This window comes from Drosophila suzukii, assembly GCF_043229965.1.
Source record: "Drosophila suzukii chromosome 2 unlocalized genomic scaffold, CBGP_Dsuzu_IsoJpt1.0 scf_2c, whole genome shotgun sequence".
Taxonomy (NCBI): domain Eukaryota; kingdom Metazoa; phylum Arthropoda; class Insecta; order Diptera; family Drosophilidae; genus Drosophila; species Drosophila suzukii.
The window spans coordinates 39,250,340-39,322,428 of NW_027255896.1; the positions used below are offsets into that span (position 1 = coordinate 39,250,340).

General features: G+C 39.3%; 1 long non-coding RNA gene and 2 pseudogenes across 3 annotated transcripts; all 3 read left to right on the plus strand.

The window, feature by feature from the left end:
* Positions 1 to 18,527: 18,527 nt before the first annotated feature.
* Positions 18,528 to 20,464, plus strand: LOC139354240 (cytosolic non-specific dipeptidase-like; annotated as a pseudogene).
* Positions 20,465 to 32,755: 12,291 nt separating this feature from the next.
* On the plus strand, positions 32,756 to 34,493 carry LOC139354241 (cytosolic non-specific dipeptidase-like; annotated as a pseudogene).
* Positions 34,494 to 63,259: 28,766 nt separating this feature from the next.
* LOC139354244 (uncharacterized) lies at positions 63,260 to 64,490 on the plus strand. Of its 3 annotated transcripts, none has more exons than XR_011605392.1 (3): positions 63,260 to 63,688; positions 63,745 to 64,131; positions 64,191 to 64,490. It is a non-coding gene; the product is annotated as an uncharacterized lncRNA (long non-coding RNA). The 3 variants fall into 3 exon arrangements; XR_011605391.1 differs by having other exon boundaries at positions 63,263 to 63,688; positions 63,748 to 64,131; positions 64,188 to 64,490; XR_011605390.1 differs by having other exon boundaries at positions 63,267 to 63,688; positions 64,188 to 64,490.
* The last annotated feature ends 7,599 nt before the right edge of the window (positions 64,491 to 72,089 follow it).

Below are 72,089 nucleotides of genomic sequence, written 5' to 3' on the forward strand. Positions count from 1 at the left end.
TTGTCTATCGACAGTGAATTGTTGCCCGGATATATTGTAAATGATTTGACTTCAACCTTGCTGAATGGGTACAGAGCATTTTTTGTTAGTAAAACATGATGAAGAGCCAATAAAATGCTTGGGTTAACTGTTATGTGGTTCATGAAAAGTTGTGCTTCAAGTATATTTAAATTTGATTCAGTACCAGTTTCCACTAAATAAAACGCTGTTTTTTCAATATTGAAATTAATTCTTAAATCAAAATTGTTAACAAGCAGTTTGGTTTGATTAAAAATATCTCCATGAACTTTTCCGAATAACTCAACCTTGTTACTATTTTAAAATATATTTTTAAGGGTTTCATTCGAGTCCGGACAAACATATTTCCCTGCTGTTATTCTTCCAAAATTGGGAAAATAACCTTGGGAGGCCAAGTGACTTTCAGAGGCGTCACTCCCATAGGTTACAATTTTTTGCAAATACGCTCTATAGTGATAATTATTATCACTTTGCGATACCAGTATATTATTTAAATAAACTGACGAACTTCTAAATATTGAATGAAGAATATAGTTTACAACACCAACAGCATTTCCTTCAATGCTGTTGTTATCATTTTTTTAAGATGCACAACAAGTCGTCAATAAACACTTGATAAATCTCGATACGTTTCACCATTTCCTAAGCAAACAAATTCGATTGAAGAGGCGCCGTCCAAAGAAGCAATTGAATTTTATGAGACTTCTTCAGTTCTTAGAATAGAACTTTGCGAGGGGTGTGCCGCAAACAAATCTAATTCTCTTTTCATACATTCGATATGCGTACTCATTTTGCTTTAGAAAAATATCTTTAATATTTAATTTTCTTGTTGATTTTTTTTATGTTGCGCTTGGGTATGTTTACGTTGTCGTTTAGATGTATAATGAAGTCGTTTATTCCTATTACCTAGTCTTTTATTTCTTTTTCCACTTCCACATTGAAAACGGGTAATTTTATCAATTGCTTTATTTGAACGATTTTGTAAAGCAATTTTACTTTGTTCTTTCTCCCAAATTCGTTGATTACAGCCTTAACAGTCTCAGCAGCCTGATTTTTTATAGCAGTTATGCCCGAAAGAAAAAGTGGTTTTATGTAATTAAAAAGAACGGTAAAAAAAATTCCGATCCTCGTCCTTGATGCACTATATGCGGAGATATGTAAAAACTTCCGATGTTGCTTAGGGCCCCACCACACTGATTTACATAATAATCCTGATAAGATTTCACCATGATGACTATATAATTCTAAATAAATAATATTTGGGTATGCATTATTTATAGTCCTGACCTTCTCCTTCTTTTAAAGTGAAGAGTAACGAAAATCGGAACAGCTGAAGTTTCAAATGGTACCTTATATCCATTGGAATCGGTAATTAGTATTGAGATTTCATTTGGTGATCATATGTCCAAAGGATAATAATCAATATTTTGAAATTGAATATTTTTTTCCTTTCCATTATAATGCATTTCACGAAGGCATCGCGGTCTTTTACTACCTACTGACCTTGGTTTTATATATGTCAGTGTAAATAAAAATCAATCCACTTTCAGGTATATTCGTTTGAACGGATACATTTTAATACCTAAATGTTTCAGCATTTACAAGACTAACAAATTCGGGTTCTTTAACGACATTTTTATCTTGGTTAGGTGTATATTTAATGTAATTATTCAAATATATATCTGTAATACCGACTTCCCGATCATCGTTCATGTCTTTTGGAATGTTTACAATGTTTGTAAATGCACACTTTGTCAGGAAATACATTTATTGAGTCATCACTTAACGATGGGTAACAATAAGGTAAAGTTTCCGTTTTCAATTTTTGTAGTTTTGCTTTTAATTTACGTTGTCGTTCATTAAGCTTCACTTTGAGCACTGGTTTCTCTAATCCTATTTTCTTTTTATCTATTTGACTATCTAAAAAAGAGGTATCACTCACTTTTAGTTTATCTGATACAACATTTTCTTTTTTATTTGAACTAAAATCGTCAGCATCACTTTCAGGTGGTAAATCGGGGAACTCAAATTTTTCCGGACGTGAGTGATCGTACTTTGATGTTGATTTTGATGTGCTGGGTTTTATATCAATCCAATCAGTGGTTTGGGATTCAATTGTTCTGGTTGTAATGGGGATTCGCTTTTTGTTTATTTTGAAAATTCCATGATTTATTACTTTTTTATTTTGATAGTAACTTAATTCTTGGCGAATTTTGAGCCATTTATCGAAATCACTTATTTTGTTATTATTCAAAATTGGTAAAAATTTTGTATTTATTAATTCATTTCCTCTATCATTGTTTATCAATTTCTGATAGCTGTTAGTATGCATTAAAATTACTTTGCTTAAATTATGTTTATTTGTAATCATTTTTTAATAGTTTTCCAAAAATTCCAGAAAGCAATGAAGTTATTAGAATCGGTAGAAATCCCCCTTTTTGAATAAGGACTTTTCTCTTAGAGTTTAATGTACGCTTTGGGCACGAAAGGTAGCGCAATGCATTTTTATACTTTTTTAGAGCATTAAGATGGGATTTAGAAACTTTATGGTACAATCTCTACTATTGTTTTTACCAGGTCACTATTACTATTGCTCATAATTGCCTTACGTAGTCTATTGTCGGCCTTTTTGAGCACATACAATAAATGTTTGTTCGCTTTCAAGCGATTTAGGCTCTTTTTGTAAACCATTTTCATTTGAATAGCACACAGAATATTCTGAATTAAAAATGTCAGATATAAATCTTAAGAGATCGTTAATTCCCTGAGTGAGATCAATAAGTAGATATCCGTGAGGTTGGTCCGTTACTTCTTTATATATTCTAAATAGCTCCGTTGGGTTTTCTGGGTAAATTTGTCTTGCTAATCATTGAAATTGAAGCTTATCACGAGGATTTTTGAAAGCAACAATGTATTTGGTATTTAGTGAAATATCTCTGGTGTGCGAAGATTTATGAAATATGTTCTGAGTTACCACTGTTACTGATAAATTCCTATGGTGTGATCCTTTTGTAAACAGCTCACACACATTTTTATTAAAGGCTCCCATCATCAAGTCGTCCAATATATTCATATATTCCTTTAAAATATTCAATCGTTTCGAAATTGGGATTGGCACTCTCCTTTGCATAACACCAAATAATTCGATCTATTGAAATATTAAAAAGATCATTCTTTTTGGTGATTAGATTTTCTAAAAAGGTTGTTTTTCCCGATCCTGAGGGTCCACAAATAAGCATTGTAAGAGGATGTATAAATTGTGTAACATTTTTTTTTTTGTTAAAAAAATTATTTTATTCGGAATGAATTTTAATGTATGTTTTAAGGTACATTAGGTTTTATTAATATTCTCTTGATCGCGTTTCTTGTAGCAGTTCTTCTCGAAATCAGATCCGCAATAATTACAATAAATAAGTTGCGTGTATCCATTTTTACGGGGATCATTTCCAAAAAATCTCTTGAAAGAATCCATAATTAGAGACAACCTGATAGAACCAGGAATTTCTTTTTACTAAATCTTAAACACATGTGTCACCATTGCTATATATTTCATAATTGGTGTTTTCTATGAATTTGCATATTTACCTTTTAGAGCTGTGTTTCACCCTTTGCAGGATTTTTATTGGCGCAAAACATTTTATCATCCACTTTCGGCTTACGAAACCCATCGAATACCTTCAAAATTTACATACTTTAAACTAAGATCAATGCACAACATCTTAAACTTAATGTAACACTTACCTCACTTTATTATTTTCACTTTAAAAAACGAAAAAAGTAAATCTGCTGCGCACAACTAAAATGGCTGGCTTCCCTCTCAATAACTCAAACAGAACGAACCAAGTTTTCCTCTCACCCCTTTACATGATTTCTTTTAATTTCTCTTCGCTATTGGCGCTTGCCACTGCACCTATACCCTTTCTAAAGCGAAAAATATCCGAATGTATAATTTCTAAAAATGGTAATACTAATATGTTTTAAATATTTAAATTAATTTTAACGTACTGAATTCCTATAAATTAACTAAAAAACAAGGAAGAACGCTATAGTCGAGTACCTCGACTATCAGATACCCGTTACTCAAAGGGAAATTGAGACATGCAAGCAGCAAAGCGAGATTAAAATGAGCCACCTACCAGCGGTAGACAGATTTAAGCGTTATGAGCGTTAGAGAGGGCGTGGCAAATTTTTTTTTATCAATCGATAGGTATTGACGAAACTAATACATTTCAGTTTAAATTTTTTATCTAGCATGAAAATTGTGGGCGTCACAGGTTTGTTCGGTTTGTGGGCGTTAAAGTGGGCGTGGCGAATTTTTTTTTGGGTCAATCGATAGGTACAAAACATTTGAGTTAAAATTGTTATTCTATCATCAAAACTGTATTAGTCACAGCTTTGGGCGGTTTGTGGGCGTTAGAGTGGGCGTGGCACTCTGCTGAAACAAACTTGCGCTGCATAAGAAGCTGAGGAATCTGTACGCCAAATCTCAATAGCCTAGCTCCCATAGTTTCCGAGATCTCAGCGCTTATCCGGACAGACGGTCAGACGGACAGACCGACATGGCTAGATCGACTCGGCTAGTGATCCTGATCAAGAATATATATACTTTATGGGGTCGGAAACGCTTCCTTCTGCATGTTACATACTTTCCGACGAATCTAGTATACCCTTTTACTCTTAAAGGTACAAGTGAGCTCAGCCTTAGCAACAAGATGTTGCTGTACAGGTCGATAGTGATTCCTTCATTCACGTATTGCATACAAATATGGGGTACCGCTTCAGACTCAAATGTCATGAGGGTCCAAAGAGTGCAAAACCGGGCGCTACGTACGATTGCGCATGCGCCTTGGGACGTAAGGAACGATGTCCTAGCTTGCGATCTTCACATCCCCACGGTGCGAGGGCAGATTAACATGCACTCAAGCCGTTACAACGACCGTCTACTAGCCCACATCAACCACCTAGCAGCATCCCTGGCAAACCGAATAAAAACGAGAAGAAGACTAAAGCGAAGGCACCCCGGTGATCTCTGGACAAGAGGACGTCAGGTCTCTCGAGTCCTAAAGCAATAAAATTGTTTTTGTTCAATTATTGTAAATATTGTTAATCACCTTTTCTGTTATGTTTCCATGTTAATTATTCCTCTTCGTACACAACGTTTTATAGCCATTAGGTTGGCTGATCAACGTTAAATAAATAAATTTGTTATACTAAAAAAAAAAAAACCTTTTACTCTACGAGTAACGGGTATAAAAATATGTTTTTAAATTACAATACACATATGCACATAAGGGTGGTCCAAAAAATGAAAACTGGTTCTCACCATTTTACATGGTAGATTAAGGTCTGTAAAAAATGTGATAAAAAAAAAAAATTGTTGAGGTTTAGACCTTGCGAAACGTCCTCAAAGTTTGCTTTTAAAATTACTCATACGACATGTGTTCCAGCCAGAACTTTATTCGAATAATCGGTTCCCCACCCCCAACTTTGTCAACATTCTAAACTCAGTCAATATTAGTAAAAAGATGGACAATTCCGAAATGTTTTTGGTTGGACATCTAAAATCCGAACATGACACAACGGATTTACCATCTAAGAGATCCGTATTATCTAGTGTCCTCTATATTACTAGATTTTCCGGAAAAAGATTGTTACAAAGATGTAACACAAATGCTAGTTACCATTTGGAGTCAAAGAGGAATTTCAGTCCGGCCTCACCATCATATTATTAAATCCATAACGCGGCTTCACAAAGATTTGTTTAGCCTAAAAAAATGTTTAAAAAAAAGGAGAGCTTCACCGAAACACGGAAGGCCGTTTTAGAATCATGTTAAATGACCGCTTTAATAACAACCATGCCATGGCATCTTTATCTGCTGTCGCGCCATATAAATTTGGTGCCGCGTTAACGAAGCGAGCAAACGACAGAAAAAGTACCCTACAATTATTTACTTATGCTAATTTGTTTTTAAATAATAAATAAATATATATACTTGATTATTGCCTTCTTTGCCCTTCCTTATTTGGGTAAATAAGTGTTTACAGAAGGTCCATTTATGAAACGGTTTTTTCAAAAATAAATAAAATTATTTGCGAAATGTTTTATATGACTTTTTATGCAATATTTTCTTAAATCTGACTTGTAAATTCTGGCCGTTTTCAATTTTTAAAGCTTTCAAAGTCTTTCGGAAAGGTGGCAAACGAATTTGAGAAATGAAACCAAGTCAAGGCCACCCATATGAAAATAATATATTTGAGCAAGGGCAACAGTGCGTATGAGTTATAAACTTTGAAACCAATTCGCAGACCCTAAATCGCGTTTTTTTCAAAAAATTTCTTTTAATATACATTTAATTCCTCAAAGCGCACCTCATAGGCGGGGGAGAGTAGGCCCCAAAAAATATCCATACAAATGTGCACCGCGCTAATGTACATGGTGGTTAGTGTCCTAAAAATTAAATTAAGGAAAAGACGCCTCTATATGCATGTAAAATATTTCGAAGCTCATGAACTGCAATGGCTGCAGAACTACGACGCCGACGGCGACGGATCCAACGTCAGCAAGGGAGGATTGCCTGGGACTGGAGAGAACGATGAGGGCAGAAACTTGCTAGCCGCCGATTAGAGCAGATGGATTACGAGAAGATTTATACGTAGATTTTACCTTAACTCAAATAAAAATACGTTTTATAACGTTGACGAAAGGAGCGTGAGTTATCATTGAACTGAAATTTACACGACATGAGATTCAATCCAAATAGTCCCATTCTGGTACAGCGATCAGCGCTCTCTTCGATTTTTTAGACTCGTCATTCGACTCGGAACGCGTTCCCCGTTGAGTTTTGGGAATAGCCAAAAGTCACACGGTGCCAAATCAAACGAATACGGTGGTTGGGAAACGATAAACGTCGAATTTTTGGCGAAATTGTCACAAAGAACGAGTAAAATTTGATTTCGTGATCCAAAAACAAGATATGTTGTTGCCCAATTCTGTCCTTTTTAGACAAATTGATTTGAAGGGTGGAAGGAAATCATCGTGCACACCACGAGCATCGAATAAAAAACAAACTCACACTACTTTTTGACCACAGTATGTGTCGTTTTTTTATAGCTCCAACACATTTTTTTAGTGTCATTTTTGATTTATCTAAAAGATTTTTTACGTTTACTTTTCGGAAAATAAGTAAATGCCTGCGTCATTTGGGCTAAAAAAACATATCCCTTATACTAGATTCGACGAAAAGTATGCAAAAGGTAGAAGAAAGCGTTTCCGACACTATAAAGAATATATATACTTGATCAGTATCACGAGCCGAGTCGATCTAGCCATGTCCGTATGTCTTTCTGTCCGTATGAACGTTGTGATCTCGGAAACTACAAAAGCTAGAAAGTTTGGACTAGGCATGCAGATTCTAGAGATTCCTACGAAGTGAAAGTTTATTTCAGCAATGTGGACCGCCCACAAACCGCCCAAAACTGTTTTGATTCTACAAAAATAATTGTAACAGAAATGTATTACTCTCGTCAACACCTATCAATTGACCAACAAACTTAAATTAAACAAGGAAGAACGCTATAGTCGAGTACCTCGACTATCAGATACCCGTAACTCAGCTAAAATGAGATATGCAAGTAGCAAAGCGAGATTAAAATGCGCCACCCACCGGCGGTATACAGATTTAAGCGTTATGAGCGTTAGAGAGGGCGTAGCAAATTTTTTTTTATCAATCGATAGGTATTGACGAAACTAATACATTTCAGTTTAAATTTTTTATCTAGCATGAAAATTGTGGGCGTCACAGGTTTGTTCGGTTTGTGGGCGTTAAAGTGGGCGTGGCGAATTTTTTTTTGGGTCAATCGATAGGTACAAAACATTTGAGTTAAAATTGTTATTCTATCATCAAAACTGTATTAGTCACAGCTTTGGGCGGTTTGTGGGCGTTAGAGTGGGCGTGGCACTCTGCTGAAACAAACTTGCGCTGCATAAGAAGCTGAGGAATCTGTACGCCAAATCTCAATAGCCTAGCTCCCATAGTTTCCGAGATCTTAGCGCTTATCCGGACAGACGGTCAGACGGACAGACCGACATGGCTAGATCGACTCGGCTAGTGATCCTGATCAAGAATATATATACTTTATGGGGTCGGAAACGCTTCCTTCTGCATGTTACATACTTTCCGACGAATCTAGTATACCCTTTTACTCTTAAAGGTACAAGTGAGCTCAGCCTTAGCAACAAGATGTTGCTGTACAGGTCGATAGTGATTCCTTCATTCACGTATTGCATACAAATATGGGGTACCGCTTTAGACTCAAATGTCATGAGGGTCCAAAGAGTGCAAAACCGGGCGCTACGTACGATTGCGCATGCGCCTTGGGACGTAAGGAACGATGTCCTAGCTTGCGATCTTCACATCCCCACGGTGCGAGGGCAGATTAACATGCACTCAAGCCGTTACAACGACCGTCTACTAGCCCACATCAACCACCTAGCAGCATCCCTGGCAAACCGAATAAAAACGAGAAGAAGACTAAAGCGAAGGCACCCCGGTGATCTCTGGACAAGAGGACGTCAGGTCTCTCGAGTCCTAAAGCAATAAAATTGTTTTTGTTCAATTATTGTAAATATTGTTAATCACCTTTTCTGTTATGTTTCCATGTTAATTATTCCTCTTCGTACACAACGTTTTATAGCCATTAGGTTGGCTGATCAACGTTAAATAAATAAATTTGTTATACTAAAAAAAAAAAACCTTTTACTCTACGAGTAACGGGTATAAAAATATGTTTTTAAATTACAATACACATATGCACATAAGGGTGGTCCAAAAAATGAAAACTGGTTCTCACCATTTTACATGGTAGATTAAGGTCTGTAAAAAATGTGATAAAAAAAAATTGTTGAGGTTTAGACCTTGCGAAACGTCCTCAAAGTTTGCTTTTAAAATTACTCATACGACATGTGTTCCAGCCAGAACTTTATTCGAAAAATCGGTTCCCCACCCCCAACTTTGTCAACATTCTAAACTCAGTCAATATTAGTAAAAAGATGGACAATTCCGAAATGTTTTTGGTTGGACATCTAAAATCCGAACTTGACACAACGGATTTACCATCTAAGAGATCCGTATTATCTAGTGTCCTCTATATTACTAGATTTTCCGGAAAAAGATTGTTACAAAGATGTAACACAAATGCTAGTTACCATTTGGAGTCAAAGAGGAATTTCAGTCCGGCCTCACCATCATATTATTAAATCCATAACGCGGCTTCACAAAGATTTGTTTAGCCTAAAAAAATGTTTAAAAAAAAGGAGAGCTTCACCGAAACACGGAAGGCCGTTTTAGAATCATGTTAAATGACCGCTTTAATAACAACCATGCCATGGCATCTTCATCTGCTGTCGCGCCATATAAATTTGGTGCCGCGTTAACGAAGCGAGCAAACGACAGAAAAAGTACCCTACAATTATTTACTTATGCTAATTTGTTTTTAAATAATAAATAAATATATATACTTGATTATTGCCTTCTTTGCCCTTCCTTATTTGGGTAAATAAGTGTTTACAGAAGGTCCATTTATGAAACGGTTTTTTCAAAAATAAATAAAATTATTTGCGAAATGTTTTAAATGACTTTTTATGCAATATTTTCTTAAATCTGACTTGTAAATTCTGGCCGTTTTCAATTTTTAAAGCTTTCAAAGTCTTTCGGAAAGGTGGCAAACGAATTTGAGAAATGAAACCAAGTCAAGGCCACCCATATGAAAATAATATATTTGATCAAGGGCAACAGTGCGTATGAGTTATAAACTTTGAAACCAATTCGCAGACCCTAAATCGCGTTTTTTTCAAAAAATTTCTTTTAATATACATTTAATTCCTCAAAGCGCACCTCATAGGCGGGGGAGAGTAGGCCCCAAAAAATATCCATACAAATGTGCACCGCGCTAATGTACATGGTGGTTAGTGTCCTAAAAATTAAATTAAGGAAAAGACGCCTCTATATGCATGTAAAATATTTCGAAGCTCATGAACTGCAATGGCTGCAGAACTACGACGCCGACGGCGACGGATCCAACGTCAGCAAGGGAGGATTGCCTGGGACTGGAGAGAACGATGAGGGCAGAAACTTGCTAGCCGCCGATTAGAGCAGATGGATTACGAGAAGATTTATACGTAGATTTTACCTTAACTCAAATAAAAATATGTTTTATAACGTTGACGAAAGGAGCGTGAGTTATCATTGAACTGAAATTTACACGACATGAGATTCAATCCAAATAGTCCCATTCTGGTACAGCGATCAGCGCTCTCTTCGATTTTTTAGACTCGTCATTCGACTCGGAACGCGTTCCCCGTTGAGTTTTGGGAATAGCCAAAAGTCACACGGTGCCAAATCAAACGAATACGGTGGTTGGGAAACGATATACGTCGAATTTTTGGCGAAATTGTCACAAAGAACGAGTAAAATTTGATTTCGTGATCCAAAAACAAGATATGTTGTTGCCCAATTCTGTCCTTTTTAGACAAATTGATTTGAAGGGTGGAAGGAAATCATCGTGCACACCACGAGCATCGAATAAAAAACAAACTCACACTACTTTTTGACCACAGTATGTGTCGTTTTTTTATAGCTCCAACACATTTTTTTAGTGTCATTTTTGATTTATCTAAAAGATTTTTTACGTTTACTTTTCGGAAAATAGGTAAATGCCTGCGTCATTTGGGCTAAAAAAACATATCCCTTATACTAGATTCGACGAAAAGTATGCAAAAGGTAGAAGAAAGCGTTTCCGACACTATAAAGAATATATATACTTGATCAGTATCACGAGCCGAGTCGATCTAGCCATGTCCGTATGTCTTTCTGTCCGTATGAACGTTGTGATCTCGGAAACTACAAAAGCTAGAAAGTTTGGACTAGGCATGCAGATTCTAGAGATTCCTACGAAGTGAAAGTTTATTTCAGCAATGTGGACCGCCCACAAACCGCCCAAAACTGTTTTGATTCTACAAAAATAATTGTAACAGAAATGTATTACTCTCGTCAACACCTATCAATTGACCAACAAACTTAAATTAAACAAGGAAGAACGCTATAGTCGAGTACCTCGACTATCAGATACCCGTAACTCAGCTAAAATGAGATATGCAAGTAGCAAAGCGAGATTAAAATGCGCCACCCACCGGCGGTATACAGATTTAAGCGTTATGGGCGTTAGAGTGGGCGTGTCAAATTTTTTTTTGGACCAATCGATAGGTATTGACGAGACCAATACATTTACATTTTTGTATCTAACATCAAAATTGTGGGCGTCACAGATTTTCGCGGTTTGTGGGCGTTAGAGTGCGCGTGGCATATTCGCGTAACAAACTTGCGCTGCGTATAAGGCTACGGAATCTAAATCTGAAATCCCAATTCTCTATCTTTAATAGTTTCCGAGATATCCACGTTCATATTTACGATTTTTTGAAGTTTGTGGGCGGTTTATGGGCGTTAGGGTGGGCGTGGCACTCTACTGAAACAAACTTGCGCTGCGTAAGAAGCTCAGGAATCTGCACGCCAAATCTCAATAGCCTAACTCCCATAGTTTCCGAGATCTCAGCGTTCATCCGGACAGACAGACGGACAGACGGACATGGCTAGATCGACTCTGCTAGTGATCCTGATCAAGAATATATATACTTTATGGGGTCGGAAACGCTTCCTTCTGCCTGTTACATACTTTCCGACGAATCTAGTATACCCTTTTACTCTACGAGTAACGGGTATAAAAACGCTTTAAAATTGTTTATCTTTAGCAACATTTTATTTATATAATCTATACTTGGCGCTGTCATAAACATAGCCGTTTCTACGCGGTCGGAATATGTTGCTGCTTCTCCCGACGTCGCTGCAGAACGTTCGTGCTGGAAAACTCTTAAATTGAGCAAAATTTAGATTTAAGTAACTGTCAACTCAAATAATTCCCAACTGTTTATTCTAAAAGTGTTCGGTGTATATGGCGTATAAAACACACGGTGTTAATGCCCGTGACCGGCAAGTCGTAAGTAAACTTACACTAGTTTACAATAAAAAATTGATGAAATACGCATTTCAGGAAACCTTTGTTTTCCGGTAAGATACATCTCCCTGATTAAGAAAAGCGCACTTCAATTTTTTTCTATATTATCAATTTTTTTTAAAGCGTAAAAAACGTTTTCCGCGCAGCTGAAGACGGAGCCATAGGTTGCTTCCAAGATTCGTTGCAGGTTACCCAAACGGAGTTCGTGCAGGAACGGTAGACTGAGAAGTTGGTGGTCTTCAGTCACGTTGATCTTTACCATAGATGGTACGGCTGGTGCTTTCTTCAAAACCTTATGGTGGTTGATGTAAGGGGTACCATCTAGGCTCATTTTGTCGTCGAAGGTTATCAGGAATGTTCCAAAAACATCGTGATGAGTAGTGCTGCTTGTTATATTAGCGGCAAATCGAATATTTCGTTATTGCAGCACAACAATTTCGGTTTTGGAAACATAACTAGAAAATACAAAAGATTATTATTTTGAAATATTTTTACGTTAGATACCGCCAGCACATCAGCCACACTGACATTTGCAAGGTGTTCATTGGTTATCTCTCCGACATCAATGTTATCTAAAATAATCAGACCATATGATTTCTTGGTAAGGTTGTCGTTAATGATGATGTTTCGTTTACATAAGTCTCATAACAGGATAGGATATAGACACACGGCTAGGATATAGACACACGGACGTACTCGTCCCAGGTAGTTACGTGTCCGCCGTAAATGGTCTGCGTGTGAATAGTCGAAGGGTTGCGTCCACGGTTAGTGTTGTTAACAGATTAACGAGTTGAAGTAAGGCTGTCTATATAATCGCGCGCAAGCTAATATGCAAGCTAATATGTTGAACGGAGGCAAACTTAGAAAATTTATCCACAGCAGCTAAAAAATATTTTCCGTCTGTAGAAAAAATGTCAACGTATAAAATTTTCCCTACGTATGTTGAGATGGGTGTTTTTGCATTACTCCGTTTTTATGGATGCCGATTGTATTTTCCCTTTTGAGCACACCCTTCAATTTTTATTTATTTATTTATTTACTTTACGCCAATAGATAAATCCTTATCTGGCTACATATAATTACCTTAAATCTATTATTAAAAATTAATTTAAAAATATTCCCTAAGGGTTCGCCTTAGCATTTCTTTCTTGGCCCCCAGCTGAATCTAATGCTAAAAGGCAGGGAATTAAACAATCTAAGAGCCCTTAGTAGTGGCTCATTGCGTGCATAACACCAGTTTACAAAAGAAAATTGATGAAATACGCCTTTCAGGAAACCTTTGTTTTCCGGTAAGATACATCTCCCTGATTAAGAAAAGGGCACTTAAAATTTTTTCTATGGTACCAATTTTTTTTAAAGTGTAAAAACGTTTTTCGCACTTTTTTATTTTCTAACTCGAGTTGCGATAAACCGATAAACGTCAGTTTCTTTGCTATAGCGCTGGGCAAGCTAAAGAGTATGCGATTGCAGTTACGAGGAAATCATTTTCATATATTTTTAGCAAGGAAACTGACGTTATGCATAACAACTTGCACCAAATTCTTACGTTCCCCAACACTGAAAATTTAAAATAACGTTTAACGGCCGCTGCTCCCGAATAATGAACTTGGGTATATACGTTTAAAAATCTGTTAAAAATCGATTTACCAACGGATTGTCGTGATCTATGGCGCATATTCTCCGTTATGGTTCAGCAATCAAGAAAACAACATAAAACTAATTTCGGTTTTTACGCGTGTATTTTTAAAGAAGCCATTTATGCCAGCGTTTTTGATTTTTTTTCCAAATTTTTCAACTTTGACGAAGTGTAGCTTTTGAACTAATGAATGGAACTTAATGATGTGTATAAGAAAGTTAAAGGGCACACAACTCGAGTTATAAAATAAAAAAGTGCGAAAAACGTTTTTTACACTTTAAAAAAAATTGGTACCATAGAAAAAATTTTAAGTGCCCTTTTCTTAATCAGGGAGATGTATCTTACCGGAAAACAAAGGTTTCCTGAAAGGCGTATTTCATCAATTTTTTTTTGTAAACTGGTGTAATTTTGTCCTGACACCACGTTCCAGAAATGGAACCATCGTACGGAAATTCCTGGCAGGAACATTAAAATTAAGGCATCCCAACAGATAAGGACAATCCATATCACCTACTAGCAGATAATTCAGAAAGAGAAGGCCAGCAATTGCACGGCGTTCCTTCAGGGAACCAGTGTGAAGCAGGAAACACTGACTACCATAGGGCAGAGCCGGTTCAGTAAAATGCAAGGATTGCAATCCAAACTTCAAAAACTTTTTCGGCAACCTCTCAATCCTATTGATCTGGACACTTCCCGAGTGATTCCAAGTAAAGAAAGCATATTCAAACCTAGAACGGACAAGGGCAGAGTATACAGACAATCTGAAATACGGATCTTTGAATAATAAAGTGTTTCGCTTAACAAAGCCGAACATTGCATATGCCTTTTGTAATATAAAATTCAGGTGCTCGTGAAACAGAAATTTTTCATCAAATAATACCCCCAGATCCACTATTTCATTCAAAACAGAGAGAGGGTTGTTAATGATGTGATAAGTTGATGGACGTTTAGCATAACGAACGATGTGGCATTTGTTAGGGCTTAGAGGCAAATTATTCTTCGAACACCAACTACCGATACTATCTAGGTCAGATTGAAGCAATATCGAATCATTTACGGTACTGACAGTCCTATAAATCTGTAGATTCTCTACCCGCGATCTCAATATATGGTTATGTGGGCGGTAGACAGATTTAGGCGTTATGGGCGTTAGAGTGGGCGTGTCAAACTTTTTTTGGGTTCAATCTATAGGTATTGACGACACTAATACATTTCAGTTAACATTTTTGTTCTAGCATGAAAATTGTGGGCGCCACAGGCTTGGGCGGTTTGTGGGCGTTAGAGTGGCCGTGGCAGTCAATAGGTATTAACAAGACTAATACATTTCAGTTAAAACTTTTTATTTAGCACAAAAATTGTGGGCACCACAGACTTGGGCGGTTTGTGGGCGTTAAAGTGGGCGTGGCATCTTCGCGTAACGAACTTGCAGTGCGTACAAGGCCACGGAATCTAAATCTGAAATCCCAGTTCTCTATCTTCTATAGTTTCTGAGCTATCCGCGTTCATATTTACGATTTTTTGAAGTTTGCGGGCGTTAAGGTGGGCGTGGTTTCATCGATAGGTATTGATGAGGAAAATACATTTCATTTAACATTTTTATTCTAGCATCAAAACTGTAGGAGCCACAGTTTTGTGCGGTTTGTGGGCATTAGAGTGGGCGTGGCACATTGCTGAAATAAACTTGCGCTGCGTAAGAAGATATCTGCATGCCAAATCCCAATAGCCTAGCTCTTATAGTTTCCGAGATCTGAGCGTTTATCCGGACGGACAGACAGACGGAAATGGCTAGATCGACTCGGCTGGTGATCCTGATCAAGAATGTATCTACTTTATGGGGTCGGAAACGCTTCCTTCTGCCTGTTACATACTTTCCAACGAATCTAGTATACCCTCTTACTCTACGATTAACGGTTATAGTAAGAGAGAACGCTATAGTCGAATATCTCAACTATCAGATATTCGTTACTCAACTCTTAAATTGAAAACTGATAAAAGCGAAGTAAAAATGTTAAGATGACCGCTTTAAAATTGGAGTACGCTTTGAAGATTCTCAAAAAATTGCATTAGGCACACGGGTTTCGCCATACGAGAGTTAGCCGTAGACTAATGGGAAAACAGAAAGACTTACAGCGCTGTTACGTGTACAAATTTTCGGTCCTTTTACTACCTTTTTGTACTTTTCAGCACTGGATAAATGATCTTTCGCCTCTTTCTTATTCGCTTATGTGAATGCACTGCAGGTCAGAATGGAGAGAGGTGTAACGCAAAGAGCGAGAAGCCACCATCCCCGTCCCTTCCATTGTTTTTCAGCTTAAAAGCTTTAAAGCTTACATTAATATAATCGGAATTAGATAATTGGAGAGAAAGGGGTGGAGACAAAAAGGACAAGTTGCTAAAATTGTTAATTATTCAATAGAATAAGTTTGCCGCTCTGTTCTCTCTTAGCGCCGGCAGCGCTCTTCGCTTTGCACCACAAGTCGGCCTGCCACTATTTACACTCATGAATAAATACATTTTTTAATAACAAACAATGACTCTGACGTCATTGCTTTTCTTCTTGGGTGGTTTCTGGGCGTTAGAGTGGGCGTCGAAAACTTTTTTCAACTCAATCGATAGGTATTGGCGAGACCAATACGTTTCAGTTAAATTTGTTTTTAAACTGTATGAGCCACAGTTTTGGGTGGTTTGTGAGCGTGGTACATTGCCAAAATAAACTTGCGCTGCGTAATAATCTTCAGAATCTGCACGCCTAATCCCAACTGTCTAGCCCTTGTAGTTTCCGAGATCACAGCGTTCATACGGACAGACAGACAGAGGGATAGAGTAGATCGACTCAGCTAGTGTTCCTGATCAAGATATACATACTTTATGGGCTCGGAAACGCTTAATTCTACCTGTTACATGCTTTCCGACGATATAAAAAAAATAGCAAGAAAATAACAAGAAAGGTAGCTAACTTCGGTAAGCAAAACTTCTGACTGAAATTACAGAGTGTAAAAACGGTTCGACAAATAACATCAATTTCCCGTCAAATTGGAAATATTTTCAAAACGAAATGCGTTTATTTCTGTTCTCAGTTTTATCTGTTTTTTCTAAACAGAAAACAGTTTGTTTAATATAATAATATAGAACAACAAGTGTTTTTATTTTTATACCCTGCAGAGGGTATTGAAATTTTAGTCAGAAGTTTTGCTAACCGAAGTTAGCTACCTTTCTTGTTATTTTTATCCCCGTTACTCGTAAAGCAAAGGGGTATATCGTCGGAAAGCATGTAATAGGTAGAATTAAGAGTTTCAGAGCCCATAAAGTATGTATATCTTGATCAGGAACACTAGCTGAGTCAATCTACCCTATCCCTCTGTCTGTCTGTCCGTATGAACGCTGTGATCTCGGAAACTACAAGGGCTAGACAGTTGGGAGTAGGCGTGCAGATTCTGAAGATTATTACGCAGCGCAAATTTATTTTGGCAATGTACCACGCTCACAAACCACCCAAAACTGTGGCTCCTTCAGTTTAAAAACAAATTTAACTGAAACTGGTCTCGCCAATACCTATCGATTGAGTTGAAAAAAGTTTTCGACACCCACTCTAACGCCCACAAACCACCCAAGAAGAAAAGCAATGACGTCAGAGCCATTGTTTGTTAATAAAAAATATATTTATTTATGTGTGTGTAAATAGTTTCAGGCCGACTTGTGATGCAAAGTGAAGAGCGCTGCCGGCGCTAAGAGTGAACAGAGCGGCAAACTTATTCTATTGAATAGTTAACAATTTTAGCAACTTGTCCTTTTTGTCTCCACCCCTTTCTCTCCAATAAATGCAATACCAATTTTAGTAATCTAATTCCGATTATGTTAATGTAAGCTTTAAAGCTGAAAAACAATGGAAGGGACGCGGACGGTGGCCTCTCGCTTTTTGCGTTACCCCTCTCTCCATTCTGACATGCAGTGCATTCACCTAAGCGAATAAGACAGAGGCGAAAGATCATTTATCCAGTGCTGAAAAGTACAAAAAGGTAGTAAAAGGACCGAAAATTTGTACACGTAACAGCGCTGTAAGTCTTTCTGTTTTCCCATTAGTCTACGGCTAACTCTCGTATGGCGAAACCCGTGTGCCTAATGCAATTTTTTGAGAATCTTCAAAGCGTACTCCAATTTTAAAGCGGTCATCTTAACATTTTTACTTAAGCTTTTATCAGTTTTCAATTTAAGAGTTGAGTAACGAATATCTGATAGTCGAGATATTCGACTATAGCGTTCCGCCATCGGAATATTTAATTTTTTTTCCTCTCTTCCTACTAAGACAGCAGTTTTTGTATGTTACTATACATTTATCGTCCATTAACAAAACAATAAATGTTGCTACGAAAAATATTTGGTTGAAAAAGTTGTGCTACGGTCAAAAAATATTTAATTAATATTAAATAAGCCATTAATTGTTCTTGTAAAGGTGGCGAAATAATGGTAATAAACTAATGACTAAGAACTGTACCTCATAGCTAAAATGAAATAAAATATTATTGTTGATTTTGATCTTATAATAATAATATTTAAAACTTTATTTAGGTTGCTCTTCGGCCCATTCTCTCAATATTTGCCTCTTAAATCATCGTATTAAATGCTTACAGTTATACATTTTACATACAGTACCATCTTAAATGATTTTATATTAAACTTTTGGAATGTGTTTTTGACTGTTTTTTGTAATGGCATGTTGGCAATAACTCTTAAAAGCTAATTTAAAAAAATGTGTTCCCAAAAAAAACAATTTTTTGAATATAACTAATTTGTGGGTAATGTGGTTGTAGTCCCATTGACATGAAATTGGTGGGATGTGGGTCCCATGCTTTTCCTTATCAATATTTCAAGTTTTGCGATTAAAATATCCTTGGTTTAGTTTATGCCAAACAATCGTCCATTCTATCCACGAATATAATGGCCTCAAGCACCATTAACTAACACGTGAGCTGAGTCGAAAATTGTTTTAGTTTAGAACAGATATCATCATTTCTGTCAGCTTATTACATAATGGTAAAAAACCGAAGTCGCTTTTCAGCTTTGTGAACGGAAAAAAGTAGCTTACATCGACGCCCTTAAAACCGTTGTGGGAATTCAGTCCGTTTCAGCTTGGCCAAAAAACCGAGGAGAGATTGATCGCGTGGTAGAATGGACTGCATATCTGCTCATGACCCTGAGCTCTGAAATAGAACTGGTGGATGTGGGCCAACAAATCTTGCCGAGTGGCCAGATAATCCATCTGCCAAAGGTCCTGCTCGGAACTCTGGAGAAGGACGCCTCCAAGAAGAGAGTGTTGGTATACGGCAATTTTCATGTGAAGCTTGCTCTGAAGGAAGATGGATGGAACACCAATCCCTTTGAGCTTACAGAGGTAGATGGAAAGTTGTTAGGATGCGCGGCGTCCGATGACACGGGACCTGTGCTGTGCTGGGTCCATGCTACTAAGGCTTACATAAAGCATAATATTCCGCTGCCACTAAACGTGAAGTTTGTTTTTGAAGGGATGGAAAAAAGCGGCATCGAAGGCCTCGACGACTTGTTAATGGAACGCAAAAACGATTTCCTTGCCGATGGGAAGGCTAGGGAAGAAGCGCCCTTGCCTAACATATGGGCTCCGTGGACTGGCATACTTCCAAGTGGAGGGGGAATGCTCAAACAAAGATTTGCACAGTGGAGTATTTGGGGGAACCGTCCACGAAGCTATGCCGGATATATGTCACTTGCTCAGCGTTCTTGTCGACAAGGATTCAAAAATCCTGGTCCCTGGAGTGGATCGTGATGTTAGTATTTTGTATAAAAAAACCAAAAGCTTACTTTTAAAGTTTAATTGTTCTCGAATTGATACAGGTTGCACCCGAACTAAAGAACGAGCAGGCAATATACGAGAACATTGACTTTCAAGTTTCTGAGTACATGTTAGTTAATCTTATCTTCCTATCGACGCATTAAATATATGAATAGCTGTAATCTCTTTAGGAATGACATTGGTGTTGACCAGCTGCCGCATAATGGCGACAAAACCAGGCTGCTTCAAGCCAGGTGGAATTCAATGGAATCGAAGGTGCGTTTTATGAGCCAGGGGCAAAGACCGTCATTCCGAAGAAAGTGATTGGCAAGTTCTCACTTCGACTTGTGCCCGACCAGAGAGTGTGTCAGTAAATACCTTAGTGAAAAATGGACGGAGAGAGAGAGAGGTTCGCCTAACAAAATAAAGGTTTGTTTTTGAATTCCTCTTCGTTTTACTCTAGATTATAATGATTGTGATTGAAGGTTACTATGCTCTCAGCTGGAAAGCCCTGGACAGAGGACCCAAACCATCCCCATTATGAGGCTGCGAAACGGGGCATAAGGCATGTTTTCAATGTAGAACCCGACATGACCCGTGAGGGGGGATCCATACCAGTAACATTGACATTGCAGGAAGCCACCGGCAAAAATGTCATCCTTGTGCCAGTGGGAGCATGTGACGACGGCGCCCACTCTCAAAATGAAAAAATCTATGTCTACAACTACCTTGAAGGCGTAAGTTAGAATCGAAGAATATCACGATTCAACTAGATAATTTGTATTATTTTAGACTAAACTGCTTGGCGCTTAACTGCACGAAGTGGGAAAATTGTAAACAAGCAGAAAATCTATATACCGCCTTAAAACGATGAAGCATCACAACGGTGCACCTATTTTTATAAATATTATCTTTAAATACACTTTTTCTTGAAAAATGTTCATACAATTCATTAACATTTCAGTGATCCATAAGGAGTTGTGGCTCCGATAATTTCCTAGTAAGTCTGCCAACCAATTTTGACGCACTCTTTTATGCGTTAGCTTGTCGTAAATGATCAAAGCTTATTTGTTAACCAGAGAAGGAGGATTTAGGTGTTATATATTAGGGGTTATGTAATTTATACATGCATTTGTTGTAGGATATTTTTGGAAAGTTCAGATAATTTCAGATGAAAAGTTCCACAGCTCGCAAAGATCAGTCGATGCTTTCAATCCGTTCGACAAATAACATCAATTTCCCGTCAAATTGGAAATATTTTCAGAACGAAATACGTTTATTTCTTTTCTCAGTTTTATCCGTTTTTTCTTAACAGAAAACAGTTTGTTTAATATAATAATATAGAATAATAAGTGTTTTTATTTTTATACCCTGCAGAGGGTATTGTAATTTCAGTCAGAAGTTTTGCTAACCGAAGTTAGCTACCTTTCTTGTTATTTTTATACCCGTTACTCGTAAAGCAAAGGGGTATATCGTCGGAAAGCATGTAACAGGTAGAATTAAGCGTTTCCGAGCCCATAAAGTATGTATATCTTGATCAGGAACACTAGCTGAGTCGATCTACTCTATCCCTCTGTCTGTCTGTCCGTATGAACGCTGTGATCTCGGAAACTACAGGGCTAGACAGTTGGGATTAGGCGTGCAGATTCTGAAGATTATTACGCAGCGCAAGTTTATTTTGGCAATGTACCACGCTCACAAACCACCCAAAACTGTGGCTCCTACAGTTTAAAAACAAATTTAACTGAAACGTATTGGTCTCGCCAATACCTATCGATTGAGTTGAAAAAAGTTTTCGACCCCCACTCTAACGCCCACAAACCACCCAAGAAGAAAAGCAATGACGTCAGAGCCATTGTTTGTTAATAAAAAATATATTTATTCATGTGTGTGTAAATAGTTTCAGGCCGACTTGTGATGCAAAGTGAAGAGCGCTGCCGGCGCTAACAGAGAACAGAGCGGCAAACTTATTTTATTGACTAATTAACAATTTTAGCAACTTGTCCTTTTTGTCTCCACCCCTTTCTCTCCAATAAATGCAATACCAATTTTAGTAATCTAATTCCGATTATGTAATGTAGCTTTAATTTGCTGAAAAACAATGGTAGGGACGCGGATGGTGGTTTCTCGCTCTTTTCGTTACCCCTCTCTCCATTCTGACCTGCAGTGCATTCACATAAGCGAATAAGAAAGAGGCGAAAGATCATTTATCCAGTGCTGAAAAGTACAAAAAGGTAGTAAAAGGACCGACCCCATAAAGTATAGGGAAGTGTGGGGATAGGTGAACCACGGGGATAGATGAACCACTACAAATATTTCACCTTCTGTCATGATTTTGTGCGCCATCTATATGTGTGTTGCTTACTTAGTCGATATCCTAACCTCACACGCACGCACAGTCGCGTCAAACGATTGTTGTCGTTTTTATCGCTAATCGAAGTTTGTATTCGCCGTTTGCAGCTTCAATTGTGACCTAACGTTTTCTTGGAAAATTTTTATCGTGCTTCACCAGTGGCATTATGATATTTCCACGGATAGCTTACGCAGTTTAAATATTTCATGTTTTCTTCAAATCACTTCTTATTGGCTAATGACTTGTGGGGATACATGAACCACCCTTCCAAATTTGATTTTCTAAATTTTCCATCGGAGGCTGCCAAAATGGTGAGAAACTACAAACGCGAAACCCAAACAGGCTTGACTTCCAGTGCAACTATGAAATCCGCATTACGTGATCATCTGGAGAAGGGGTATGGCATTTGCCAAGCAGCAAAATTACACAACATTCCATATCCTACGTTTCGCCGCTACCTCATGAAGATAAAAGAAGGACAGTAAACAAAGCTGGAGGCTGATTTTAAACAACGTCAAGTTTTCACCGAACAGCAGGAGAAGGAATTGTGTGAGTACCTCGTACGCTCTTCACAAATGGGCTTCGGACTCAGCAGCGTAGAATGTCGAAAGCTCGCTTTCGAGCTGGGCTTAAAAAATGACATCAAAATGCCACGTCAGGGGCATTCATTCATTTCATTCATTTCTCAAAAGAAATCCAGACATTACTCTTCGGAAACCGGAGAACTGCAGCCTGACTAGAGCTACGTCATTTAATGCTCATAACGTCAAGATTTTTTACGACAATTTACAAAAGGTCTACGATCGGGAGCCCAGATTCTCCGACCCTTCCAACGTTTTCAATCTAGACGAAACAGCAACAACAACTGTTCCAACAAAAACTCCAAGCGTCATTGCTGCCAAAAATACAAAGCAAGTTTCGCAAGCGACAAGTGGAGAAAAAGGTGTACTCGTTACGACATTTTGTATCATCAACGCTGCTGGAGGTTTCTTGCCGCCTGCAATGGTTTTCCCACGTGTAAAATTTGTTCCCAAAATGCACAAGAACGGTATACCAAATACGCTTGGCCTAGCAAATAAGACAGGATGGATGAATGCAGAGCTACTCGAAAAAACGTTGGAGCATTTCATAAAATATTCGAACTCATCACTGACAAGTCCAAAGTTACTGGTTTTGGATAACCACGAAAGTCACTTATCTATCCGGGCTTTGGATTTAGCGAAACGGAATGGCATCACACTTTTGACTCTGCCACCTCACACGTCTCATAAATTGCAACCATTGGACATTACTTGCTATTATCCATTCAAAGCTGCCTACAGCCGATATCTGGATGCAATGATCAAATCTTTGAAGCAACCACTAACAATTTACGAAGTTGCAGAAGTTGTGCATTCCGCACACGATGCTGCGATTACTCCGAAAAATATCAAATCAGGTTTTGAAAAGAGTGGAATTTTTCCCTTCAACCCACAAAAGTTTTCTGCATCTGACTTTTTTGGGAGTGATTACACTAACAGAGACATGAACACAGAAAACACTCACAATCAAAATTCTCAACAAATGGCAATCGTATAAGATGAAAATGTGCTCCTGAACACTCCTGCGAGGAACCATAACTCAGTCGAGTCCGCAATGTCTCCCAATATTGACCTGGATGATGTTCCTTTGACGATCAGAATGCGTGGGTTCTTGCCAGGAAAATCGCCAGAGGACTTACGAGGGTACCCAAAGGCTAAACCACGAAAACAGACGACTCGGGGAAGAAAACGAGGAAGGAGTATCATTGCTACAGACTCACCGCAGAAAAATTGATCGCGGAAAAACACAATCAAAAAACTCAAGAAAACCTTCCAAAAAAGAAAGAATAAAAACAAAAATAAGAATGAATAGCAATATTGTAATGTTTGATTTCATGCTGTAAATTTGCAATGTTTATATTCGAACAGAAAGAAGGCATGCACAAAGAAATAAATTACACTTTTTTTATACAATTGTAGTTTTTGTGTTATCCTGATAGGTGGTTCAACTATCCCCATAGGGTGGTTCAGGTATCCCCACGGGTGGGGATTTGAGACAAAAATTTGGAAAGCAAATAAACTTTACAAAACAAAAGATAGTATTTTTGCATAATACTTAATATTCCAAGGAATGTGGGCTCTTTTAGATTTCTATATACAGCAGAACCTTACGTCGAATTGTTCAGACATAATAATGTTAATAAAAGAAAGTGATTCACCTATCCCCACTCTCCCCTATATATTCTTGATCAGGATCACTAGCCGAGTCGATCTATCCATGTCCGTCTGTCCGTCTGTCTGTCCGGATGAACGCTGAGATCTCGGAAACTATAAGAGGCTAGGCTATTGAGATTTGGCGTGCAGATTTTTGAGCTTCTTACGCAGCGCAAGTTTGTTTCAGCAGAGTACCAAGCCCACTCTAACGTCGATTGACCCAAAAAAAGTTTGCTACGCCCACTTTAACGCCTACAAACCGTCCAGACCTGTGACGCCCACAATTTTCATGCTAAATAAAAAATTTTAACTGAAATGTATTGGTCTCGTCAATACCTATCGATTGATCCAAAAAAAATTATCACGCCCACTCTAACGCCCATAACGCTTCAATCTGTCTACCGCCGGTAGGTGGCGCATTTTAACCTCGCTTTGCTGCTCGCAAATCTCCAATTCCATTTTTTATCTAGCATGAAAATTGTTGCTGCGTCATTTGGGCTAAAAAAACATATCCCTTATACTAGATTCGACGAAAAGTATGCAAAAGGTAGAAGAAAGCGTTTCCGACACTATAAAGAATATATATACTTGATCAGTATCACGAGCCGAGTCGATCTAGCCATGTCCGTATGTCTTTCTGTCCGTATGAACGTTGTGATCTCGGAAACTACAAAAGCTAGAAAGTTTGGACTAGGCATGCAGATTCTAGAGATTCCTACGAAGTGAAAGTTTATTTCAGCAATGTGGACCGCCCACAAACCGCCCAAAACTGTTTTGATTCTACAAAAATAATTGTAACAGAAATGTATTACTCTCGTCAACACCTATCAGTTGACCAACAAACTTAAATTAAACAAGGAAGAACGCTATAGTCGAGTACCTCGACTATCAGATACCCGTAACTCAGCTAAAATGAGATATGCAAGTAGCAAAGCGAGATTAAAATGCGCCACCCACCGGCGGTATACAGATTTAAGCGTTATGGGCGTTAGAGTGGGCGTGTCAAATTTTTTTTTGGACCAATCGATAGGTATTGACGAGACCAATACATTTACATTTTTGTATCTAACATCAAAATTGTGGGCGTCACAGATTTTCGCGGTTTGTGGGCGTTAGAGTGCGCGTGGCATATTCGCGTAACAAACTTGCGCTGCGTATAAGGCTACGGAATCTAAATCTGAAATCCCAATTCTCTATCTTTAATAGTTTCCGAGATATCCACGTTCATATTTACGATTTTTTGAAGTTTGTGGGCGGTTTATGGGCGTTAGGGTGGGCGTGGCACTCTACTGAAACAAACTTGCGCTGCGTAAGAAGCTCAGGAATCTGCACGCCAAATCTCAATAGCCTAACTCCCATAGTTTCCGAGATCTCAGCGTTCATCCGGACAGACAGACGGACAGACGGACATGGCTAGATCGACTCTGCTAGTGATCCTGATCAAGAATATACATACTTTATGGGGTCGGAAACGCTTCCTTCTGCCTGTTACATACTTTCCGACGAATCTAGTATACCCTTTTACTCTACGAGTAACGGGTATAAAAACGCTTTAAAATTGTTTATCTTTAGCAACATTTTATTTATATAATCTATACTTGGCGCTGTCATACACATAGCCGTTTCTACGCGGTCGGAATATGTTGCTGCTTCTCCCGACGTCGCTGCAGAACGTTCGTGCTGGAAAACTCTTAAATTGAGCAAAATTTAGATTTAAGTAACTGTCAACTCAAATAATTCCCAACTGTTTATTCTAAAAGTGTTCGGTGTATATGGCGTATAAAACACACGGTGTTAATGCCCGTGACCGGCAAGTCGTAAGTAAACTTACACTAGTTTACAATAAAAAATTGATGAAATACGCATTTCAGGAAACCTTTGTTTTCCGGTAAGATACATCTCCCTGATTAAGAAAAGCGCACTTAAATTTTTTTCTATATTATCAATTTTTTTTAAAGCGTAAAAAACGTTTTCCGCGCAGCTGAAGACGGAGCCATAGGTTGCTTCCAAGATTCGTTGCAGGTTACCCAAACGGAGTTCGTGCAGGAACGGTAGACTGAGAAGTTGGTGGTCTTCAGTCACGTTGATCTTTACCATAGATGGTACGGCTGGTGCTTTCTTCAAAACCTTATGGTGGTTGATGTAAGGGGTACCATCTAGGCTCATTTTGTCGTCGAAGGTTATCAGGAATGTTCCAAAAACATCGTGATGAGTAGTGCTGCTTGTTATATTAGCGGCAAATCGAATATTTCGTTATTGCAGCACAACAATTTCGGTTTTGGAAACATAACTAGAAAATACAAAAGATTATTATTTTGAAATATTTTTACGTTAGATACCGCCAGCACATCAGCCACACTGACATTTGCAAGGTGTTCATTGGTTATCTCTCCGACATCAATGTTATCTAAAATAATCAGACCATATGATTTCTTGGTAAGGTTGTCGTTAATGATGATGTTTCGTTTACATAAGTCTCATAACAGGATAGGATATAGACACACGGCTAGGATATAGACACACGGCTAGGATATAGACACACGGACGTACTCGTCCCAGGTAGTTACGTGTCCGCCGTAAATGGTCTGCGTGTGAATAGTCGAAGGGTTGCGTCCACGGTTAGTGTTGTTAACAGATTAACGAGTTGAAGTAAGGCTGTCTATATAATCGCGCGCAAGCTAATATGCAAGCTAATATGTTGAACGGAGGCAAACTTAGAAAATTTATCCACAGCAGCTAAAAAATATTTTCCGTCTGTAGAAAAAATGTCAACGTATAAAATTTTCCCTACGTATGTTGAGATGGGTGTTTTTGCATTACTCCGTTTTTATGGATGCCGATTGTATTTTCCCTTTTGAGCACACCCTTCAATTTTTATTTATTTATTTATTTACTTTACGCCAATAGATAAATCCTTATCTGGCTACATATAATTACCTTAAATCTATTATTAAAAATTAATTTAAAAATATTCCCTAAGGGTTCGCCTTAGCATTTCTTTCTTGGCCCCCAGCTGAATCTAATGCTAAAAGGCAGGGAATTAAACAATCTAAGAGCCCTTAGTAGTGGCTCATTGCGTGCATAACACCAGTTTACAAAAGAAAATTGATGAAATACGCCTTTCAGGAAACCTTTGTTTTCCGGTAAGATACATCTCCCTGATTAAGAAAAGGGCACTTAAAATTTTTTCTATGGTACCAATTTTTTTTAAAGTGTAAAAACGTTTTTCGCACTTTTTTATTTTCTAACTCGAGTTGCGATAAACCGATAAACGTCAGTTTCTTTGCTATAGCGCTGGGCAAGCTAAAGAGTATGCGATTGCAGTTACGAGGAAATCATTTTCATATATTTTTAGCAAGGAAACTGACGTTATGCATAACAACTTGCACCAAATTCTTACGTTCCCCAACACTGAAAATTTAAAATAACGTTTAACGGCCGCTGCTCCCGAATAATGAACTTGGGTATATACGTTTAAAAATCTGTTAAAAATCGATTTACCAACGGATTGTCGTGATCTATGGCGCATATTCTCCGTTATGGTTCAGCAATCAAGAAAACAACATAAAACTAATTTCGGTTTTTACGCGTGTATTTTTAAAGAAGCCATTTATGCCAGCGTTTTTGATTTTTTTTCCAAATTTTTCAACTTTGACGAAGTGTAGCTTTTGAACTAATGAATGGAACTTAATGATGTGTATAAGAAAGTTAAAGGGCACACAACTCGAGTTATAAAATAAAAAAGTGCGAAAAACGTTTTTTACACTTTAAAAAAAATTGGTACCATAGAAAAAATTTTAAGTGCCCTTTTCTTAATCAGGGAGATGTATCTTACCGGAAAACAAAGGTTTCCTGAAAGGCGTATTTCATCAATTTTTTTTTGTAAACTGGTGTAATTTTGTCCTGATACCACGGTCCAGAAATGGAACCATCGTACGGAAATTCCTGGCAGGAACATTAAAATTAAGGCATCCCAACAGATAAGGACAATCCATATCACCTACTAGCAGATAATTCAGAAAGAGAAGGCCAGCAATTGCACGGCGTTCCTTCAGGGAACCAGTGTGAAGCAGGAAACACTGACTACCATAGGGCAGAGCCGGTTCAGTAAAATGCAAGGATTGCAATCCAAACTTCAAAAACTTTTTCGGCAACCTCTCAATCCTATTGATCTGGACACTTCCCGAGTGATTCCAAGTAAAGGAAGCATATTCAAACCTAGAACGGACAAGGGCAGAGTATACAGACAATCTGAAATACGGATCTTTGAATAATAAAGTGTTTCGCTTAACAAAGCCGAACATTGCATATGCCTTTTGTAATATAAAATTCAGGTGCTCGTGAAACAGAAATTTTTCATCAAATAATACCCCCAGATCCACTATTTCATTCAAAACAGAGAGAGGGTTGTTAATGATGTGATAAGTTGATGGACGTTTAGCATAACGAACGATGTGGCATTTGTTAGGGCTTAGAGGCAAATTATTCTTCGAACACCAACTACCGATACTATCTAGGTCAGATTGAAGCAATATCGAATCATTTACGGTACTGACAGTCCTATAAATCTGTAGATTCTCTACCCGCGATCTCAATATATGGTTATGTGGGCGGTAGACAGATTTAGGCGTTATGGGCGTTAGAGTGGGCGTGTCAAACTTTTTTTGGGTTCAATCTATAGGTATTGACGAGACTAATACATTTCAGTTAACATTTTTGTTCTAGCATGAAAATTGTGGGCGCCACAGGCTTGGGCGGTTTGTGGGCGTTAGAGTGGCCGTGGCAGTCAATAGGTATTAACAAGACTAATACATTTCAGTTAAAACTTTTTATTTAGCACAAAAATTGTGGGCACCACAGACTTGGGCGGTTTGTGGGCGTTAAAGTGGGCGTGGCATCTTCGCGTAACGAACTTGCAGTGCGTACAAGGCCACGGAATCTAAATCTGAAATCCCAGTTCTCTATCTTCTATAGTTTCTGAGCTATCCGCGTTCATATTTACGATTTTTTGAAGTTTGCGGGCGTTAAGGTGGGCGTGGTTTCATCGATAGGTATTGATGAGGAAAATACATTTCATTTAACATTTTTATTCTAGCATCAAAACTGTAGGAGCCACAGTTTTGTGCGGTTTGTGGGCATTAGAGTGGGCGTGGCACATTGCTGAAATAAACTTGCGCTGCGTAAGAAGATATCTGCATGCCAAATCCCAATAGCCTAGCTCTTATAGTTTCCGAGATCTGAGCGTTTATCCGGACGGACAGACAGACGGAAATGGCTTGATCCTGATCAAGAATGTATCTACTTTATGGGGTCGGAAACGCTTCCTTCTGCCTGTTACATACTTTCCAACGAATCTAGTATACCCTCTTACTCTACGATTAACGGTTATAGCAAGAGAGAACGCTATAGTCGAATATCTCAACTATCAGATATTCGTTACTCAACTCTTAAATTGAAAACTGATAAAAGCGAAGTAAAAATGTTAAGATGACCGCTTTAAAATTGGAGTACGCTTTGAAGATTCTCAAAAAATTGCATTAGGCACACGGGTTTCGCCATACGAGAGTTAGCCGTAGACTAATGGGAAAACAGAAAGACTTACAGCGCTGTTACGTGTACAAATTTTCGGTCCTTTTACTACCTTTTTGTACTTTTCAGCACTGGATAAATGATCTTTCGCCTCTTTCTTATTCGCTTATGTGAATGCACTGCAGGTCAGAATGGAGAGAGGTGTAACGCAAAGAGCGAGAAGCCACCATCCCCGTCCCTTCCATTGTTTTTCAGCTTAAAAGCTTTAAAGCTTACATTAATATAATCGGAATTAGATAATTGGAGAGAAAGGGGTGGAGACAAAAAGGACAAGTTGCTAAAATTGTTAATTATTCAATAGAATAAGTTTGCCGCTCTGTTCTCTCTTAGCGCCGGCAGCGCTCTTCGCTTTGCACCACAAGTCGGCCTGCCACTATTTACACTCATGAATAAATACATTTTTTAATAACAAACAATGACTCTGACGTCATTGCTTTTCTTCTTGGGTGGTTTCTGGGCGTTGGAGTGGGCGTCGAAAACTTTTTTCAACTCAATCGATAGGTATTGGCGAGACCAATACGTTTCAGTTAAATTTGTTTTTAAACTGTATGAGCCACAGTTTTGGGTGGTTTGTGAGCGTGGTACATTGCCAAAATAAACTTGCGCTGCGTAATAATCTTCAGAATCTGCACGCCTAATCCCAACTGTCTAGCCCTTGTAGTTTCCGAGATCACAGCGTTCATACGGACAGACAGACAGAGGGATAGAGTAGATCGACTCAGCTAGTGTTCCTGATCAAGATATACATACTTTATGGGCTCGGAAACGCTTAATTCTACCTGTTACATGCTTTCCGACGATATAAAAAAAATAGCAAGAAAATAACAAGAAAGGTAGCTAACTTCGGTAAGCAAAACTTCTGACTGAAATTACAGAGTGTAAAAACGGTTCGACAAATAACATCAATTTCCCGTCAAATTGGAAATATTTTCAAAACGAAATGCGTTTATTTCTGTTCTCAGTTTTATCTGTTTTTTCTAAACAGAAAACAGTTTGTTTAATATAATAATATAGAACAACAAGTGTTTTTATTTTTATACCCTGCAGAGGGTATTGAAATTTTAGTCAGAAGTTTTGCTAACCGAAGTTAGCTACCTTTCTTGTTATTTTTATCCCCGTTACTCGTAAAGCAAAGGGGTATATCGTCGGAAAGCATGTAATAGGTAGAATTAAGAGTTTCAGAGCCCATAAAGTATGTATATCTTGATCAGGAACACTAGCTGAGTCAATCTACCCTATCCCTCTGTCTGTCTGTCCGTATGAACGCTGTGATCTCGGAAACTACAAGGGCTAGACAGTTGGGAGTAGGCGTGCAGATTCTGAAGATTATTACGCAGCGCAAATTTATTTTGGCAATGTACCACGCTCACAAACCACCCAAAACTGTGGCTCCTTCAGTTTAAAAACAAATTTAACTGAAACTGGTCTCGCCAATACCTATCGATTGAGTTGAAAAAAGTTTTCGACACCCACTCTAACGCCCACAAACCACCCAAGAAGAAAAGCAATGACGTCAGAGCCATTGTTTGTTAATAAAAAATATATTTATTTATGTGTGTGTAAATAGTTTCAGGCCGACTTGTGATGCAAAGTGAAGAGCGCTGCCGGCGCTAAGAGTGAACAGAGCGGCAAACTTATTCTATTGAATAGTTAACAATTTTAGCAACTTGTCCTTTTTGTCTCCACCCCTTTCTCTCCAATAAATGCAATACCAATTTTAGTAATCTAATTCCGATTATGTTAATGTAAGCTTTAAAGCTGAAAAACAATGGAAGGGACGCGGACGGTGGCCTCTCGCTTTTTGCGTTACCCCTCTCTCCATTCTGACATGCAGTGCATTCACCTAAGCGAATAAGACAGAGGCGAAAGATCATTTATCCAGTGCTGAAAAGTACAAAAAGGTAGTAAAAGGACCGAAAATTTGTACACGTAACAGCGCTGTAAGTCCTTCTGTTTTCCCATTAGTCTACGGCTAACTCTCGTATGGCGAAACCCGTGTGCCTAATGCAATTTTTTGAGAATCTTCAAAGCGTACTCCAATTTTAAAGCGGTCATCTTAACATTTTTACTTAAGCTTTTATCAGTTTTCAATTTAAGAGTTGAGTAACGAATATCTGATAGTCGAGATATTCGACTATAGCGTTCCGCCATCGGAATATTTAATTTTTTTTACCTCTCTTCCTACTAAGACAGCAGTTTTTGTATGTTACTATACATTTATCGTCCATTAACAAAACAATAAATGTTGCTACGAAAAATATTTGGTTGAAAAAGTTGTGCTACGGTCAAAAAATATTTAATTAATATTAAATAAGCCATTAATTGTTCTTGTAAAGGTGGCGAAATAATGGTAATAAACTAATGACTAAGAACTGTACCTCATAGCTAAAATGAAATAAAATATTATTGTTGATTTTGATCTTATAATAATAATATTTAAAACTTTATTTAGGTTGCTCTTCGGCCCATTCTCTCAATATTTGCCTCTTAAATCATCGTATTAAATGCTTACAGTTATACATTTTACATACAGTACCATCTTAAATGATTTTATATTAAACTTTTGGAATGTGTTTTTGACTGTTTTTTGTAATGGCATGTTGGCAATAACTCTTAAAAGCTAATTTAAAAAAATGTGTTCCCAAAAAAAACAATTTTTTGAATATAACTAATTTGTGGGTAATGTGGTTGTAGTCCCATTGACATGAAATTGGTGGGATGTGGGTCCCATGCTTTTCCTTATCAATATTTCAAGTTTTGCGATTAAAATATCCTTGGTTTAGTTTATGCCAAACAATCGTCCATTCTATCCACGAATATAATGGCCTCAAGCACCATTAACTAACACGTGAGCTGAGTCGAAAATTGTTTTAGTTTAGAACAGATATCATCATTTCTGTCAGCTTATTACATAATGGTAAAAAACCGAAGTCGCTTTTCAGCTTTGTGAACGGAAAAAAGTAGCTTACATCGACGCCCTTAAAACCGTTGTGGGAATTCAGTCCGTTTCAGCTTGGCCAAAAAACCGAGGAGAGATTGATCGCGTGGTAGAATGGACTGCATATCTGCTCATGACCCTGAGCTCTGAAATAGAACTGGTGGATGTATGCCAACAAATCTTGCCGAGTGGCCAGATAATCCATCTGCCAAAGGTCCTGCTCGGAACTCTGGAGAAGGACGCCTCCAAGAAGAGAGTGTTGGTATACGGCAATTTTCATGTGAAGCTTGCTCTGAAGGAAGATGGATGGAACACCAATCCCTTTGAGCTTACAGAGGTAGATGGAAAGTTGTTAGGATGCGCGGCGTCCGATGACACGGGACCTGTGCTGTGCTGGGTCCATGCTACTAAGGCTTACATAAAGCATAATATTCCGCTGCCACTAAACGTGAAGTTTGTTTTTGAAGGGATGGAAAAAAGCGGCATCGAAGGCCTCGACGACTTGTTAATGGAACGCAAAAACGATTTCCTTGCCGATGGGAAGGCTAGGGAAGAAGCGCCCTTGCCTAACATATGGGCTCCGTGGACTGGCATACTTCCAAGTGGAGGGGGAATGCTCAAACAAAGATTTGCACAGTGGAGTATTTGGGGGAACCGTCCACGAAGCTATGCCGGATATATGTCACTTGCTCAGCGTTCTTGTCGACAAGGATTCAAAAATCCTGGTCCCTGGAGTGGATCGTGATGTTAGTATTTTGTATAAAAAAACCAAAAGCTTACTTTTAAAGTTTAATTGTTCTCGAATTGATACAGGTTGCACCCGAACTAAAGAACGAGCAGGCAATATACGAGAACATTGACTTTCAAGTTTCTGAGTACATGTTAGTTAATCTTATCTTCCTATCGACGCATTAAATATATGAATAGCTGTAATCTCTTTAGGAATGACATTGGTGTTGACCAGCTGCCGCATAATGGCGACAAAACCAGGCTGCTTCAAGCCAGGTGGAATTCAATGGAATCGAAGGTGCGTTTTATGAGCCAGGGGCAAAGACCGTCATTCCGAAGAAAGTGATTGGCAAGTTCTCACTTCGACTTGTGCCCGACCAGAGAGTGTGTCAGTAAATACCTTAGTGAAAAATGGACGGAGAGAGAGAGAGGTTCGCCTAACAAAATAAAGGTTTGTTTTTGAATTCCTCTTCGTTTTACTCTAGATTATAATGATTGTGATTGAAGGTTACTATGCTCTCAGCTGGAAAGCCCTGGACAGAGGACCCAAACCATCCCCATTATGAGGCTGCGAAACGGGGCATAAGGCATGTTTTCAATGTAGAACCCGACATGACCCGTGAGGGGGGATCCATACCAGTAACATTGACATTGCAGGAAGCCACCGGCAAAAATGTCATCCTTGTGCCAGTGGGAGCATGTGACGACGGCGCCCACTCTCAAAATGAAAAAATCTATGTCTACAACTACCTTGAAGGCGTAAGTTAGAATCGAAGAATATCACGATTCAACTAGATAATTTGTATTATTTTAGACTAAACTGCTTGGCGCTTAACTGCACGAAGTGGGAAAATTGTAAACAAGCAGAAAATCTATATACCGCCTTATAACGATGAAGCATCACAACGGTGCACCTATTTTTATAAATATTATCTTTAAATACACTTTTTCTTGAAAAATGTTCATACAATTCATTAACATTTCAGTGATCCATAAGGAGTTGTGGCTCCGATAATTTCCTAGTAAGTCTGCCAACCAATTTTGACGCACTCTTTTATGCGTTAGCTTGTCGTAAATGATCAAAGCTTATTTGTTAACCAGAGAAGGAGGATTTAGGTGTTATATATTAGGGGTTATGTAATTTATACATGCATTTGTTGTAGGATATTTTTGGAAAGTTCAGATAATTTCAGATGAAAAGTTCCACAGCTCGCAAAGATCAGTCGATGCTTTCAATCCGTTCGACAAATAACATCAATTTCCCGTCAAATTGGAAATATTTTCAGAACGAAATACGTTTATTTCTTTTCTCAGTTTTATCCGTTTTTTCTTAACAGAAAACAGTTTGTTTAATATAATAATATAGAATAATAAGTGTTTTTATTTTTATACCCTGCAGAGGGTATTGTAATTTCAGTCAGAAGTTTTGCTAACCGAAGTTAGCCACCTTTCTTGTTATTTTTATACCCGTTACTCGTAAAGCAAAGGGGTATATCGTCGGAAAGCATGTAACAGGTAGAATTAAGCGTTTCCGAGCCCATAAAGTATGTATATCTTGATCAGGAACACTAGCTGAGTCGATCTACTCTATCCCTCTGTCTGTCTGTCCGTATGAACGCTGTGATCTCGGAAACTACAGGGCTAGACAGTTGGGATTAGGCGTGCAGATTCTGAAGATTATTACGCAGCGCAAGTTTATTTTGGCAATGTACCACGCTCACAAACCACCCAAAACTGTGGCTCCTACAGTTTAAAAACAAATTTAACTGAAACGTATTGGTCTCGCCAATACCTATCGATTGAGTTGAAAAAAGTTTTCGACCCCCACTCTAACGCCCACAAACCACCCAAGAAGAAAAGCAATGACGTCAGAGCCATTGTTTGTTAATAAAAAATATATTTATTCATGTGTGTGTAAATAGTTTCAGGCCGACTTGTGATGCAAAGTGAAGAGCGCTGCCGGCGCTAACAGAGAACAGAGCGGCAAACTTATTTTATTGACTAATTAACAATTTTAGCAACTTGTCCTTTTTGTCTCCACCCCTTTCTCTCCAATAAATGCAATACCAATTTTAGTAATCTAATTCCGATTATGTAATGTAGCTTTAATTTGCTGAAAAACAATGGTAGGGACGCGGATGGTGGTTTCTCGCTCTTTTCGTTACCCCTCTCTCCATTCTGACCTGCAGTGCATTCACATAAGCGAATAAGAAAGAGGCGAAAGATCATTTATCCAGTGCTGAAAAGTACAAAAAGGTAGTAAAAGGACCGACCCCATAAAGTATAGGGAAGTGTGGGGATAGGTGAACCACGGGGATAGATGAACCACTACAAATATTTCACCTTCTGTCATGATTTTGTGCGCCATCTATATGTGTGTTGCTTACTTAGTCGATATCCTAACCTCACACGCACGCACAGTCGCGTCAAACGATTGTTGTCGTTTTTATCGCTAATCGAAGTTTGTATTCGCCGTTTGCAGCTTCAATTGTGACCTAACGTTTTCTTGGAAAATTTTTATCGTGCTTCACCAGTGGCATTATGATATTTCCACGGATAGCTTACGCAGTTTAAATATTTCATGTTTTCTTCAAATCACTTCTTATTGGCTAATGACTTGTGGGGATACATGAACCACCCTTCCAAATTTGATTTTCTAAATTTTCCATCGGAGGCTGCCAAAATGGTGAGAAACTACAAACGCGAAACCCAAACAGGCTTGACTTCCAGTGCAACTATGAAATCCGCATTACGTGATCATCTGGAGAAGGGGTATGGCATTTGCCAAGCAGCAAAATTACACAACATTCCATATCCTACGTTTCGCCGCTACCTCATGAAGATAAAAGAAGGACAGTAAACAAAGCTGGAGGCTGATTTTAAACAACGTCAAGTTTTCACCGAACAGCAGGAGAAGGAATTGTGTGAGTACCTCGTACGCTCTTCACAAATGGGCTTCGGACTCAGCAGCGTAGAATGTCGAAAGCTCGCTTTCGAGCTGGGCTTAAAAAATGACATCAAAATGCCACGTCAGTGGCATTCATTCATTTCATTCATTTCTCAAAAGAAATCCAGACATTACTCTTCGGAAACCGGAGAACTGCAGCCTGACTAGAGCTACGTCATTTAATGCTCATAACGTCAAGATTTTTTACGACAATTTACAAAAGGTCTACGATCGGGAGCCCAGATTCTCCGACCCTTCCAACGTTTTCAATCTAGACGAAACAGCAACAACAACTGTTCCAACAAAAACTCCAAGCGTCATTGCTGCCAAAAATACAAAGCAAGTTTCGCAAGCGACAAGTGGAGAAAAAGGTGTACTCGTTACGACATTTTGTATCATCAACGCTGCTGGAGGTTTCTTGCCGCCTGCAATGGTTTTCCCACGTGTAAAATTTGTTCCCAAAATGCACAAGAACGGTATACCAAATACGCTTGGCCTAGCAAATAAGACAGGATGGATGAATGCAGAGCTATTCGAAAAAACGTTGGAGCATTTCATAAAATATTCGAACTCATCACTGACAAGTCCAAAGTTACTGGTTTTGGATAACCACGAAAGTCACTTATCTATCCGGGCTTTGGATTTAGCGAAACGGAATGGCATCACACTTTTGACTCTGCCACCTCTGCCACCATAAATTGCAACCATTGGACATTACTTGCTATTATCCATTCAAAGCTGCCTACAGCCGATATCTGGATGCAATGATCAAATCTTTGAAGCAACCACTAACAATTTACGAAGTTGCAGAAGTTGTGCATTCCGCACACGATGCTGCGATTACTCCGAAAAATATCAAATCAGGTTTTGAAAAGAGTGGAATTTTTCCCTTCAACCCACAAAAGTTTTCTGCATCTGACTTTTTTGGGAGTGATTACACTAACAGAGACATGAACACAGAAAACACTCACAATCAAAATTCTCAACAAATGGCAATCGTATAAGATGAAAATGTGCTCCTGAACACTCCTGCGAGGAACCATAACTCAGTCGAGTCCGCAATGTCTCCCAATATTGACCTGGATGATGTTCCTTTGACGATCAGAATGCGTGGGTTCTTGCCAGGAAAATCGCCAGAGGACTTACGAGGGTACCCAAAGGCTAAACCACGAAAACAGACGACTCGGGGAAGAAAACGAGGAAGGAGTATCATTGCTACAGACTCACCGCAGAAAAATTGATCGCGGAAAAACACAATCAAAAAACTCAAGAAAACCTTCCAAAAAAGAAAGAATAAAAACAAAAATAAGAATGAATAGCAATATTGTAATGTTTGATTTCATGCTGTAAATTTGCAATGTTTATATTCGAACAGAAAGAAGGCATGCACAAAGAAATAAATTACACTTTTTTTATACAATTGTAGTTTTTGTGTTATCCTGATAGGTGGTTCAACTATCCCCATAGGGTGGTTCAGGTATCCCCACGGGTGGGGATTTGAGACAAAAATTTGGAAAGCAAATAAACTTTACAAAACAAAAGATAGTATTTTTGCATAATACTTAATATTCCAAGGAATGTGGGCTCTTTTAGATTTCTATATACAGCAGAACCTTACGTCGAATTGTTCAGACATAATAATGTTAATAAAAGAAAGTGATTCACCTATCCCCACTCTCCCCTATATATTCTTGATCAGGATCACTAGCCGAGTCGATCTATCCATGTCCGTCTGTCCGTCTGTCTGTCCGGATGAACGCTGAGATCTCGGAAACTATAAGAGGCTAGGCTATTGAGATTTGGCGTGCAGATTTTTGAGCTTCTTACGCAGCGCAAGTTTGTTTCAGCAGAGTACCAAGCCCACTCTAACGTCGATTGACCCAAAAAAAGTTTGCTACGCCCACTTTAACGCCTACAAACCGTCCAGACCTGTGACGCCCACAATTTTCATGCTAAATAAAAAATTTTAACTGAAATGTATTGGTCTCGTCAATACCTATCGATTGATCCAAAAAAAATTATCACGCCCACTCTAACGCCCATAACGCTTCAATCTGTCTACCGCCGGTAGGTGGCGCATTTTAACCTCGCTTTGCTGCTTGCAAATCTCCAATTCCATTTTTTATCTAGCATGAAAATTGTGGGCGCCACAGGCTTGGGCGGTTTGTGGGCGTTAGAGTGGGCGTGCCAAATTTAAAATGTTTACTATAGCATCAAAACTGTAGGAGCCACAGGTTTGGGCGGTTTGTGGACGTTAGAGTGGGCGTGGCACTCTGCTGAAACAAACTTGCGCTGCGCAGAAATCTCAGGAATCTGCATGCCTAATCCCAGTATTGTAGCTTGTATAGTTTCCGATATCTCAGCGTTCATACGGACAGACGGATAGACGAACGGACGGACGAACAGACGGAAATGGCTAGATCGACTCGGCTAGTGATCCTGATCAAGAATATATATACTTTATGGGGTTGGAAACGCTTCCTTCTGCCTGTTACATACTTTCCGACGAATCTAGTATACCCTTTTACTCTACGAGTAACGGGTATAAAAATTGCTACCGCTTAATGTAAAAATGATATTACCAAAATATCGATTTTACCATTTCGAACATATCAAATTTATGTGTGCCATATCAAGGCCGAATTGGTACTGGATTTCAACAAATTGACCATCATATCATATCAATTTATCTTTCTGTGTAATGCAATTTTTTGAGAATCTTCAAAGCGTACTCCAATTTTATAGCGGTCATCTTAACATTTTTACTTAGCTTTTCTCAGTTTTCAATTTAAGAGTTGAGTAACGAATAGTCGAGATCTTCGACTATAGCATTCTCTCTTGTTTTCTTTACATTTATCGTTCCGCCATCGGAATGTTTAATTTTTTACCTCTAACCTAAGACAGTAGTTTTTGTATGTGACTATACATTTATCGTCCGTTAACAAAACAAAAAATGTTGCTTCGAAAAATATTTGGTTGAAAAATTTGTGGTACGGTCAAAAAATTTTTATTTATAATTAAATATGCCATTAATGCCCCTGTGCCAGTGGGAGCATGTGACGACGGCGCCCACTCTCCAAATAAAAAAATCGATGTCTACAACTACCTTGAAGGCGTAAGTTAGAATCGAAGAATATCACGATTCAACTAGATAATTTGTATTATTTTAGACTAAACTGCTTGGCGCTTATCTGCATATGTGGGAAAATTGTAAACAAGCAGACAAACTATATACCTCCTTAAAACGATGAAGCGTCACAACGGTGCACTTATTTTTATAAATATTGTCTTTAAATACACTTGTCCTTGAAAAATGTTCATACAATTCATTAACATTTCAGTGATCCATAAGGAGATGTGGTTCCGAAAATTTCCTAGCAAGTCTGCCAACCAATTTTGACGCACTTTTATATTTGTTAGCCAGAGAAGGAAGATTTAGGGGTTATATATTAGGGGTTACGTAATTTATACATGCATTTGTTTCAGGATATTTTTGGAAAGTTCAGATAAGTTTAGATGAAAAGAGTAGCTATTAAAAACGGATGCGGAGGTTTTATAGGCGGTTTTAAATGTATTTTGTATGAGTTGTTTTTAATTGCGAGTATACTAATCCCATAATCAGTATGTTTGGTATTCCACGGAACCCTCCCGTTTTATTGCATTTCAAATATTGTGACCCCTCGTTATCTTCTGAGAATGAGCAGGAGAAAGTGAACGTGCGTATATTCTTGGGTGTACTTTTACTCTTTTTAAAAACAGATTTATTGCCTCTGCTACATCCAGGGCAGACTTTGTGATAACTGCTTCGGCGTATGCATACTTTGAGAACGTGTCAATAACGGTCAGTAAATATCTAAAGCCTAGTACTCAGATCGACAAAAACCGCGAGCTAACCATAGGAGTGAGCGAGAGGCAAATACGCGGCTAACGCTTTTCGTCGGGTCTGTTTTTCAGCGCGGTACTCAGATGAGCTAAGGAAATACCAGATAAAAATACCAGATTTCGTGAGTGAATTTTCGATGAACGCCGTTAGCCGCGGCCCAAAGAATAAGAAAATTAATCTTTGTCGGTGTTTGTGCAAAGGCGATATGGAAACTAAAAATTAAAAATGGAAGGAAAACCCAAAAATCGTCTGCAGGAGGTCAGTGCAGATGAAATCTGACGCCTAATCTAAGCTGTTGCCCTTTATTGTGGGATTTCACCGATAGGAAGCAATAAAACAGGGGCAAATCCGCAGAATAGTTGAAGTGCTGGAGGAGATCCACTAGAGACATCGATCTCTACATGGACATCCTGCCGGGCGCGTCCTCGCAAAGAAAGTAAGATCTCGCCAAAAGAATTTGTTTGCGTTTTACTTATAGAAGTATCTTTTTAGCAGAACCACCAGTAATACGATCTCCGACGACCTCTCCATTAGAACTCCGGACACCACCACCACCAGCTACTTGGCAGCTTAAGCGGAGCTGGAGGACACGCTGGCTTCTATAGAGAGGAGGAAAATAGCGCGCCCGCTAAGGAACAGTTGAAGAAGCCATAGCCAGCCACTGCCAGGATGCTGGGCGACTTCCTGCAGCATCAGCGGATCAACCCCGCTCCCAATCCGGCTCCAATATGCCCACTGGGACTCGGAGCTTGAGTGCGGTTGCTCGGGAAAGATGGCGAAGCATCCGTGGGACGAGAAAGAAGCTTTAAACTACTAATTTACATAAATAAAAACATTCGTTGAACATTCCAATTATTTTTATTCTAATTTCTTTGTGTACCAGCAGACTCCTCCTTTTTAAATTTCTCCAATTGATTTGTTTTCCGTTTTGCAATAAACCCAACTGCTTGACAATAAGACCATGCTACATGCGTTGCGGGTGAACTTAGAAAAGAATACAAAGAATAAGATTTTTCGACTAGTGAAACTTAGCCGATCTGAGTACTAGGCTTAAAGCCCTTATTTTCATTCCAAAACGGTATAATTTAAACTAAATCAATTTGCCATGTGTCCTTTATCCCTTTTTGAACGAACTTTCGCCGTATAAAGTTTCTTCGCGCTGCCTTATGAATTTCATCGACAACTTGTTGTTTGCTCATCTTAAGGTGTTGATTTATTAGAGTTATTATACCCGTTACTCGTAGAGTAAAAGGGTATACTAGATTCGTCGTAAAAGTATGTAACAGGCAGAATGAAGCGTTTCCGACCCCATAAAGTATATAAATTCTTGATCAGGATCACTAGCCGAGTCGATCTAGCCATGTCCATCTGTCCGTTTGTCCGGATGAACGCTGAGCTGGGCTATTGAGATTTGGCGTGCAGATTCCTGAGCTTCTTACGCAGCTCAAGTTTGTTTCAGCAATGTGCCACGCCCACTCTTACGCCCACAAACCGCCCAAAACTGTGGCTCCTACAGTTTTGATGCTAGAATAAAAATTTTAAATGAAATGTATTGTTCTCATCAATACCTATCGATTGACCTAAAAAAAAGTTTGCCATGCCCACTCTAACGCCCACAAACCGCCCAAACCTGTGACTCCCACACTTTTCATGCTAGATAAAAAATTTTAACTGAAATGTATTGGTATTGTCAATACCTATCGATTGATTAAAAAAAATATGCAACGCCCACTCTAACCCATAACGCTTAAATCTGTCTAACGCCGGTAGGTGGCGTATTTTAATCTCGCTTTGCTGCTTACATATCTCCATTTCCCTTTGGTCCCTTTAGCTGAGTAACGGGTATCTGATAGTCGAGGTACTCGACTATAGCGTTCTTCCTTGTTTTTTATTTGATGACGATGGTTGCTTAGTCAATAATGGTCAGTCGTCATCTAGCTTTCTTTGCGTTTAGACGTGCTTAAAATTCTGGCTATGTTACTTCACCGCTGTCCCGAGTGCAAAACCGTTGTTACATTGGCCCATCTTCGCGTTTTGGATGCTGTTCGCTGCTCTTCTTTGTGCCGTCGCGCCTATCATACTTCTTGCGTAGCCCTACCGGACGATGTAACTCAAACTCTTATTAAATCCAAATATACTGTGGCAATGTGATAGCTGTGTGGTTGCGAATGATTCGCATTCTAAAATTCATGAATTCGATGATAAATTAAAAGTCCTGGAGCGCTTATATCAGGGCCTTCATAATAAATTCTTGGAGGCGTTCCCCCCTAAAGATGATGCATTGAATCAGAATGTAAATCCCAAACCTCGTCTACCGAGGCCTACTAACGTAGCTGCAGCTCCCCAGTCATTTGCGGCTGCTGCTGCTACGGCTTCCGCGGTCGTTGACCCTTCTAATCATGCTCTGGATATTGAGAGAGCAAATTTCATACAAGTTCGAAATAAGAGGAGAAGGAACAACAACAAGCCCAATAAACATGTTGTTGGAGTGGCTCCTAATGCCGAAGATCATCATATTTTGCCGACCAAGAAATTTTTGCATGTCGGAAAGTTTGCAACTGATACAGAGCCGAATGCTGTTTTAAAATATGTGTCCACCAAGCTTAAGGTGGATGCTAGTTCTCTCACTTGTGTAAAACTTGTAAAAAAAGATGTTGACGTTACAACTTTAAAGTTTGTAAATTTATTTATTTATTTATTTCGCTAACAGTTGGTACCTTAACTGGCTACTTGTCTATTACTAAACTAAATACTAAGGGACGAAAGGTAATTGTAAAGGGTTTTCTTAATTAATTCCCTAGGGGAGCATGGGTCCAGCCGCATGTGAGATGGAAGTTTGTTCCAGTAGAACAAGGCTCTACACAGAGGCTCATTAAAAGCATAGTTAGCTCTATATGCCGGAATAAAAAAAGGTTCAAATGACCTTAAAGACCTACCAGGTACGGAAAAGCCTATGCTACTCAGCAATGCAGGGCAGTCTATTTTGGAGGACAGCAGGTCACAAATAAAAACTAGTGCGCTAGTTGTTCTACGATCTTGTAGGGAAGAAAGGTGCACAAGACGACATTTCGCAGAGTAAGAGGGAACCGGGTCATTAAAGTTTAGAGAAAGAAGGGCAAAAGATAGGAATTTTTTTTGAACACGCTCAATACGATTGATGTGTGTAGTTCCAGTCGGACTCCAGACAAACGAAGCATATTCCAATCTGGACCTAATGAACAAAGAAAATAGGCTTAGTTTCGTGTAAGGATCTTTAAATTGCGTGGAATTTCGTTTTACAAAACCATACATAGCGTATGCCTTTGGAATTATGTAGTTTATGTGATCCATGAAAGTAAATTTGGTATCAAACATAACTCCTAGGTCTAGTGATTCATTTTTTAAGGAAAGAACATGGGAACTAATGGAATAAGAGCTAAGGACATTAATTAATCGTTTGCTGTACCTAACGTAGAAACATTTTGACACGTTCAGAGGCAACTTGTTACGAGAACACCAATTTCCCACTTTTACTAGGTCATTTTGAAGAAGTTCACTATCGGAGATTGAATTCACAGACCTAAATATTTTAAGATCGTCCGCAAACAACAGGAATTCAGAATTTGTTATGCAATAGCTTAAATCATTAATGAAGATGATGAATAAAAACGGACCCAATGCACTTCCCTGAGGAAGGCCAGAAGTAGCCACATACGGGTTTGAGAAAACACCATTGCACTCTACTCTATAAATCCGCCCATCTAAATAAGATTTAAACCAATTTAATATTGATGAATGAAATCCCAATTTCTGCAATTTTGCCAATAAAGCATTATGGGAGACTTTGTCAAATGCTTTGGCGAAGTCGGTGTAGACTACATCAACTTGATGATGACTGATAAACGAGTGGATGCAAAAAAGATTAAACGTAGCTAAGTTAGTGGTAGTTGACCTTCCAGGCATAAAACCATGTTGGTTAGGACTGATGATCCGACCAGCAAGAAAAGTTAGCTGCTTAGCTACAATTCGTTCAAACATTTTTGAAACATTACTTAGCTTTGCAATTGGCCTATAATTTGAAACAATGTTTTTGTAACCGGACTTGAATATAGGAGAAACTGTGGCAAGTTTCCATCTATGCGCAAATACGCCAGTGGAAAGAGACTTGTTAAAGATCATTTTTAGGGGCTCACAAAGAACACCTATACAGTTTTTCAAAATAAATGGAGAAAGGCCATCACAGTCTAATTTTCCTGAGTCGTTAAAACTCTCAGCCGCCATATGACAGTCCAAATCAGTAACATCTAAGCATTTCAAGCTTGGTATCCCCGATCAGCTCTTCAAAAACGGCCGAAGTTCTGGCCGAACTCAGTTAAGGTCAAAAGATTTATTCATAGAGAACGGGCCATTGTGGTAGGGGATGGAATCTTATCTAATTTGCCGGAGCCTGGACAAACTTCATCATCAATTCAGCCATCAAAAAACCCCTAGTGTTCGACGCCACTGGCGTCGATACTTTTACGGGACATCGTCTGCAAGCCCTTCCTCATTTGTCGGAGTCGTTTTCGCAACAACATCGGCAGCTGCTTGGCTTTCTCACTGCGCTCTCTTCATCTTCTGACTCTCTCCTATCGCACCATCGACAACATCAGCCGGAGCTTTTGTTGTCCACTTTGTGCGACATTCGCCGTCCGCCTGGCTCGGATTTCGGCGCGCTCCTCGGAGTTGCGCTCACATAATTTTCCGTTGCTCTCCTGATGCTTCATTGACAACATCAGCCGGAGTTTTTATTGTTTGCTTTGCGTGACATTCGCTGTCCGCCTGGTTCTAATATCGGCGCGCTCCTCGTACTTGCGCTCTCATCATCGTGCGCCTCGCTCCCGTTGCACCATTAACAACATCAGCTGGAGCTTTTGTTGTCCGCTGTGCGCGACTTTCGCCGTCCGCCTGGCTCTAATATCTCATCATCTTGCGCCTCTCTCCAGAAGTACCTAGAAAGCCTAATAGCTATGCGCTCTCCGTCTCTACCATTTTGACGTTCGACTTTCTACAACATTTGGCTGGATGCCGAGCCTCTCAGAGTGCTCTCTCTGAAGTTGCTCTCTGGAGATGCTTTCGCCATCAACAACAACAATGCGGTTGCTGTAGTACGTTCTCGCTCATTATTACCAGGAGTGGATTCACCGTGCAGTTATATTTTGAATGCTAATATTGACTGCCCACCTAATATTTGGAGCGCCGATCACCAGCCCATTCGTATCCGTACCACTACTTTACTGAAGGTTCTTACAAATAATTTTATTAATTATGATAAAATCCCAGCAAGGCCTCTTACAGATTCGGGCCATGATGCTGGACCAGTTATTGATAGCATAACCATGGATGACCGGATATGCGCTAACAATACAAATTTCAATATTTATTTTCAAAATATCGGTGGTATACGTACGAAAGCTCAATCCCTTTTCCAGGCAACGTCTCATGGTGATCATGACGTCATCATTTTTGTTGAAACCTGGCTCAACATGGATTTCTTCGATAATGAATTCTTTGATACAAATCTTTATCATGTGTTCCGTAAGGATCGAGATTCCGTTAAAACACGATGCTCCAGAGGTGACGGAGTTTTAATTGCTGTGCGGCGTGAGCTGCGCTGCATTGCTATTCGTCTCCAGAACGAGGATTCTCTGCTCGACCAACTCTGTGTATCTCTCGCTTGTCCTACGGAAACAATTTTCCTGACAGTATCATACATACCCCCAAGCAGCAGTTTTAATTTATATAAAGCGCATGTGGACAACATTGCACACCTATACCAGGAGCTGGAAGATGTCCAATATATATGTGTTTTGGCGACTTCAACCTATATTCGCTCGTGTGGGCTCATGATCTTGAGTCTTCAGCAATGGTTCCCAGTAATTTGCATCCTCCAGATTAACCATGTATTTAATAACTTAAATTAGCTTCTAGATCTAATGTTTGTACACCCTGATTTATGCCTTACTTTATGTTGCCGCGATAATCCTCTAGCCGCGTGTGATGCTCATCACAAATAATTTTCTCACCAAATAATTCTCGCTTGCCTCTTACCTATATTAATTCTAGCAGTTTAGATTCTATCCGTAGTGATATTTCTAATATCAGATGGGCGAAAGTCCTCTCGCATGCGGATGTGAATACAACCTATGAAGTTTTTATATCTTTTCTCTCTACTATTATAGGCAGATACGCTAAAACTAGAGTTCAAAGTTCTTATAGACTACCATGGTACACACAAGTACTAAAAGAATACAAAAATCTCCGAAATAAATTCTATAACCGCTACATAGAAAGCGGTGATGCTGCTGACTTTGATCGGTACAAACAACACAAGCGTGTGTTTGAGTTCCTTAATAAATTCTTATACAGCCAATATATTGCTGATATAGAGTGTAAACTAATTACCAATCCTAAATCATTATGGCACTTTGTCCATTCTAAACGAACAACCTCCTACTTTCCTTCCCATATGTCATATGAAAGTCTTTCAGCTTCTTCAGATATTGGGGTCGCTAATCTATTTGCTAAGTACTTTGCATCTAACTTTGAACCGAGCTCGCTGTGGAATGACGATGATTCACTCAGTGCCATTGCCACGATGCAAAATATTGGGTGCTTAGATGTTACTGATTTGGACTGTCATATGGCGGCTGATAGATTTAACGACTCAGGAAAATTAGACTGCGATGGCCTTTCTCCATTTATTTTAAAAAACTGTATAGGTGTTCTTTGTGAGCCCCTATAAATTGATCTTTAACAAGTCTCTTTCCACTGGCGTATTTGCGCATAGATGGAAACTTGCCACAGTTTCTCCTATATTCAAGTCGGGTTACAAAATATTGTTTCAAATTATAGGCCAATTGCAAAGCTAAGTAATGTCTCAAAAATGTTTGAACGAATTGTAACTAAGCAGCTAACTTTTCTTGCTGGTCGGATCATCAGTCCTAACCAACATGGTTTTATGCCTGGAAGGTCAACTACCACTAACTTAGCTACGTTTAATCTTTTTTGCATCCACTCGTTTATCAGTCATCACCAAGTTGATGTAGTCTACACCGACTTCGCCAAAGCATTTGACAAAGTCTCCCATAATGCTTTATTGGCAAAATTACAGAAATTGGGATTTCATTCATCAATATTAAATTGGTTTAAATCTTATTTAGATGGGCGGATTTATATAGAGTGCAATGGTGTTTTCTCAAACCCGTATGTGGCTACTTCTGGCCTTCCTCAGGGAAGTGCATTGGGTCCGTTTCTATTCATCATCTTCATTAATGATGTAAGCTATTGCATAACAAATTCTGAACTCCTGTTGTTTGCGGACGATCTTAAAATATTTAGGTCTGTGAACTCAATCTCCGATAGTGAACTTCTTCAAAATGACCTTGGTGTTCTCGTAATAAGTTGCCTCTGAACGTGTCAAAATGTTTCTACGTTAGGTACAGCAAACGATTAATTAATGTCCTTACCTCGTATTCCATTAGTTCCCATGTTCTTTCCTTAAGAAATGAATCACTGGACCTAGGAGTTATGTTTGATACCAAATTTACTTTATTTGATCACATAAATTACACAATTCCAAAGGCATACGCTATGTATGGTTTTGTAAAATGAAATTCCACGTAATTTAAAGATCCGTACACGAAACTAAGCCTATTTTCTTCGTTCATTAGGTCCAGATTGGAATATGCTTCGTTTGTCTAGAGTCCGACTGGTACTACACACATCAATCGTAATGAGCGTGTTCAAAAAAATTCCTATTTTTTGCCCTTCTTTCCCTAAACTTTAATGACCCGTTTCCCTCTTACTCTGCGAAATGTCGTCTTGTGCACCTTTCTTCCCTACAAGATCGTAGAACAACTAGCGCAATAGATTTTATTTGTGACCTGCTTTCCTCCAAAATAGACTGCCCTGCATTGCTGAGTAGCATAGGCTTTTCCGTACCTGGTAGGTCTTTAAGGTCATTTGAACCTTTTTTTATTCCGGCCTATAGAGCTAACTATGCTTTTAATGAGCCTCTGTGTAGAGCCTTGTTCTACTGAAACAAACTCCCATCTCACATGCGGCTGGACCCATGCTCCCCCAGGGAATTAATTAAAAAAATACTTTACAATTACCTTTCGTCCCTTAGTATATAGTTTAGTTATAGACAAGTAGCCAGTTAAGGTACCAACTGTTGGCGAAATAAATAAATAAATAAAAAATAAAATAATGCTTGCTTATATACAAGAACATCCCTTTTTATGTCTGCACGCATCTTTTTTGAAATTTCAAAACATAATCGTGTTAAATCTATTTGCACATCCTTATCATAAGTACGGCCAAAGAGCTAGTGAGATGGCTCTGAGGGCGCCGAGCTGAAGGCTACCGAACGGGTCGCAGGTTGCGGATAGCGAGCGCCCTGGTTCTCCAGGGTAGCTACGAATAAGCGTGGAAGTTGGACACGGCCCGGCTACCGCCAAGCCCCCAATACGAAGCGCAAATAAGTAGCCCCGGATAGTCAGCGGGTATCTGCGCCGTAGCAAATAGCTCATACATACACCTTCCCACACTCTTTGAACCTACCTCTTCCCTACCCACACAACTCATCTCACCCCGGGCTGGACTAAGGTGTAACTCGTACCGTGCCGAGAGTCAATCTGGCTGGGAGCCCGAGTCATCAAATAACTCAGTTTCAAACGGTGAGCTCAGGCAAGTGGCGACCGCCTGTTCTAAGTCAGCCTTACCCGGGTACGGCGGATCTCTGCCGGGGTGGACTTTTCCTTTCTCCGCAGCTCGTGGGATTTAACATGGAGAACTTAACTAACAAAAAACAAAAAGACAAACAAGAGCCCGACACTCTTAAAAAGTCGGAAGTCGTAACCAACGACGATAGAAAGAGCAAGATCACGGCTCCGACCACCCCAGTCCATGTGACGTCCACCCCTGCCAAGGCCAGCGAACAACGCAGCCGGCTAAGCCCAACTCGCCATAGCGACAAGCCCAAGCCTCCCACCAGCGTAGGTGTTGCTAACCAGCCACTCCAACCTGAGGGGAGCGCTAAAGCCGGTCTCGTGGTGAGTACCAGGGCAAAGGAGTTTAAGAGGATATCACCTAACCAGGCAGGACCTTTTGAACGAAAGAAAGCTTGTAGGATCCTCAAACGGCTGGCCACCAATCCGATACGTAAGGATCAGACGTCAAAATTGGATTACCTGAATCCAAATCCAAGAGGACATAGCCTGGGCAAAGGCAGTTATCCCAGACTTCGACATCGCTATGACTACCAGCAACATCAACAAGGTCAAGAGAGGTCGATGGAGTCAGCTCAACCAGCGAGCAAGAAGGCTAAGGTAACCAACCGCGGCACATGGTCGAGATCCTTTGCGGAATTGGTAAAGGATCGGAAGAGCATTGGTGTCATCGACCAGAGCGATGAAGGCGGTAGGATCCCAAGAAACCAATGGGGTCTGGTTAGATGGGCCCTTGCGTCAGTGGCCTTGAAAGTGCTGGACGAAAACCCTGGCCCGCCACCCGATTGCACAGATGCAGGGCACCAGGGCAATGTTAAGTTGATCGCCTGCGAAGACGAGAGATCGGCAGCACTCTACAAGGCTGCAATTAACAAGGTCGGCGAGGTCTACCCCGGGGCCAAGCTGGCAGTTTGCGAGGCTGCAGCCATCCCGTCTCGACCGAGAGCGAGGGTGTGGCTGCCGTCGGAACCCTCGGAACCAGAGGCTATACTCAGCCTGCTGACCAGGTTCAATCCGAAACTTTCAACAGGCGGTTGGAAGGTGGTCAAGGTGGAAAAAACCGAGCGCGTCAAAATGAACGTGGTTATCCTCCTGATCCAGGCCTGCTTGTAACCCCTCGCAGCCCAACAACATCGGGTGAACTACGGGTTCGATAAGGTGCAGCTACGAGTCTACGACACCGATAAGTTAGCGGCAGACAACCTGGCTGCCTGTGCGTCGTACGAACCCCCGAGCGACGACGAACTTGAACATGAAGAGGCCACCCTCACCGGCTACTTGTCAACCGACTCGGAGCTGACAGAGAGCCTGAAGCAGCTGTGCACCCAGGACACAACCCGACCAGGGCGCTCTGTTCTCCAGGACTTAGCGGAGGAAACGGGGTACCCTAGCCCGACCCCAGTCCCAAAGATGGTGCAGTTTCTGCAAATTATCCTGCACCAAAGCAAGGCAGCATCCGCTGCCCTCCTCACCCGCCTGGCAACAGGCAACATAGACGTAGTCCTCATTCAAGAGCCATGGATTGTTGGTAACAACATCTGTGGCTTATCAACCCCCCTATACAAGCTATTTTACACCAAGGACAAGGGTAAGCCCAGAACCTGCATTCTTACAAAGACACACTTTAATACATTTGTTATTCCACATTTTAGCGAAGGCGACCTCACCACGGTCAGACTGGAGCTAAACGAACACACTCATCACACCATAGCATCATTCTATCTGGCTCACGACTACGAAGGGCCACTACCAAACACCACTACACAACAACTCATACGCACTCACTCATCTAAGGAACTCATCCTGGGTGGGGACGCTAACTCACACCACACACAATGGGGAAGTACAAACACCAACGAAAGGGGTGAGTTACTCTACGACTATCTCCTTCAATCAAATCTATTCATCTGGAACAAGGGTAATGACCCAACTTTCATCACTAGAAATAGGACGGAAGTACTAGACATTACACTAATATCTGATCCCCTACTTAACCAGCTAGAAGCGTGGAAGGTGGGGATCGAACACTCATTCTCAGACCACCGCTACATAGAATTTACAATAAGTCTAGACTGTCCTCCCGCGGAGAACATCACTAATTTAAGATTAACCAACTGGGGATACTACAAAAATCTCCTCAATAGGAACCTACACGCTCCTCCGACACACATACGCAACCGTCAAGAATAAGATAACCTGGTTAACACTTTTACAGATGTCTTCGGTGAGGCCTTAAAAAGGGCTTGCCCAAGCAGAACAGTCAAAACAAAGCACAAACCCCCTTGGTGGAACGCTACCCTGGCGAACCTTAAAAGAGAGTGTAGAACTTACTTCAATAGAGCTAAATACAACAATAGCGAATCCTCCTGGAATTTATATCATACAAAACTAAGCCTATACAAAAAGGAAATTAGAATGTCAAAACGAAGAGCTTGGGATAACTTCTGCAGTAGCATAGAATCTACTGCGGAGGCATCCAGACTCAGAAGAATTCTAGCAAAAGCTCCAGCAACCATTGGCTATCTAAAAACCAATGCTGACAGCTGGACGGTAAACAGTCAGGAAACCCTTGAACTACTGTTAGACACCCACTTCCCTAAGAACACCCATGTAGTGGAGATCCTCCACTTAGAGGAGAACTTAGACCACCGGAGTATTGACAACATTTCAAACCCTGGCCGCATTCAGTGGGCTGTCAACTCTTTTAAGCCCTTCAAATCACCTGGCCCAGATGGGTTCTTCCCGGCCCAGCTACAACGGACACTAGATATGTCCCTACCCTGGCTGACAGCCATCTTCCACGGCTGCCTTGATTTAAACCATATTCCAACAAGGTGGCTAGACGTTAAGGTAATTTTTATACCGAAAGGACTTCCGCCCGATTAGTCTCTCTTCCTTCTTGTTGAAGACCCTGGAAAGGCTAATTGACACCCATATCAGACTAACCATCGACCATAGCCTACTCTCTGACGCACAGCATGCGTACCGTAAGGGTAGATCAACCGATACCGCCCTCCACTCTCTAGTGTACAGTATAGAGAGAGGTTTCCGCAATAAAGAAAACTCTCTTGCAGCGTTTCTAGACACAGAAGGCGCCTTTAACAACGTCACCCCAACGGCGATTACTGGTGCTCTGACTGAACTGGGCATTGAGCGGCCCATAGTAGGACTCATACACACCATCTAACCAGCAGAGTAGTGTACTCCACTATGGGATCGGCACACTCGACCAGGAACGTCAGCAGAGGAACCCCACAAGGGGGCGTACTCTCACCTCTTCTATGGGTTTTAGTGGTCAACAAACTGCTATCACTTCTAGAAGAGGCGGGCACAAAAGTGGTAGCCTACGCGGATGACGTGGTTATCCTACTGCAGGGCAAATTCCCGCAAACCCTTTGCAATCTAATGGAGACAGCCCTATCCACCCTCTCCCGGTGGACGGCTGGCTGTGGACTGGGAGTTAACCCAGAAAAGACCGAACTAGTTCTCTTTACAAGGAAGTATAAGGTACCAATTCTAGTTCCCCCAAAACTACACCAAACGAGCCTAACCTTTAGCAACCAAGCAAAGTACTTAGGTGTCATCCTTGACAAAAAGCTCCTCTGGACAGATAACATCCAAGATCGCACACGCATAGGCCTCTTCGCTTGTAAAAAAGCCATAGGGAGGAAGTGGGGTTTCTCCCCCATGATAGTTCACTGGCTATACACTGCAATAGTCAGGCCCATTCTCCTCTACGGAAACATCGTTTGGTGGCCTTCTCTAGATAAGAACTGCAACCTCCGGATCCTTCACAAGATCCAAGGAAGCGCAGAGCTCTGCATCAGTGGGGCGCTTCGCACCGCCGCCACTAAAGCATTTAACACAATTCTCGACCTCCAACCCCTGGACCAACTTGCCAAAAGCTGGGCATCTGCAACAGCGCTGAGGCTCCGCGAAGCAGCGGCATGGACAACAGGCTCTACGGATCCCTCCAATATCCTATCAAAACATACATCCTTACCACGCAGTACAGACTACGTTCCACCCATAGTCAACTTCGAAAGTAGATACAAGATCTTCATACCCACCCGTATAGACTGGCACAACCTCCCACACCAATTCGAAAAAGCTGTCGACATATACACAGACGGCTCCAAGCTTAACTCCCAAACAGGTGGGGGAGTCTTCTCCCCCGAACTAGACATAAAAGTCTCATTCCGCCTACCAGACCACTGTAGTGTTTTCCAAGCGGAAGTGATGGCAATTCAGGAAGCCACTACCCACCTGAACACGTCTGTACATCAAGGCATAGATATCTTCATCTTCTCGGATAGTCAAGCAGCCCTCAGGGCCCTCGACTCCTACACAATGAGCTCAAAAACAATCTCTGAATGCCGCAAATCTCTTAACGAGATGGCCACTCATCTGAGAATCAACCTCATCTGGGTGCCTGGACACCGAAATATTGAGGGCAACTGCATAGCAGACGAGCTAGCAAGACAGGGGACAACCGCCGATATCCTTCGTGATAAGGACACGGTAGGTATGCCCATGGCTACCTGCAAGCTCCATCTCAGGCAGAGATTGCATACACTTTCCAACAACCGTTGGAACTTAATCTCAACATGCCACAATTCTAGACTCACATGGCCAAACTACAACTCGAAAAGAACAAAAACTCTCCTACCATGTAGCAGGGAGGATATCTCCACTGTCCTAAATGGCCTTACGGGCCACTGTCTTATAGGGACTCATGCGCTAAGGCTGGGTCTAAGTAACCACGACTTCTACCGCAGCTGCAAACAGATAGACGAAGAGGAGAGCATCGAACACCTCCTATGCTTCTGCCCAGCGCACAACATAAAGCGCTTTCAAACCCTAGGTAGGTACACTCTTCCGAACCTTGCGGTCATTCAGGACGTAAGCATTCAAAAATTATTATGTTTCTTGAGAAGAACAGAATACTTCGCGGAAGCAGATAACCCATGAGCTAGGGAAACGGTTCTTTCAGAGATCATGTGGTATCACAAGGGGCCCATTGTGGCCTAAGTGAGGGGACTAATGTCTAGTCTCCAACCACTCCTACCTAACCTAACCTAACCATCATAGGTACCTTCTAAATCAGATAGTTAAATATACAATTTTTGTAAAGATACAAACTTAGGAATAATATGATTATTGTAAAGATATATTACTTGCTGTCGTAATATGGAGTTCCAACATAAAAATGTAGTAAAAAAAAAGGAAGAACGCTTCTTACGCAGCGCAAGTTTGTTTCAGCAGAGTGCCACGCCCACTTTAACGCCCACATATCGCCCAAACCTGTGACGCCCATGCTAGATAAAGCCCATAACGCTTAAATCTACCGTCTGTCTCGCTTTGCTGTTTGCATATCTCCATTTCTCGTTGGTCCCTTTAGCTGAGTAACGGATATCTTACAGTCGAGGTACTCGACTATAGCGTTCTTCCTTGTTTCCATTTTAAACCTCCATACAACCGAAAAGAATTGGATACTGGAGCTCTTAAGCAACAGCACCTTAACCAGCAGAACGTAAACGGATTGGATTGGTCAGCTTGAGATATTCCATACACAAGTCTTGAAGAAATACTAACACCACTCAATAAGTATCACACAGTTCATGCTCGTGGTGAAATGAAAAAGAATTTCTTAATCAAGTATTTATCAACAAACATTATCGATATAGATATTGGAAGAAGTTTAACTCAACTACCCAATTTTTTTACGAATTGTAGAATACACAAAAAAAAACTTCCACTTCGATGTTCACTAAATAATATATTTAAGCTTTTTGTATACATAGAAAACACCAATTATGAAATATATAGCAATGGTGACACATGTGTTTAAGATTTAGTAAAAAGAAATTCCTGGTTCTATCAGGTTGTCTCTAATTATGGATTCTTTCAAGAGATTTTTTGGAAATGATCCCCGTAAAAATGGATACACGCAACTTATTTATTGTAATTATTGCGGATCTGATTTCGAAAAGAACTGCTCCAAGAAACGCGATCAAGAGAATATTAATAAAACCTAATGTAACTTAAAACATACATTAAAATTCATTCCGAATAAAATAATTTTTTTAACAAAAAAAAAATTTTACACAATTTACACATCCTTTTACAACGCTTATTTGTGGACCCTCAGGATCGGGAAAAACAACCTTTTTAGAAAATCTAATCACCAAAAAGAATGATCTTTTTAATATTTCAATAGATCGAATTATTTGGTGTTATGCAGAGGAGAGTGCCAAGCCCAATTTCGAAAAGATTGAATATTTTAAAGGAATATATGAATATATTGGACGACTTGATGATGGGAGCCTTTAATAAAAATGTGTGTGAGCTGTTTACAAAAGGATCACACCATAGGAATTTATCAGTAACAGTGGTAACTCAGAACATATTTCATAAATTTTCGCACACCAGAGATATTTCACTAAATACCAAATACATTGTTGCTTTCAAAAATCCTCGTGATAAGCTTCAATTTCAATGATTAGCAAGACAAATTTACCCAGAAAACCCAACGGAGCTATTTAGAATATATAAAGAAGTAACGGAGCAACCTCACGGATATCTACTTATTGATCTCACTCAGGGAATTAACGATCTCTTAAGATTTAGATCTGACATTTTTAATTCAGAATATTCTGTGTGCTATTCAAATGAAAATGGTTTACAAAAAGAGCCCAAATCGCTTGAAAGCGAACAAACATTTATTGTATGTGCTCAAAAAGGCCGACAATAGACTACGTAAGGCAATTATAAGCAATAGTAATAGTGACCTGGTAAAAACAATAGTAGAGATTGTATTGAACACATTACAGGGAAACCATAAAGTTACTAAATCCCATCTTAATGCTCTAACAAAGTATAAAAATGCATTGCGCTACCTTTCGTGCCCAAAGCGTACATTAAACTCTAAGAGAAAAGTCCTTATTCAAAAAGGGGGATTTCTACCGATTCTAATAACTTCATTGCTTTCTGGAATTTTTGGAAAACTATTTAAAAATGATTAAAAATAAACATAATTTAAGCAAAGTAATTTTAATGCATACTAACAGCTATCAGAAATTGATAAACAATGATAGTGGAAATGAATTAATAAATATAACATTTTTACCAATTTTGAATAATAACAAAATAAGTGATTTCGATAAATGGCTCAAAATTCGCCAAGAAATAAGTTACTATCAAAATAAAAAAGTAATAAATCATGGAATTTTCAAAATGAACAAAAAGCGAATCCCATTACAACCAAAACAATAGAATCCCAAACCACTGATTGGATTGATATAAAACCCAGCACATCAAAATCAACATCAAAGTACGATCACTCACGTCAGGAAAAATTTGAGTTCCTTGAGTTTACCACCTGAAAGTGATGCTGACGATTTTAGTTCAAATAAAAAATAAAATGTTGTATCAGATAAACGAAAAGTGAGTGATACCTCTTTTTTAGATAGTCATCGATAGTCATTTCTCATCGACTGCTTTGTGTGGCTCTTCCCGATGGCAGCATCAACAACAACTTTGTCCATCTCTCCCCAACTTGGATAGATATGCTCTGTTAAGGGCGACATTGCCATCGCTCTTAAGAACTAGTTGCTCTTTACTAAAAGTATCTAGCAAACTTAGGGAATGCATCTATCCTAGTCTGCATGAAAAAATTCGTATTAAAAACACTACATTACTGAAGGCGATTTGCGGGCCTACAGCATTGGGAACGCATGAACAAATACTTCCAAGGGCATTGGACTATGATGCCTTAAATGCGAATCCGGAAATTGTTGATCGTGCTATTGTGAGTACGGCCCCACTAAAAATTTATTTTCAAAACATCTCCGGAATGCGGACAAAGGCGGAGCAAGTATACCTTGCCACATCCCAATGTGAGTTTGATGTTATAGTTTTAGTTGAAACTTGGCTCAACATAAACTTTTACTCAAATGAATTCTTCGACTCCAATTTGTACCATGTGTTCCGCAAAGACAGAGATAGCACGAAAACCCACTGTGCTAGAGGGGGTGGTGTAATTGTTGCTGTTCGCTGCAATTTGCGCTGCTTGTCAATTGGACTTCTCATTGAAGATACCCTTCTTGATCAAGTTGCGGTGTCGATAATTGGAGAATCGGAATCGCTGCAAATTGTGGTGTCATACATACCACCGAATAGTTCATATAAACTTTACAAGGCTCATCTGGAAAACATTACCGACATCTACAATAATCTGCAGGACCATCAACATATCTGTGTGATTGGAGACTTTAATCTATCATCCCTCGTTTGGTCTCAGGATCCGGAGCATCACTCTTCACTGCCAAGCAACATACATCAACCACACGAGATTCTTTTCATCGATGATATTTTCAGTATGGGCTTAATACAAGTCAATAATGTATTCAATAACTTACATAAAATTTTAGACTTAGTATTCCTTAGCGGTGATATTAACTTTTCTTTAGTCCAATGTAGTTCACCTATAAGCAATTGTGATATCCATCATAGACCATTGCTACTAGGTATAAACTTTTATAGTTTTGCGCCTTCAGCTGAATATTCACCAAGATTTATTTTCAATGAAACCAGCCTTTGTGCCATCAGAAATTAGATCTCTGCCATTAACTGGGAGTCAGTTTAATCACATGTCAGTTTGGAGTCGTGTTATGACACATTTTTAGTTGTTATTTTAAACATCATTAAGAACAATGCTCGAGAAAGGGTCCACAATTCGTTTAAGTTGCCATGGTATACGAAAGGTTTGAAAAAGCTTAAAAATCTTCGAAATAAATTCTATAAAAGGTTTTTAGTTACACAGGATCCTGGTGATTGGAATAGACACTTGCAGCACAAACGAGAATTTGAATTTCTAAATAAATTTCTTTACAATCAGTATATAGCGAGTGTTGAGAACGGCCTAAAAAGTAATCCCAACTCTTTTTGGCGATTCATCAATTCAAAGAAAAATGCTTCTTCAGTTCCATCTGCTATGTTCCTAGGGAATTTATCTTCCCATTCAAATACAGAAACTGCAAATCTCTTTGCCTCTTATTTTAAAGCTAATTTTGAGCCAACAGCAGCCTGGAATGATTCTCAAACCTTAAATGCAATCACTCCTCTATTGAATTCGGGTAGTTTAACCGAGCTAGAAGAGAATATTCATAGGGCCGTGGAAGAATCGTACACTCCGGACTGTGATGGGATTCCGGCCTACTTTCTGAAACATTGTATAGAGGTGCTATGCGTTCCACTAAAAATTCTGTTTGATAAATCACTTTCTAGTGGACACTTTGCGGATAGATGGAAGGTCGCATCCGTGACTCCAATTTTAAAATCAGGGCCGAAGAATAACATTGCCAATTACAGGCCTATAGCAAAGATCAGTAATATCGCTAAACTCTTCGAACGCATTGTTGCCCATAAATTAACATTTCTTGTAAAAACATATATAAGCACTTCTCAGCATGGTTTTGTTGCAGGTCGGTCAACTACGACTAATCTTGCCGTTTTCAGCAACTATTGCATTCATGCCTTTAATATGCGATATCAGGTTGATGCTATTTACACTGATTTTGCGAAAGCCTTTGACAAAGTCAGCCACAGTGCCCTACTGGCAAAACTGGCCCGCTTGGGTATACATTCGGCATTACTAAATTGGATAAAATCATTTTTACACCATCGACTTTATAGAGTTAATATTAATGGAAAATTCTCGGATTCCTATTTGGCAACCTCTGGCCTCCCTCAGGGGAGTGCTATGGGACCTCTGCTTTTCATCATTTTCATTAATGATGTGAGGTTCTGTCTATCTTCAGAGTGTCTCCTGTATGCAGATGATTTAAAAATTTTTAAGTCTATTAAATTAGCGACAGACTCACAATTGGTTCAACATGACTTAGTTTCCTTGAGCTCTTGGTGTAGCCGAAATTCGCTTCCTCTTAACACAAGCAAGTGCTTCTATGTCACTTACAGTAGATCCGCATACAATATCGTCACATCTTATAATACCAATGGTCAACCTCTACAACTGCGGCAGGAATCCTTGGATCTAGGAGTGTTGTTTGACTCAAAATTTAAGTTTGCAGCACACTTCGATTACATCATGCCCAGGGCCTATGCTATGTTTGGATTTGTGAAACGGAACGCATCGCTATTCACGGATCCCTACACCAGACTTGCGCTTTATTTTGCATTTGTCCGATCTAAGCTAGAATATGCGTCTCTTATTTGGAATCCCTTCACTACCACTCATGGAAACAGAATAGAACGTCTACAGAAACAGTTTTTGAAATTCGAGTTGTTGCCGCTAAGGTTTTTAGACCCTACCCCTTCATACCACGAGCAATGTAGGCTTGTTCACCTACCATCCCTTGAGCATCGTAGAACTATCCTCGCCATTTGCTTCATCTCTGATTTGTTGGATGGTAGTATCGACTGTCCAGAACTGCTATCGAAAGTTGGTTTTCACGCCCCGCCTAGGCAACTTCGGAATTTTGAACCCTTTTTCCTCGAGCTGCGGCGGACAAATTATTCCAAAAACGAGCCCCTCTATAGGGCCTTTATGAGTCTAACGCACTTCCAATTGATATGCAATTGGACTATTTCTCAAGTAAATCAATTCTTAAGCATAGGTTAGTCAATTATTTTGTAAATTTTAGTACGTAAGATAAGTTGTTGAAATGTTCAAGTAGCCAGTAAAGGAATTCCGTTGGCGAAATGAAATAAATAAATAAATAGATAAAAAGAAAATAGGATTAGAGAAACCAGTGCTCAAAGTGAAGCTTAATGAACGACAACGTAAATTAAAAGCAAAACTACAAAAATTGAAAACGGAAACTTTACCTTATTGTTACCCATCGTTAAGTGATGACTCAATAAATGTATTTCCTGACAAAGTGTGCATTTACAAACATTGTAAACATTCCAAAAGACATGAACGATGATCGGGAAGTCGGTATTACAGATATATATTTGAATAATTACATTAAAGATACACCTAACCAAGATAAAAATGTCGTTAAAGAAATTTGTTAGTCTTGTAAATGCTGAAACATTTAGGTATTAAAATGTATCCGTTCAAACGAATATACCTGAAAGTGGATTGATTGTTATTTACACTGACATAATAAAACCAAGGTCAGTAGGTAGTAAAAGACCGCGATGCCTTCGTGAAATGCATTATAATGGAAAGGAAAAAAAATATTCAATTCACGAAATTGGTTATTATCCTTTGGACATATGGTCACCAAATGAAATCTCAATACTAATTACCGATTCCAATGGATATAAGGTACCATTTGAAACTTCAGCTGTTCCAATTTTCGTTACTCTTCACTTTAGAAGAAGGAGAAGGTCAGGACTATAAATAATGCATACCCAAATATTATTTATTTAGAACTAAAATAGTTATGTAAATCAGTGTGGTGGGGGCCAAAGCAACATCGGAAGTCTTTACATAACTCCGCATATAGTGCAACAAGGACGAGGATCGAAAATTTTTTTACCGGTCTTTTTAATTACATAAAACCACTTTTTCTTTCGGGCATAACTGCTATAAAAAATCAGGCTGCTGAGACTTGTAAGGCTGTAATCAATGAATTTGGGAGAAAGAACAAAGTAAAATTGCTTTACAAAATCGTTCAAATAAAGCAATTGATAAAATTACCCGTTTTCAAAGAAATAAAAGACTAGGTAATAGGAAAAAACGACTTCATTATACATCTAAACGACAACGTAAACATACCCAAACGCAACATAAAAAAAAATTAACAAGAAAATTAAATATTAAAGATATTTTTCTAAAGCAAAATGAGTACGCATATCGAATGTATGAAAAGTGAATTAGATTTGTTTGCGGCACACACTACGCAAAGTTCTATTCTAAGAACTGAAGAAGTCTTATAAAATCCAATTGCTTCTTTGGACGGCGCCTCTTCAATCGAATTTGTTTGCTTAGGAAATGGTGAAACGTATCGAGATTTATCAAGTGTTTATTTACGACTTGTTGTGCATCTTAAAAAAATGATAACAACAGCATTGAAGGAAATGCTGTTGGTGTTGTAAACTATATTCTTCATTCAATATTTAGAAGTTCGTCAGTTTATTTAAATAATATACTGGTATCGCAAAGTGATAATAATTATCACTATAGAGCGTATTTGCAAAAAATTTTAAACTATGGGAGTGACGCCTCTGAAAGTCACTTGGCCTCCCAAGGTTATTTTCCCAATATTGGAAGAATAACAGCAGGGAAATATGTTTGTCCGGACTCGAATGAAACCCTTAAAAATATGTTTTAAAATAGTAACAAGATTGAGTTATTCGGAAAAGTTCATGGAGATATTTTTAATCAAACCAAACTGCTTGTCAACAATTTTCATTTAAGAATTAATTTCAATATTGAAAAAACAGCATTTTATTTTTTGGAAACTGGTACTGAATCAAATTTAAATATACTTGAAGCACAACTTTTCATGAACCACATAACAGTTAACCCAAGCATTTTATTGGCTCATCATCATGTTTTACAAACAAAAAATGCTCTGTACCCATTCAGCAAGGTTGAAGTCAAATCATTTACAATATATCCGGGCAACAATACACTGTCGATAGACAACGCAGTTATTAGTCAAATACGAAATTTTCTGGCCTTTTGTATGGTTAAAAACCGCTCATACTCAGGAAACCGAGCCTTAGACCCATTTCTATTTGAACATTTTAAAATACAACGCTTTAACCTATTGGTTAATGGAGTTCAAGTTCCTTCCCAGGCTCTTGAGTTCGATTACTCGAACGCTGAAAAGGTTCAAAGCTCAAGAGGTTATAATATGCTTTTTAGATCATGTGGAATTAAACATTACGATCATGGACTACAAATTACCAAGGAAATCTTTGATTCAAACAGTTTTATATTAGCCTTTGACTTAACTGCTGATCAACCAAATTCAACTATATGTTCAAAATTAATCTCTCAATGTACTATAAGAATCAAAGGAAGATTTTCGGGACCACCTGCTGAAGCAGTTACTTGCTTGGTATACTGTGAATACGATTCAATGATTGATATTGAGAAGCATAGAAATATTCGTACGCTCTTTTAAAATAAATACTTTACAAATTGAACATTTTCTTTCTAAGCATTCAAAGACAAAATCTATTTTTAAAGGAGTTTTTCCTTCGGATAGGTTACCAAAAACTATTTTAAAGTATCCCGCACTAATAATTGCGAGTACCGACACTTCAGATCAACCTGGAACTCATTGGATTGCATTTTATTTTGATAGTCGTAGGTCAGCAGAATTTTTCGATTCATATAGTCTATATCCCCAGAAAAAAGAATTTTTAAAATTTTTAAAATCTAACGCTTATTAATAAGCAACAACTACAGGGATACTTTTCTAACACTTGCGGACATTATAGTATGCTGTATGGTCTTTTTAAAAGTAAAAAGAAAACACTAAACTTTTTTTAAAGAAAATTCAAGAAAAAGGACCCTTCATTAAATGATAAATTAATAATAAAAATGTTTAAGAACCATTTAAAAAAATAAAAAACATATATATTTAAATAAAATTAATTCGTTTTTTTTATTGTTTTGGAGCAATACGTTTGTTTAACTTATAATAATTAATCATTAGACTGAGGGCTTCCTCTTTCAGTGCAGGCAGCATATAACACTGACATGTATCTGGTCCAGATGAGGCATCATCTTCGCTCCAGGGACAAAGTTTATAATGGAATCCAAACTTCGAATGATCAACTCTTTTTCCTCTGAATCCTCCAAAGTTGCTTTTTGGAACTCCATCCTTTGTAGGTGTTGTTCGAAAAGCATGCCTTCAAATTGCATCAAGAATAGTTCTATCTGTTGAGCGTACATTTTTAAGGAAAACTATTTCTTTTTGGGACTGATTTAAGACTGTTGTTGGATTTAAAAACTCAGCTCTTTATATTGAAGAATTTTATTTACTTCACTCATTTGCTCATAAAAATTCAATTTGAGCACAACTATATCTGTTCAGATCTTTTCCTTTATATACCATATGAGTTATTCCATTCTCATTTAATTTCTTAAATGGTGTCTTAGTAGAAAATTTGGATTCGTTGTGCACTAGTACCTAACTGTTGTATACTAATTCTTTAACCCGAAATTACATGGTCTTTTATACTTGTCAAAAACTATATATTTCTATCAATTCATGTGGAGCGCAGCGGCCTAAAAGCGCATACCTTAAAGATACACAACTTCGCCTACCAGAAATCTAAATCTTCCTTTTATTATTGTTATTTCTGTCCTAAAGCCTAGTACTCACATCGACGAAAACCGCGAGCTAACCATAGGAGTGAGCGAGAGGCAAACAGGCTGCTAAAGGTTTTCGTCGAGTCTGTATTTCAGCGCGGTACTCAGATTAGCTAAGGAAAACCAGAAAAAATACCAGATTTCGCGAGTGAATTTTCGATAAACGCCGTTAGCCGCGTCCCAAACTAAAAATTAAAAATGGAAGGAAAACCCAAAAATCGTCTGCAGGAGGTCAGTGCAGATGAAATATAACGCCTAATCTAAGCTGTTGCCCTTTATTGTGGGATTTCACCGATAGGAAGCAATAAAACAGGGGCAAATCCGCAGAATAGTTGAAGTGCTGGAGGAGATCCACTAGAGAATCCCAGTGGGAAAGAACATGCCGAGTGGGACTTCGATCTCTACATGGACATCCTGCCGGGCGCGTCCTCGCAAAGAAAGTAAGATCTCGCCAAAAGAATTTGTTTGCGTTTTACTTATAGAAGTATCTTTTTAGCAGAACCACCAGTAATACAATCTCCGACAACCTCTCCATTAGGACTCCGGACACCACCACCACCAGCTACTTGGCAGCTTAAGCGGAGCTGGAGGACACGCTGGCTTCTATAGAGAGGAGGAAAATAGGGCGCCCGCTAAGGAACAGTTGAAGAAGCCATAGCCAGCCACTGCCAGGATGCTGGGCGACTTCCTGCAGCATCAGCGGATCAACCCCGCTCCCAATCCGGCTCCAATATGCCCACTGGGACAATAAAACAGGGGCAAATCCGCAGAATAGTTGAAGTGCTGGAGGAGATCCACTAGAGAATCCCAGTGGGAAAGAACATGCCGAGTGGGACTTCGATCTCTACATGGACATCCTGCCGGGCGCGTCCTCGCAAAGAAAGTAAGATCTCGCCAAAAGAATTTGTTTGCGTTTTACTTATAGAAGTATCTTTTTAGCAGAACCACCAGTAATACAATCTCCGACAACCTCTCCATTAGGACTCCGGACACCACCACCACCAGCTACTTGGCAGCTTAAGCGGAGCTGGAGGACACGCTGGCTTCTATAGAGAGGAGGAAAATAGGGCGCCCGCTAAGGAACAGTTGAAGAAGCCATAGCCAGCCACTGCCAGGATGCTGGGCGACTTCCTGCAGCATCAGCGGATCAACCCCGCTCCCAATCCGGCTCCAATATGCCCACTGGGACTCGGAGCTGGAGTGCGGTTGCTCGGGAAAGATGGCGAAGCATCCGTGGGACGAGAAAGAAGCTTTAAACTACTACCATTTATTTTTATTCTAATTTATGTTCAAAATTAATCTCTCAAGGTACTATAAGAATCAAAGGAAGATTTTCGGGACCACCTGCTGAAGCAGTTACTTGCTTGGTATACTGTGAATACGATTCAATGATTGATATTGAGAAGCATAGAAATATTCGTACGCTCTTTTAAAATAAATACTTTACAAATTGAACATTTTCTTTCTAAGCATTCAAAGACAAAATCTATTTTTAAGGGAGTTTTTCCTTCGGATAGGTTAGCAAAAACTATTTTAAAGTATCCCGCACTAATAATTGCGAGTACCGACACTTCAGATCAACCTGGAACTCATTGGATTGCATTTTATTTTGATAGTCGTAGGTCAGCAGAATTTTTCGATTCATATAGTCTATATCCCCAGAAAAAAGAATTTTTAAAATTTTTAAAATCTAACGCTTATTAATAAGCAACAACTACAGGGATACTTTTCTAACACGTGCGGACATTATAGTATGCTGTATAGTCTTTTTAAAAGTAAAAAGAAAACACTAAACTTTTTTTAAAGAAAATTCAAGAAAAAGGACCCTTCATTAAATGATAAATTAATAATAAAAATGTTTAAGAACCATTTAAAAAATAAAAAACATATATATTAAAATAAAATTAATTCGTTTTTTTTATTGTTTTGGAGCAACACGTTTGTTTAACTTATAATAATTAATCATTAGACTAAGGGCTTCCTCTTTCAGTGCAGGCAGCATATAACACTGACATGAATCTGGTCCAGATGAGGCATCATCTTCGCTCCAGGGACAAAGTTTATAATGGAATCCAAACTTCGAATGATCAACTCTTTTTCCTCTGAATCCTCCAAAGTTGCTTTTTGGAACTCCATCCTTTGTAGGTGTTGTTCGAAAAGCATGCCTTCAAATTGCATCAAGAATAGTTCTATCTGTTGAGCGTACATTTTTAAGGAAAACTATTTCTTTTTGGGACTGATTTAAGACTGTTGTTGGATTTAAAAACTCAGCTCTTTATATTGAAGAATTTTATTTACTTCACTCATTTACTGATAAAAATTCATTTTGAGCACAACTATATCTGTTCAGATCCTTTTCCTTTATATACCACATGAGTTATTCCATTCTCATTTAATTTCTTAAATGGTGTCTTAGTAGAAAATTTGTTTACATAACTTTTAGGTAGAAATATCCAAACATCTTTGTCGTCCTTTTCAGTTAAATACAGAGCTATTTTAGTTCCATATGGTGTCTTTTTCAGCTTACATACAGTGATCTTATTCTCAAATCCAATACATAGATTTTCAATTTTTGTGTAGCCAATCTTAGGCTTCACGTCATTTAAAATCTCTAAGAAGTCCTATCAAATTCAACAAAATTAGGTGATAAAGTATTTACTTTTAATTTATATGCATACCATTTTTGATCAGCGTAAGATTGGATTCGTTGTGCACTAGTACCTAACTGTTGTATACTAATTCTTTAACCCGAAATTACATGGTCTTTTATACTTGTCAAAAACTATATATTTCTATCAATTCATGTGGAGCGCAGCGGCCTAAAAGCGCATACCTTAAAGATAGACAACTTCGCCTACCAGAAATCTAAATCTTCCTTTTATTATTGTTGTTTCTGTCCTAAAGCCTAGTACTCACATCGACGAAAACCGCGAGCTAACCATAGGAGTGAGCGAGAGGCAAACAGGCTGCTAAAGGTTTTCGTCGAGTCTGTTTTTCAGCGCGGTACTCAGATTAGCTAAGGAAAACCAGAAAAAATACCAGATTTCGCTAGTGAATTTTCGATAAACGCCGTTAGCCGCGTCCCAAACTAAAAATTAAAAATGGAAGGAAAACCCAAAAATCGTCTGCAGGAGGTCAGTGCAGATGAAATATAACGCCTAATCTAAGCTGTTGCCCTTTATTGTGGAATTTCACCGATAGGAAGCAATAAAACAGGGGCAAATCCGCAGAATAGTTGAAGTGCTGGAGGAGATCCACTAGAGAATCCCAGTGGGAAAGAACTTGCCGAGTGGGACTTCGATCTCTACATGGACATCCTGCCGGGCGCGTCCTCGCAAAGAAAGTAAGATCTCGCCAAAAGAATTTGTTTGCGTTTTACTTATAGAAGTATCTTTTTAGCAGAACCACCAGTAATACAATCTCCGACAACCTCTCCATTAGGACTCCGGACACCACCACCACCAGCTACTTGGCAGCTTAAGCGGAGCTGGAGGACACGCTGGCTTCTATAGAGAGGAGGAAAATAGGGCGCCCGCTAAGGAACAGTTGAAGAAGCCATAGCCAGCCACTGCCAGGATGCTGGGCGACTTCCTGCAGCATCAGCGGATCAACCCCGCTCCCAATCCGGCTCCAATATGCCCACTGGGACTCGGAGCTGGAGTGCGGTTGCTTGGGAAAGATGGCGAAGCATCCGTGGGACGAGAAAGAAGCTTTAAACTACTAAATTACATAAATAAAAACATTCGTTGAACATTCCATTTATTTTTATTCTAATTTATGTTCAAAATTAATCTCTCAAGGTACTATAAGAATCAAAGGAAGATTTTCGGGACCACCTGCTGAAGCAGTTACTTGCTTGGTATACTGTGAATACGATTCAATGATTGATATTGAGAAGCATAGAAATATTCGTACGCTCTTTTAAAATAAATACTTTACAAATTGAACATTTTCTTTCTAAGCATTCAAAGACAAAATCTATTTTTAAAGGAGTTTTTCCTTCGGATAGGTTACCAAAAACTATTTTAAAGTATCCCGCACTAATAATTGCGAATACCGACACTTCAGATCAACCTGGAACTCATTGGATTGCATTTTATTTTGATAGTCGTAGGTCAGCAGAATTTTTCGATTCATATAGTCTATATCCCCAGAAAAAAGAATTTTTAAAATTTTTAAAATCTAACGCTTATTAATAAGCAACAACTACAGGGATACTTTTCTAACACGTGCGGACATTATAGTATGCTGTATAGTCTTTTTAAAAGTAAAAAGAAAACACTAAACTTTTTTTAAAGAAAATTCAAAAAAAAGGACCCTTCATTAAATGATAAATTAATAATAAAAATGTTTAAGAACCATTTAAAAAATAAAAAACATATATATTTAAATAAAATTAATTCGTTTTTTTATTGTTTTGGAGCAATACGTTTGTTTAACTTATAATAATTAATCATTAGACTAAGGGCTTCCTCTTTCAGTGCAGGCAGCATATAACACTGACATGTATCTGGTCCAGATGAGGCATCATCTTCGCTCCAGGGCCAAAGTTTATAATGGAATCCAAACTTCGAATGATCAACTCTTTTTCCTCTGAATCCTCCAAAGTTGCTTTTTGGAACTCCATCCTTTGTAGGTGTTGTTTGAAAAGCATGCCTTCAAATTGCATCAAGAATAGTTCTATCTGTTGAGCGTACATTTTTAAGGAAAACTATTTCTTTTTGGGACTGATTTAAGACTGTTGTTGGATTTAAAAACTCAGCTCTTTATATTGAAGAATTTTATTTACTGATAAAAATTCAATTTGAGCACAACTATATCTGCTCAGATCTTTTCCTTTATATACCACATGAGTTATTCCAGTCTCATTTAATTTCTTAAATGGTGTCTTAGTAGAAAATTTGTTCACATAACTTTTAGGTAGAAATATCCAAACATCTTTGTCGTCCTTTTCAGTTAAATACAGAGCTATTTTAGTTCCATATGGTGTCTTTTTCAGCTTACATACAGTGATCTAATACTCAAATCCAATACATAGATTTTCAATTTTTGTGTAGCCAATCTTAGGCTTCACGTCATTTAAAATCTCTAAGAAGTCCTATCAAATTCAACAAAATTAGGTGATAAAGTATTTTATTTTTAATTTATATGCATACCATTTTTGATCAGCGTAAGATTGGATTCGTTGTGCACTAGTACCTAACTGTTGTATACTAATTCTTTAACCCGAAATTACATGGTCTTTTATACTTGTCAAAAACTATATATTTCTATCAATTCATGTGGAGCGCAGCGGCCTAAAAGCGCATACCTTAAAGATACACAACTTCGCCTACCAGAAATCTAAATCTTCCTTTTATTATTGTTATTTCTGTCCTAAAGCCTAGTACTCACATCGACGAAAACCGCGAGCTAACCATAGGAGTGAGCGAGAGGCAAACAGGCTGCTAAAGGTTTTCGTCGAGTCTGTTTTTCAGCGCGGTACTCAGATTAGCTAAGGAAAACCAGAAAAAATACCAGATTTCGCGAGTGAATTTTCGATAAACGCCGTTAGCCGCGTCCCAAACTAAAAATTAAAAATGGAAGGAAAACCCAAAAATCGTCTGCAGGAGGTCAGTGCAGATGAAATATAACGCCTAATCTAAGCTGTTGCCCTTTATTGTGGGATTTCACCGATAGGAAGCAATAAAACAGGGGCAAATCCGCAGAATAGTTGAAGTGCTGGAGGAGATCCACTAGAGAATCCCAGTGGGAAAGAACATGCCGAGTGGGACTTCGATCTCTACATGGACATCCTGCCGGGCGCGTCCTCGTAAAGAAAGTAAGATCTCGCCAAAAGAATTTGTTTGCGTTTTACTTATAGAAGTATCTTTTTAGCAGAACCACCAGTAATACGATCTCCGACGACCTCTCCATTAAAACTCCGGACACCACCACCACCAGCTACTTGGCAGCTTAAGCGGAGCTGGAGGACACGCTGGCTTCTATAGAGAGGAGGAAAATAGGGCGCCCGCTAAGGAACAGTTGAAGAAGCCATAGCCAGCCACTGCCAGGATGCTGGGCGACTTCCTGCAGCATCAGCGGATCAACCCCGCTCCCAATCCGGCTCCAATATGCCCACTGGGACTCGGAGCTGGAGTGCGGTTGCTCGGGAAAGATGGCGAAGCATCCGTGGGACGAGAAAGAAGCTTTAAACTACTAATTTACATAAATAAAAACATTCGTTGAACATTCCATTTATTTTTATTCTAATTTCTTTGTGTACCAGCAGACTCCTCCTTTTTAAATTTCTCCAATTGATTTGTTTTCCGTTTTGCAATAAACCCAACTGCTTGACAGTAAGACCATGCTACATGCGTTGCGGGTGAACTTAGAAAATTTCGGTCACACTACAAAGAATAAGATTTTTCGACTAGTGAAACTTAGCCGATCTGAGTACTTGGCTTAAAGCCCTTATTTTCATTCCAAAATGGTATCATTTCAACTAAATCAATTTGCCATGTGTCATTTATTCCTTTTTGAACGAACTTTCGCCGTATAAAGTTTCTTCGCGCTGCCTTATGAATTTCATCGACAACTTGTTGTTTGCTCATCTTAAGGTGTTGATTTATTAGAGTTATTATACTAGATTCGTGGGAAAGTATGTAACAGGCAGAAGGAAGCGTTTCCGACCCCATAAAGTATATATATTCTTGGTCAGGATCACTAGCCGAGTCGATCTAGCCATGTCCACCTGTCCGGATGAACGCTGAGATCTCGAAAACTACAAAAGCTGGGCTATTATGATTTGGCGTGCAGATACCTGAGCTTCTTACGCAGCTCAAGTTTGCTTCAGCAATGTGCCACACCCACTCTTACGCCCACAAACCGCCCAAAACTGTGGCCCCTACAGTTTTGATGCTAGAATACAAATTTTAACTGAAATGTATTGTTCTCATCAATACCTACCGATTGACCCAAAAAAAGTTTGCCATGCCCACTCTAACGCCCACAAACCGCCCAAACCTGTGACGCCCACAGTTTTCATGCTAGATAAAAAATTGTAACTGAAATGTATTGGTCTCGTCAATCGATTGATCAAAAAAAAAAATTTGCCACGCCCACTCTAACGCCCATAACGCTTAAATCTGTCTACCGCCGGTAGGTGGCGTATTTTAATCTCGCTTTTCTGCTTACATATCTCCATTTCCCTTTGGTCCCTTTAGCTGAGTAACGGGTGTGTGATAGTCGAGGTACTCGACTATAGCGTTCTTTCTTGTTTTTTATTTGATGACGATGGTTGCTTAGTCAATAATGGTCAGTCGTCATCTAGCTTTCTTTGCGTTTAGACGTGCTTAAAATTCTCGCTATGTGACTTCCCCGCTGTCCCGAGTGCAAAACCGTTGTTACATTGGCCCAGCTTCGCGCTTCGGATGCTGTTCGCTGCTCTTCTTTGTGCCGTCGCGCCTATCATACTTCTTGCGTAGCCCTACCGGACGATGTGCTCAAACTCTTCTTAAATCCAAATATACTGTGGCAATGTGATGCTATGTGGTTGCGAATGATTTGCATTCTAAAATTCATGAATTCGATGATAAATTAAAAGTCCTGGAGCGCTTATATCAGGGCCTTCATAATAAATTCTTGGAGGCGTTCCCCCCTAAAGATGATGCATTGAATGAGAATGTAAATCCCAAACCTCGTCTACCGAGGCCTACCAACGTAGCTGCAGCTCCCCAGTCATTTGCGGCTGCTGCTGCTATGGCTTCCGCGGTCGTTGACCCTTCTAATCATGCTCTGGATATTGAGAAAGCAAATTTCATACAAGTTCGAAATAAGAGGAGAAGGAACAACAACAAGCCCAATAAACATGTTGTTGGAGTGGCTCCTAATGCCGAAGATCTTCATATTTTGCCGACCAAGAAATTTTTGCATGTCGGAAAGTTTGCAACTGATGAAGAGCCGAATGCTGTTTTAAAATATGTGTCCACCAAGCTTAAGGTGGATGCTAGTTCTCTCACTTGTGTAAAACTTGTAAAAAATGATGTTGACGTTACAAATTTAAAGTTTGTAAATTTCAAGCTTGGTATCCCCGATCAGCTTTACGATACACTCTTCAAAAACGGCCGAAGTTCTGGCCGAACTCAGTTAAGGTCAAAAGATTTATTCATAGATGATACCATTGTGGTAGGGGATGGAATCTTATCTAATTTGCCGGAGCCTGGACAAACTTCATCATCAATTCAGCCATCAAAAAACCCCTAGTGTTCGACGCCACTGGCGTCGATACTTTTACGGGACATCGTCTGCAAGCCTTTCCTCATTTGTCGGAGTCGTTTTCGCAACAACATCGGCAGCTGCTTGGCTTTCTCACTGCGCTCTCTTCATCTTCTGACTCTCTCCTATCGCACCATCGACAACATCAGCCGGAGCTTTTGTTGTCCACTTTGTGCGACATTCGCCGTCCGCCTGGCTCAAATTTCGGCGCGCTCCTCGAAGTTGCGCTCACATAATTTTCCGTTGCTCTCCTGATGCTTCATTGACAACATCAGCCGGAGTTTTTATTGTTTGCTTTGCGCGACATTCGCTGTCCGCCTGGTTCTAATATCGGCGCGCTCCTCGTACTTGCGCTCTCATCATCGTGCGCCTCGCTCCCGTTGCACCATCAACAACATCAGCTGGAGCTTTTGTTGTCCGCTGTGCGCGACTTTCGCCGTCCGCCTGGCTCTAATATCTCATCATCTTGCGACTCTATCCAGAAGTACCTAGAAAGCCTAATAGTTATGCGCTCTCCGTCTCTACCTTTCTGACGTTCGACTTTCTACAACAACTTTCATCGACACATTTGGCTGGATGCCGAGC